This window comes from Melopsittacus undulatus, chromosome Z (genome assembly GCF_012275295.1).
Source record: "Melopsittacus undulatus isolate bMelUnd1 chromosome Z, bMelUnd1.mat.Z, whole genome shotgun sequence".
NCBI lineage: Eukaryota > Metazoa > Chordata > Aves > Psittaciformes > Psittaculidae > Melopsittacus > Melopsittacus undulatus.
In genome coordinates this window covers 32,964,846-33,036,934 of record NC_047557.1, presented here as the reverse complement: position 1 = coordinate 33,036,934, position 72,089 = coordinate 32,964,846, and the positions used below count along the sequence as shown (strand labels likewise).

At 38.8% G+C, this 72,089-nt stretch overlaps 1 protein-coding gene across 1 annotated transcript; it reads right to left on the bottom strand.

Moving 5' to 3' along the window:
- Positions 1-30,867: 30,867 nt before the first annotated feature.
- On the bottom strand, positions 30,868-53,590 carry LURAP1L (leucine rich adaptor protein 1 like). Its single transcript, XM_005155105.3, has 2 exons — positions 53,019-53,590; positions 30,868-32,311 (listed from the first exon to the last, which is right to left on the bottom strand). The coding sequence occupies exons 1-2, from the start codon at positions 53,220-53,222 to the stop codon at positions 31,937-31,939; spliced, it is 579 nt and encodes a 192-aa protein (XP_005155162.1). The 5' UTR covers positions 53,223-53,590; the 3' UTR covers positions 30,868-31,936.
- Positions 53,591-72,089: the final 18,499 nt, after the last annotated feature.

The following is a 72,089-nucleotide window of genomic DNA, read 5'->3' as shown; positions in this document are numbered from 1 at the left end:
CCATGAGCAAATTAATTTGGGTATCAGCTGTCACTTCAGCCATAGAGATAAGGTAAGTAGAAGGAAGAACAAAAGAAATGTAATGGAAAATACAAGTGTTTATACCTAGGGATGTGGACTACTGGACCATTAATTGCTAAAAATATACTTTAAAAGACATCTGTAGCTCTAAGGGTAAGAGTTCTATTTTCAAATGAACCAAAAATTCAAGCCTTTAACAACTTGATCACAACAATTTCTGTGTTAAATCCCTTTAAGCCCCTTCAAGCACTAGCTTGGGAAAAAATTTGATGTAAATCTTAATCTCCATACTGTTTCCTACTGCCAGCCTTCCTCAGAAATGTAGTGAGCAGCTGTACATGTGTAAGCGTATATGTAACAATGCGTAATGAACATGCAATACATGATATACACTTATCTCTATCTATTTGTCTGTCTGTCTGCCCATCTACCTATCTATAATGTCCTTTAAGAAAAAGGCAAAAATTAATATGGCTGCTCCAAATAAAATCAGCTCTGAAGGAAGATTATTATCTTCTTTTTCTAAGCAATTAATTCTATGCTGAGCTCCATATTTCCAAAGGAACAGAGGTACTATTAATCAGGATATTCCACAACAGATCGCCTTCAGATGTTAAATGAACGGTTGTCAGAAAAAAAAAAAGAAATGAAGGGAATATAAAATACCATTGCTTAAATGCTTATTGATCATGCAAAAACTCTCCACTTTTCCTGGAAGAGAGCTAATAAATAGATCTCCGGGACAGCTGAGAAACACTGATAAATGGTAACATTAGCTCTCCTATTTCACCAAATAGAAATCTATATAAGACCAAACTAGAAAGCAAGGTTGCTTGCTTGCCAAGGATTCTAGAATAAATAACACCGCAGAAGACAGAAATACAGAAACATGAGGAACAGAATGATGGCTCTGCATGTACAGAATTTTTACTCCTTCTGCACTTCTGCAAATGTTGCATGCTTTGTCACTGAATATGAAAACTTTAAGCTAGATAACATCTGTGACTATAAACATCCTAAAACCACACTTCCTTATAAAGGGTTAAATGATAAAACTGCAAAACCTCAGTGAACACAGGCATCCACTGCATCTTTTTACTATACCTGGCAAACAAATATAAGTATCATACACCTGGGTTACTCATATCTAAAGCAGATTGAAGCAAAGGAACAGATTTGGTTTTTCTCTAACATGGTCAGCATGGCTATTATGTGCAGTTAAATGTGCTCATAAATATCGCAGTGAACAGCAACATCAGCTTTGATTCCAGATGCTCCATTGTAAAAGAGACGCTAGCAGACGTCTAGCAGCAGCATCATGGCAGCAGAGTGAAGAGGAGAACTGTCAAAGTTCATTTGAAGGTAGAGGTAGACAGTTTTGTTTATATGTATCACACCAAAGTGAAGACTAAAAATAATATTGAAACAGTTACAGACAAAAATCTGCAGATTAGGCTACTCTTGTCTTGTAGGTAACTTTTTTCCCTCATGGAGCCTTTGCTCCTTCCTCACAAAATCTAGTCCTTAGAGACAATTCTGTTCCACTTACTTATGAATAAGAGAATGAAGGAAAAGATGAAATATTTTAATTTAGAATATTTTCTGCTCCAAACCTCACCTATATTCACAAGATTTTCTGTGACCAAATTGCACTTTACATAGCTTTGATACTCTTTGCTTATATTCTGCTTTTTTTGGCTCTCAAGGGTAGCTATCAATGATAATTTCACGTGTGACTCACTAATACTGTGCTCTGGCTCTGTATAAGTGTCTGACAATAATAAACTGAAACCAGACGGATGTGTTTCTCAAATTCACAATTGTTGTTGCATTTGTGTGGCCATAACAAAAATACATTCAGTTTTCAGTGTTAACCTCTGCAGTCTTCCTAAGTAATACATCAGCATTTTAAGTAGAGCCTGGGAAAAAAACCCAAGTAAGATTAAATAATAATGATGCTAATATGAGCAGAATTTGAAGATATGTCTCTATTCTAGCTCTCTGGGATTTTAAACCAGAAATGTGTTTAGGTCTTCCATGCCTTTGCATTTGAGAAGACAGAAAATACAAAGTTGTGTATGTGTTATGGAAGGAGTAAAGCTGCTTAAGTAAGGATATAGAGAGATTCAAACTCTTTCTGGCTTCTTTCAAGTTGATGGTCATAAGAAATTGTATTAGAAATTGTGATTTGGGTTTTTTTATTATTTTTGAAATCAAATGGTCTCATGTTGAAAGTAATAAGGTTTTCCTAGCTTTCATGTATTTGACTACTTATGTTTTAATTCTTGGGTGTCAGAAAGATTTTCAAGGTCATCCAAAGAAGATCTCTTGGATTTGTTGCATATTCTACTTAGCTACATCCTTTCTGTCCTGTTTATAGCTTCAGTATGCACATCTTGAACTTGAAACCATCATCAAAGTACAGAACACATAAAAAGTCAAATACATTGGCAGGAAGGCATCAGTGTTTGCAGACTCACTGTCACAGAATATTCCCTAATGAGACAATGGAATAAAAAAGAGCAAGTAGTCACAAGTTTAGGTAAATATTCAAAAGTTTTTGTGAGTATGTGCAGAAATCACTGCAGTTGAAGGAATTAAATACAATGGCTTGTATCCCCAAATATATGAATTAAAACAGTATCTATTATAATTTGCTTATTGGGTGTTGCATGATTTCATAGGTGATGGTTTTAGCCTGATAAATATAGCTGCATCACAGTATCTTTATGTCATTCTTAACAATAAAGTTCACAGTATCTTTATGTCATTCTTAACAATAAAATCAGAGGTATCTTAACAGGATCATGTACTAAGACTGTTTTTTTTTTTTTTTAGTGTTAAAGATACTTGTATTAGGCCAAGACAGTGTAGAGTATTGGATTATTTGGTTTATTGGGAATATTGGGCTAGTGTGCTTGGACTTGATGCTTCTGTGGATGAGAAAGAACTCCAGATGAATCAAAAATATTTCAGAGATGGTTGTTTTGTTGGTTTTTTTTTTGTTGGTTTTTTTTTTTTTTAATCACGGAAATCTCTCTAGTTCACCAGGATCTGCAGCCCTGTATGTAAAATTAATGTTTCTTTCTACAAGGAGAATGCATAATATAAAATGGAGAGGAACATCTACGTTCAGCAATATTGAAATTAGTTGCTTTGTGAGCAAAGAAGCAAGATTTCTTCAAAGACGTTTATTGCTGAGAAACTTTGGAGCTTATTCTGACTTTGCTTCTACCCAGACTTTTGTTTCTGTGTTTGTCCTTTCACTACTGGCTCACATGGAAGCAAAGCATTTCATCCACATCAGTGCTCTTTCAGTACAGTAATTGCCATGTCCTAGATTTTTGTTCTGTTATTTTCAATGAATGTCCTACTTTTTTTTTTTTGTAAGAATGTAAGAAGAAAAGCTCTTTCATAACAGATGTACAACTTTGTCTTTTGCTCTTAGTTTTCCAGCTGTGGCAGTTGAATATTTTAATCACCCCAAAGCAGAAACTGGGCTCAGGCACATCACCTTTAAGTCACTTTTATCCTGACCTCAGTGATTAGTTTTGTGCCACTGAGCAGTGAATGCTACACAGATTAATTATACATGTAGGCATAATTTTAACTACAATAATTAAAAGTTGATTAATACTGTTTGCATCCTTTAAGCCCAGAATAGGCAAGTACGTAGGAAGTAAGTTAAACATTTCTGCATGTGAATATTAATAAAAGAGTGTTTATGAATGGATATTGATTGTGGAAGTTAGAAAGAATGAGACAAGAATGCTATATTTTCCAATTGCTGTACAAAATATGAGGTCACATATGAGACTTAATGTATTTATTAAAGGATTAGATGCTTCCCACACATCTTCACCTGAGTTCACTCTAAGGTCTTGCACTCACCAACTGTCACATAGAAGACCGTGACTATTGTGCTCTTCGCTGTAGCACAAAAAGCCAGACCATTTGCCGTAGCTGCCTGACTTACGATGCTGGTGCCTCTCGTGCTTCATGGCATTCAAGTCTAAACAAAACATCCTGCATGTTCCCACAATATCATGGTCACTTATCTCTCTGAAGCCACGGCATTTCAGCTCTTTCTTTCTTATTTCTTAAAACAAAGGGTATTTTAGTGGTTCATGAGCCTCAGACAATTCTTTCAGCTCTGGTTGCAGCTCAGTGCAATAACAAAATACTATGCTGTATGCAACCACAGACTAAGCTATTTCTTTTAGACAGGCAGCTTTTACTGGCAAAAATGAAAAATTCCTTAGCTTACTCCTTTATGTTCTAATGCTTTCTCCTTTCTCAAACATTGGAGACATTCCCTTCTTAATCTTAGACTAGCTTCTGAGCTGTCTTGAAAGTTTGCCACTCTTTTCCAGGCTTTCAATAATGAAGGAAACTAGAGACCTCTGGCAAATGCTACATTGTAAAAAATAGTCATAAAATTCAGGCTTCTCTCAAAGTCACAGTGATGGAGAAACCAACTATGTCACATGCACATCATTTTCAGGCTGCAAAAACTCCTTTCTACATGGAAAATTTTAGATTTTCCTCTCACGTAAACTGATGAATCTGAAACTTAATCTTTTCAGGAGACATAGATGTGCCAAAGAAGTGGAAAAGAAAAGGGAAAAAGTGAAAAGGGAAAAGTTATGAACCTTTCATGGTCTGATTTATTTCACACATATTCCTACTCCTTTGACTGCTATTTTAAGAAAGGTGGCATCAAAACCAGTCAGACAGACACTACAAAACAAAATGGATAAGCCTCTTCAGCAGTGGCATTTCTGATATTTCAGTGTTTACACAGAGAGGAGTCTCAGGCCGTGTGATTCAATGGAAAATAGTACCAAGGCTGTCAGACATCTAGTTACCCTCAGTGAACTGTAAGTTTGGGGAATCCAAGGGTAGAGAGTGAAGAAACAACACATTTATCTTAATGACACAAACTTTTCCTGTTACATTGTCAAGTCATGATGGTGCTGCACCTCTGAACAGGTAAACACAGTGGTGCTTTGAAGGAGTCCTTAAAGAAACATCCAGTGAAGATTTACCTTCCTAACACTTGCTCAGTCCTTTTGAACATCATCTGCATTACCACAAGTTTTGTGGAATGTTGTGTGGCTGTGGGGCTACTAACAAGGGAGAAAACGAGATAAGTAAATTTGCAAGAGGTGCGGTGAGAGCTCCTTGAAGTCATTGCTTTTGGAACACTTCATGATGTAGGTAGATGGATTTCATGGAGCTGCAAAGGAAAGCTACTCAATCATGGCATGAAGCTGTTTTGGAGGAAGGCTTTTATGTATATATTTAAAAGCAGTTTCAAAATGAAAGGAAACTTTGGATGTTTTACTCTTTCCATCCAATTATTATTCAGTTCTTAAAGGCCATGCCTACCAGGTACTTAAATACTCAAAGATGTATCTAAGTGGACAGTGACTTTTTTTTTAAAGTGTGCAACCTAACTTCACAAAGGTGTTCAAGATAAACTTGATCTTAATGTGGTCCTTAACTTCACTGACATCTCCTAGAAATGCATAACAAGATGCTTCTCAGACTCTGACTGGAGGCCTGTAGGAAACTTCAAATACCTAAATCCAGTTTAAACCTTTAAATAAATCTACTTGCCTAAAAATTACCTTCCTTTCTTTCATATTTTTAAAGGTACCAACCATGCGTTGATGCACTAACGTGACAGAAGTAACCCACCTGGATTTCCTGTTTAATGACATCTTCTGAGAGAGCTATCTCTTCTTCTAAGAGAGCCTACAAACATGAGAATCCATTGTCCTTGCCACTAACTTGAAATCAGCATGGCCAACTCTGAAGAAATCCAGAGAAACAGAAAAGGCTGAAAAACATTGATACAAAACAGTTTCCATTAAGTTTAAACACTCAGTTTGAATCATTATATGGGAAGGAAAACCTCATCATTTTTACATACAGATCTACCTGTATATGTATAATAATGGGTTCTGAAACAAATAACTGTTTCTATAGGAGATTTTTTTTCATGTTTATAAATTTAATTTTAAACAGAATATTTCAGTTACTCTTTTCTAGAGGTTTCCTGGGTGACCTAATATAGGACATCAATGGTGGCAACAGCAACCTGAAAGTTCAAAGGTTACTGTGGAAGCAAATGTAATTCTAGAGTACCTTAAAGCTAAATGTTCTGCTGGGATTTCTGTATAAAAGATAGGCTGCATTCCACAATAATTGCATTTATCAAATGAGACAAACCACAGTATGTATATTGATTCTTGGCAGAACTAGAAAGTAGTAAACTTTATCTGAAATACGGCTAGTGCTTTATAGCATTAGTAATTAGGGCAATCATAATTTTTCTGTTGCTTTGGTCAGTTTGTTTTCTTCTGGCTCTCCTCCTACCTGTTGCTTTCAGAATTATGATAATGATAGAATCTTAGAATCATAGAACAGTTAGTACTGGAAAGGACCTCATTCCCACCTCTAGTTCATCAGACTAAATTTTATGATATCTAAACCAGCAGGTGAGGGCTATGTTACAAATGAGCTCAAGGTGTGCCATACTTTGAAAAGAATATGCTGTTGATCAACGATCAAAAATGTACTTAATCTGATGCTAGCTAATCACCAGTGACTGTCCAGATGAGAGAAAACCTGGAAAGTGCCACACTAAGTTCTGTTACATGAGAGCTGCAGTTAGCTTACACTACTTTGTGGCCTGTAGAAAATACAGATAACTGATAACAGCTTCGCCTGTTTTAAAGGCAGAGACTTTCATTACGCAAAACATCAAAATTATTCTCGTGCATAATATTATTCATTTTAGATGGAGAAAAATAGAAGTGGCGTTTGACAAATATCAAACCAATACCAAACAAATACCAGGTTACAAAAGTGAAAATCACCTAGGAATTCAATTTGCTGTTTACAAGTCTGAATTCACAAAATCTGCATTGCTACAAAAAAAAAAAAAACCAAAAAGACATCTTTTGGAGGGAAAAAAACCAGCCAACAATCTTTCCTGGGGGCTGAAATTGCATTTGTAAGAAATATCCCTGTTGAAAACCAGGATGTCACAGTCAAAACATGGTTTGTGATTTCTTTATTTTGAAGCACAGACCGTTTGACTGTGATGCATTGCTAAAGTGCAGGTCAAAGTATACTTATTCTTTCTCTAGAGAACTGTGGGGCCACACCTTCATACTACCCTTAACTCATTTAATTTCTGAGTCTACTGACCCAGGAATTGTGATCTAAGAAACTGCAGATGATAGAAGCTGATAATGAAAAATCAAAGCGTGGTGGACAGGAAAACAACCTTGTGTTGCCTTGAGACGGCTGACTAACTTCTACTTACATTTAAAGTCATTCATCGTGTTACTATATATTGTTAAAATGTTGCACAGGAAAAAACATTATTCAGGTTCTGTTCCACTCTTAGTTCACAAGGATTTCATGTTACAGTTCATTAGTCTACTCAATCTATTTTTAATTAAAAAGTACTTGCTGCCCTAGGCTTAGGCTAATCTCTGAGAATTGCAGACACAAACAGATAAATAAACAAAAAAAAAAATAGTTACTGACAGCTACTCACAGAGAACAAATCTGGGCTTTTCAGGTTATCATGTGTGAGTTTCAGAAGTGAGGATTCACACACAGGGGCATCTAAGATTTTGTTTCATCTTGTAATAAAGTAATCTTGAAGCATGAAGATCTGCAGTTTCTCACTCATCTTGGTTTAAATAGATACAGCAAACCAATACAAGGGAGTAAGGTGAGGTGAGAGGCAGTGGAGAAAGGAGGAAGAGAGAAAGGGAGGGAAAGGAGGGAAGGAAATTCACTTAGCAACCTGTTTATGTCATTGCTATTTCCTTCATTAAACATGCCTGAGCTTTCCTCTTTCAATATAAACAGTCCTGTTTCTCTTCAGGGCTGGTGTAGTTTGCACTGAGGGAGGCAGACAGACAGGGAACATTCTGGTAGCATGTTTCATTCATTTTTAAATTAGAATAATTTCAGAATTTCTCTTCTTCTTGCAGATAAAAAAAAAACCCAGGTAAAATATCTATTAAGTCTAAATTGTATTTACTTCATAGATGTTGTAAACTAAAATGGGTCTACTTGATTTTTTCTAATTTTGGGGTGGGGACAGCTGAGATACATAGAGATACATAGAGATAAAATCAACCTAAGGTTGATTTTAAAATCCTCATGTCACCTAGGCTAGGTGTGTATCATGAGAACCAAAAGATGAGTCACAGATATGAGGTAATGTTGAGCTCATCTAGATGTATAGTGTTTTGCTCCCCAAGGATTCTCATGGTGACGGTTAACATGCACAAATAATTTCAGTGTGGAAAAGACAGAAAGGAAGATCTAAATTCATACTATTAAATGATAACAGGATCACTCATTCAGACAGGTCTTTGTTCATACTTTTGAGCTAACATAAAATGAAAACACCATGCATATTTGTAAGGATATTTAAAACCAATACCTGCTGCTTCCAGTAGAACTCAGAGCAGGGAAGAAACTGTTTATGAGAGCATAGCTCCTTCTTATCTTCTCAAGCTACTATTGAAGAAGGCGTTTGAGACAGGTAGCTGGTAAAAGATGTGAGAAATTGAGTTGTCCTTTCTCCTTTATTAGATGGCTATCAAGGAGAAGTTTGGATTCTCCATTGATTAAGATGAATGGTTTCCATAAGATGTTCTCTAAAAAAAATTTCTTTATCTGATCCCAAGTATATGGATTGAAATTGGAACAAATTGTCAGCAAAATATTTGTTGTTCCTTGCCAATGTGTTGGCAGAAAACAGAAATATTTGTCACTATGGAAGCCAAAAAAGCTGCTAAAATGAAGAATTATTCCTATATTGTTTATCATCTCTCTCTGCATAAGACCTCTTCTATTATTTTATAGAAAATAAAGACAAAGTAAATGTGACATCAAAACAATTAAGAGAAACAGAGAGAAAAGATAAACCTTGAAACAAGAAACAGAACTTCATTAAGTACCTTAAACTTCCCATTCTGAAGTAACCTTGCTTAAAATCATGACTTTCAAAAAGTTCCTGGCTTAGGATATTCGAATGCAATGCACCTGATTTGCTTAGCTCCTTCACCAGCCACGAGGATGTCAAAGTTTGATAATTATATGCTGTTATTTGGTAGAAAAGTCTTCCTACTGCTTCCTGATGAAAAGTTGTGATCACTGTGATCTGTCTTCTCTTTTTTGTCTCCATGTTATTCTGCTTGTTGATAAAGACTTAGTCTGCTGACTTGAATAATTGTGCCTTCAATTTCGTGTATCAAAGCAATTTACAAGCAAGCATTCATTAATGTGGAACAAATGAATAGGGAATTAAGTATTATAGTTTATTAGTTTTTAGCATCCTTATTACTCATTTGGAATACTAAGCCAACACAAGCACATTTGAAGCCACAAATACAAATACAGTATGAATTCACCATGTATGCTATTCACTCCTTCACTTTCCACCATATAATTAAAATTATGCATGGACATATCGTAACAATTCAGTAATTCTTACTTGTTTGGAACATTTTACTGTCTTCTAGTCCAAACTGTTACAAAGATAAAATCTTGTAATATAAACATACCAAAAAAGAATAAGTAACATGAAATTTTAGATAATAAATATTTCAAAAAGGAAGAGATACAATATTTTTTAAAGATAATAGTCCTTCAGAGCATTTTTATTTCTTTTACAATTGAGTTATTTAGAAAGACTATTAAGAAACAGTTTTAAAAGTCTATTTAAAATTGATTTACTGAGATTAGTTGTCTAAATAATCTGCATGTATCAAATGTAGACAGAACAGCTGAAGAAAACTATTAAGGATCAGAGTATATTAGAAAGCATTTAAGAAAACTATTAGCATCTTAGTCTTCCTGACTCCAGACATATACTTATGATCTCTAGGTTCTCGACCAATAAACAGGAAGTTTTTAACATGTGATAGAGCAGCTATTCTTGTAAGAGCTATGGAGGTATGGTTAACATCAAAAATGTCTTAATTGTTGAAAAAAGGACTCATGATAAATTCTTCTGGAAGCCACTCAGGAGCCTAAAGATGTTCAAAAGGTTAAGACATAACAAAAAGCTATCCATTGCTGGGGAAATGAATAGCAGTTTGGGAAGAACCCAAACCCTGGGATACAACGCTACTACTGCTGCTACTACATAAATCATGTTTTTTAAAGTTCAGAGCAGCTTTTCTGCAGTTTCACCTCCATTATCTCTGCTTTGAGGAATAGAATCTTGGATGACTTGAGAGCTAATAATTCTTGAGGCTGTCTCCAGTTCAAGAGATCAAATCCCATGGGATGTCTTCGTACTTACAATAATTTCCTATAGTTCGACTAGTCCCTACTTCAAAACTGAAGAAATGCCTACTAGGTAACATGCAAGAAGCAAAGTGACCCATGTCTGTGTTGTATCGTCAGTGTTAGCTTGTCTATATCGGAAACATCAGTATCCATGGCAAAGACATGTAGGACTTCTGGCCTGTGGCTTTCTGTCTCCTTAGCGGTATCATACCAAAAGTAAAGAAATCTCAGCCACAAGTAGTGGAACAGGCTAAGCTTTGGAAAACAACCTGAAATTTTCCCAGTCCGCACAGAACAAAAAAAGTTCTGAACTGCATATCACTGGTAGGTTTGCAGTAAACCCATAATTTCTGTTTAAATTATAGTGTATCTTTTGAAAAGACAGCTTGTATTGATTTAAGTTTCAGGTGGCTCGAAAACCATGCTACTGTTAATGAAGTGCTTAATTTTTAGTTTGCATTCACCTCTACCAGCTTGCTTCTCTTGATCTCTTTATGCTTTTTTTTTCTGCTAAAATCCATAAATCTCTCCTATGTAGGTATTTTAAAAATGAGATCAAGCCACGGGATAACCTCCTGTTGAATTATTTGATGGATTGATACCTTAAATCTTCCACAGAAGAAGGATCTTAAATCTTACCCTATATAGTCCATTATTCAGGCTTCAGACCATTTCAGCAGACCTTTTCCAATTTTATATATTACTTTTAAATATGTCTGTCAGGTAGTTAATAGCCTCACTGACACTATAAAGGGGGACAACATTTTGCTCTTCCTCCTAATATTCTCCACCTTCTTTGTTCTAAGACCATATCTGAAGCATGTTTTCCAATCTTCTTTTTAAATCAAAGGACACTTTTTTCAAGAAAGATGGACCTTTTAAGAAAGCATGTTACCCACAGATGAGAATTGCCATTTATCTTTTTGACTGAGGTTGTCCATTCAATAGGGTTTATATGGTATGATTTAAAATTCAGAATGTGTGAACTGAGCAAAAAAACTTTCTTGGTCTCACTCCTGGACAGTGAAGGTATGTCTCTATCGTGCGGCACTGTTTTAGGTATTAAAAAATAAGGTCTTAAGTCTATAAAGGACCACAGTGTACTCTGTAGCACTTTCCTCTCAAGCAGGTTATAAATACTTCTTCACCTCTAGGCTCATGTGAACTACAGAAAGGAAGATATGACAGGATTTGTATCAGAGCTTTGCTGAATACATAGGGGACAATCCCTTGAGGTTGAAATGAAAACTGTCCAACCAGGCTCACACTGATATTCAAACAAATGGGAAAACCAAAACAAGTCATGTCAGTAAGTATAGCTGGTGCAGTCATTCCCTCAAACATCTTTTCTCTCTGCATGCTTAGAGAAACACAGGACAAAGAGTTTCCTTCCTCTGCCTATCAGACAAAAGCCTCTTGTTAAATGCATTAAAATGTTGTATCCTGCAAGAGGTAGTGCCTCACTGCACACCCAGAACCACGATGAAACAAGCATGGTGGTTTTCTGAGGCCAGGAAGAGAAAAAGCAATGAGGAAATCCGCACGGAAATACAAAAAAAAAACCAAAACTTTATAAATATACACTTTTAGACACAGATCACCACATTAAAACCTGGAGATGGAACCACTTGTCCAGGATCTGAGAAAAGTTCAAGACAGGGCTACCTGCTGTAGCATTCAAGCTTCAGGATCTTCCTTTAGGAACTATCAGCAGGATATTAGTAAATTACTCAGATTTAATTCCTTAATTTATTTCCTTGTGAAAAAGACTGTTGCTCTGGAATATTAGAAAAACATCTAACATATTTTGACAAAGAATCACTATGTTTAGATTGTATAGTAAACACTCTAAAATCTATGGCATGCTGTAGAAAATCCAAACCATTTCTCCAGAACAATGAAGAACTCAGTAAAATCACACTGAGTGATAAAACTCTGGTTAAGAGAAAAATAGGTATGAATATTTCCTTCAGAATTCCTGAACCAGTGTCTATATCTCTAGTGATTTTTTGCTTGGAGATTGAACTTCCCCTACTCTGCCTCGTTTCAGAGTCATAGACACCAAAGAATCTTTTAATATTATTTATTAACAGGTCTGGTTAAGCATTTTATCTGGAAGAGTTCTGTTGGAAAACTCTTTTTTTGAACATGAAATATTTTGGTTCTATGAATTCTTGCTGAGCAAAGAGCAGGGCTTCCCTTGCCTGTTTTCTATAGTAAACTACAAGTTATCTTGTTCCCAGTTATATGCCACAGCCGCAGCCCAAACTAGTGGGGTCTGGTAAAGGAGCCAAGCAAGATTCCAGGGAACTTGTTCTGATGTTTGTTTCCATAAGGTGGATTGGTGGTTTTGAAAAATTCTCATTCCAGTATATCATGGAAATGGATTTCCTAAAGTATCTATTGAAAAAAGAGAACATGTGAGCTAATAGGATAAAATAATATACAGCAATTTGCTGATCAATAAAGGACAACTCAGACTTTTCCATTGAAAAAGATGTGGAATACTTTCAACAATATATGCATGTAGTGTATATGTATTAGTAACAGACTAACATTTAACTATCTATGAGTAATGTCTTTCAAGGAAAGAATTCTTCACTTTCCTGAAGTCCTTTTTGACATGTTATAGGTTCTTGGCAATATTCATGACATCTCATATTAAATTCCATGCTACAAGTTATGGTTTCAGACCTACATTTTTAGAGGTACCACTGTAAGCTTCCAAAGTTTTCTTTTCTCCTCAAAAAAAAAACCCAACCAAAACCAACCAAACAACCAACCAAACTTAAACCCCTTTATCCAATAAATCTACCCTTCAAAAGTTTAACTTTAAAGCAGGCACCTTTCTTTTTATTTCTGATGAAAACCATGTGGTATGTTCTTTGCTGATTAAGCACACCTATAAAACATTTTAGGGCACATTTCTCCATTATATTTGTAATAGAGTGTCAAATAAAATATTGTTTACTCTTTAGATAATAGACACCCATCTCATCAGTGGTCCTCCATTAACAACAAAATAAAATCCAGACATCTACCCAATAAAACTGACACCTTCCCACATTCCAAGTAAAGCCGTATCAACTGTCTCTCATTCCTTAAGAAATAACAACTCTTTTCATGGTTATTATTCATCTACAAAGTCTTTGCAAGTACTGTTATTAAACTCCTTTTGATTCTTGTGTAGAATAGCTCGGAGTGAGGGGGTTTTTTTTGCATTGCCCCAACCTCCTTTTTCAACAGCACAGTGATTACAGAGCAAATACTTTGAAGCAAGCCTTGGAATGAATATTCCTATTGACAAATTAAAACTTTCTGTAACATTGCTGTTATTTCTACATATGAATACATAGTTTTTTAACTCACTGGAAACAATTCTCTATAACAGGAATTGAAGTTTCTTAATTCTTGCTTTTTCCAAGACACGTTTTTCAACTGTTTCATTATTGTATTTTAATAAAATCATATTGTTGATTCTCTCCAATGATTTTAATTTCTGTGACAGTAACTTAGGACAAAGAATCACAACTCACTAATAACCTGTAGTGGTTAGGGTTCAGACATTCTGTTAGTCACAGATTCAGTCTTTTTTGCCCTAGTCCTGCATTTGCATTAGATTAAAGCAATGAGAATTTAATTAAATTTGCAATTTAAGGCTCTCATATACAAAAATAATCCATACATATGAATTCTTAAAGTAGCGTGCATTGAAATAGTTGGAAGGCATGCTAGGGCACATGAAAAACAAGGTGCTTGGTGACAGCCAGCATGGCTTCACTAGGGGGAAATCCTGCCTGACCAATTTGGTGGCCTTCTATGATGGGGCTACAAAACTGATGGAAAGGGGTGGAGCAGTTGACGTCACCTACCTGGACTTGTGCAAAGCGTTCGACACTGTCCCACATGACATCCTGGTCTCTAAATTGGAGTGTCATCAATTTGATAGGTGGACCACTCGGTGGATAAAGAACTGGCTGGATGGCCACACACAAAGAGTTGTGGTCAATGGCTCAATGTCCGTCTGGAGACCAGTAACAAGTGGTGTCCCTCAGGGGTCAGTGTTGGGACCGGTCTTGTTTAATATCTTTGTTGCTGACATGGACAGTGGGATTGAGTGTGCCCTCAGCAAGTTTGCCAATGACACCAATTTGTGGTTCAGTTGATATGCTGGAGGGAAGGAATGCCATTCAGAGGGACCCTGACATGCTTGTGAGGTGGGCTGATGCCAACCTCATGAAGTTTAATCATAACAAGTGCAAGGTCCTACATGTGGGTTGAAGCAATCCCAGGAACAGCTACAGGTTGGGCAAAAAGGGAATTCATGGCAGTCCTGCAGAGAAGGACTTAGGGGTGCTGGTCAATGAGCAAATGAACATGAGCCAGCAGTGTGCACTCACAGCCCAGAAAGCCAACCGTATCCTGGGCTGCATCAAAAAGAGCAGGTGACCAGCAGGCCGAAGAGAGCCCCTCTACTCTGCTCTCGTGAGACCTCACTTGGAGTATTGTGTTCAGTTCTGGTGTCCTCAGCATAAAAAGGACATGGAACTGTTGGAACAAGTCCAGAGGAAGGCCACGAGGATGATCAGGGGACTGGAGCATCTCCCATATAAAGACAGGCTGAGAAAATTGAGGTTGTTCAGGCTGGAGAAGAGAAGGCTGCGTGGAGACCTCATAGCAGCCTTCCAGTATCTGAAGGGGTCCTACAGGGATACTGGTGAGGGACTATTCATTAGGGACTGTAGTGATAGGACAAGGGGTATCAGGTTCAAACTTAAACAGCAGAGGTTTATATTGGATATAAGGAAGAAATTCTTTACTGTGAGGTTGGTGACGTACTGGAATGGGTTGCCCAGGGAGTTTATGAATGCTCCATCCCTGGCAGTGTTCAAGACCAGGTTGGATGAAGCCTTGGGTGATACGGTTTAGTGTGAGGTGTCCCTGCCCATGGCAGGGGGGTTGGAACTAAAGGGTCTTAAGGTCCTTTCCAACCCTAACTATTCTATGATTCTATGATTCTATGCCTCTAAGTTTGAAACTCGGTTTACTGATCTGAATTTTCATCTTACCAGCTACCAAACGACAGAAGTCAGGCAAGATACTGATACAGATACTGATAGCACATACTCACATTTTGCTAAGGGTTATAGTAAAAATATAAATTAAGAAATAATGCTTTAAGTGACAAAATAGTTAGTAGCAGGGAGAGGCTGGGAGATATAAAAGAGATCTGCCTTAATTTTTTTCTCAGTAAACTTGCTCATTCATGAAATAAAAAAAATGAGGACTTGAATGTAAATGTTATTTACATATTATGTGGTCTGATGTGCTAAAAGAAGAACATTAAAGCCAGAAGAGAAATTAGAAAGACCAGGAACTTGGGCAGGAAATAAGAAAATGAAGTTCAATCTGGAAAATATGCAATCTATAGCATCTAGGGGAAAACTATCCCGAAACACAGATATTTAGCACCAGAGAGATTTAGCTAGAATCCCTTGGGGTGACACTGAATAGCAAATTATAAGGGAGCTTGCAAAGGAACACAGCAACAAAAACTGTCAGTATAAATTTAGGCTTCACATGTAGAGGCATAATGCTGTGAATCAGGGAGAAGATAACTCCAATCTATGAAGTATAAAGGAGACCACACCACAGTTTGCTTATGGCTGCAAACACCTTCGTGATAAAAAATTTCAGCAAGCTGGAGGGAGTTCAGAGAGAGCAACAGGAATAAACATGTGGCTGTAGGGATTAATTTATGAGGAAATCTCAAATGAAATAAATATCTTGTTTTGGTTAATAGTAACTAGGAGGGGATATATTTACATTCTTCAAGCACTTCAGGACTGTTATCATCAAGGAAGAACATAAATAAGATGCACAGAAGATCTGGCTCTACACCATCTTTCGTAACGTCCATGTACTGCAAAGAACCTTCTGTGCTCTCTTTCAAATGATCACTTTCATCTTCAAATCCCTCTTAAAAATAGATGTGTTAGTATAGCAGTCATACTGGGGGAGCATGGGGGGAATCAAACAAAAAAACCAACAAACACCACCACCACCAAAAACAAAAAACAACCAACCCCCCCCCCGAAAAAAAAAACCTCACCCCACCCCCAAAAAAGACAAAACCCACAAACAAACAAACAAAAGCAACCAACCAAAACCAAATCAACTGACCAACCAAAAACAGCAACAGAAAAGTTTCAGGTCAAATTAAACAATTTATACAGACTGAAATATTGTTTTAACTTTACTTCCCTTTCAGCTTGGTTTAGGGAAGATATTAGGGCAAAGTTTAGCTGTTTCATAGAAGAATGCCCTTAGAAGTAAGTAAGGAGGTATTCTGTATATGAGACCTTCAATTTCTCCTGATAATGTGGTTCCAGTTTGCACAAAATGCATATATATGTATTGACAGCAGGACTGAAACTCAAATGTTTCAGTTCCCATGGTATTGATTTAATCTGTAAATGATATCACTCAACAAGGAAGTATCTAGAGACAAAGGAATTGAAATCAGGGTTAAGATGGATCTGAATCAGATTTGCACATCTGAACAGTAGGCTGAAAAATGAGCTTTATGAAGAAAAAACTGTTGTAAGAACTTCTTTCCTATTCATTTAGAATATCAGGGTTTGGTCCCCTTTCTAAGGCTGGCTTGGAAACTTGAAACAGAAGCTTCACAAAAAGTCAAAGTTAACTTTCTTGAGATCTCCAAAATAATTCTCCTTTCAGTTCAATCTAAACAGTTAAGTGAATTAGGGCTGGATTTATAAATAGCCTTAATGTGGCAAAATTGGTATTTCTCAACAAAGATCACTTTTAAACAAGACAGGAAACAATAGATCCCAAACATAGAACTCATTTCAGCTGTCAATACTTCTGTGTAAATCAGTTTATCCAAGTCATATCCATAGCTTAACTGACGCTCATAAAATCCAGGTTAATTTTGAATATGATGGAGTTAAATCATTAATGAAGCAGCTCAGTCATGTGCATGGTTAATTGATTAATATGAAGTTAATGAGCATTCTGAACTTAGCTTCACCACTGGTGCTTACAGCTGGTAAAATTAATCTTTCTCAGTGGAAAGACCTTAAATCTGGGTATGAGCCACGCAACTTGCCAGAGTTAAATTAAGTAGTCAGTGTCACATTAGTAGGACTCCTCATGAGCACAACTGAGACAAAGTCTTCAAGCTAACTGGGAAGTACAAGCATTTTGGTGCCAGTTTATAAGTTCAAGGACTTCACTATGTGCACCCCATTTGTGCACTTACCATACATTTCCAGACACAGAGAATTTAATATGTTAATACCTTTCTGCTAACTTTCTGCTAAGTGTAACTGTGGTGAGCATGTAATTTCACATTGCTGCTCAATGCTTTGGGAAACTAAACCACTTCCTTGTGTATGTAAAAGTGAATTTATTTCCTGAATTTTAGACTACATAGTTTTAAGTAGTTGACCTTTATTTTAGGACGACTCATTCGAGTCTAAGGCAAACTCTCAGAATTCAATAAAAGTAGTTAAACTGCATCTCACAATACTGACAAGAACATCAATATTCATCTAGTTCTGTTGGCTGAGGAAGTCAACCAACCATTATGAGAGAATCACATTTACAAAATAATTGAACAGCTACCTGTGTTTTTTAAAGCACCAGGCTACATCCTCATTATAGGGAAAACATAAATATGAACACCACACACATAGAAATATCTCCAAAAAGCAGTACAAAATGTCAAGGACACTGCTATGCCAGATTTTTTTACAAGAGGGTATGACAGTTTCTGTTTGCACTTCTTTTGGCCAAGCAAATTGTGTTTTGTCTATCTACACTGATACTGTTTATGATTCAGTCCTACACTTCTGTGAGATGTTGGCCCAAAATCTTCCTGATTTCTTCAACAATTATCTGGAAGCCTTTCCTGTGTAATAAGCATGGAATCCCCTGGAGCTGTTTTACTGCATAGCTTTTCAGAGTGAAATGAGTATAAATTGATGTTCTTGTCCTAATGCAATTACAGATATTCCAGCTCTTGTCAGACTAGATCAGGCCCCCGTAAACATTCAGACAATTCTGGAAAAACTTACGCCACCTGTATATTTTGCCACAAAGATATTATCATATTTTGACAAAAATAACTGTCCCTGTACTGCTTCTTCTTTTCAGTGAAAGCAACAGTCAGATCAGATAATAATTCCAAGTTGGTTGTTTTTTTTTATTGTTGGGCTCCAGTGCCTAAACAGAAAAAAGCCTGAAAATCTCAAACAATTGTATGTGCTTATATGCTTATACCCTGAGGATGCAATCTACTGTAATCATTCTTTTTTCAACAGCCATTGATTTCTTCTGCACTAGTCAATACTTATTTAATTCCACAGCATATTATATAAGTTTCTGGTGTTCTTGCATTCTATTTAGTGTACACTATTAAATGTGATCACACCGACCATTTTTCTGAATGTCCTTGAACTTCTCGATGATTCAAACAAACATTCCCTAAACAACCTTGCATTTCAGGTGAAAACAAAACAGGTACAGATTCTGGTAAACACGAGTCACCTTTTTAATTAAAATGTGAGTTACATTAAAGAAATTAGGATTAATTATCTTGAACTTCCCTTGCAAAATAGCTTTTTATTTAAAATAAAATAACCACTGAATAACAGAAATGGATTTTAGCCACAAAATGTGGGCTTCAGTCTCCTTTCTCTTCTGCAAGAAGAGTGGCAGTTCTAAGTCTGCCAACACCTTCTGGATTTACACTAACTAGATGCTTATGCTTTCAGATTAAGGCTTGATTTCCCGTATTGGATTTATGATTTTTAGAAGTCACAACACACACATACAAGGAGTGGATAGAATAACACTAAACTTCGGTGGATTCCCTGGGACTATTTGGGTAAATAAATTCTAGCAAGTGTGCTGACAGAAAGAGGGTTATTCCTCAAACATTTATGAATGCTGTAGTTCATGCAAAGATCTTATTGCTATATTTTAATCTTAAAAGCCAGCTATTCCTATACATTTCTCCTTCCTCATTCCTAGAACTACCAAGAGTATCAATTTTCTGCTCATAGGGCCTGTGAAAAAGCATAAAGATTGTTAGGACACATTTAACTTTTCTTCTAATTTTAAAAGAAAAAAGAAATGCCCTTTTGTTAATCCATACCCAGCTCCAGACACACTGTATGAAAAGTCCAATAGCATGAGCTGTGTGAATAGTGATCACAAGACACATGTAGTCCTCCACAGTGTTTCTTTTGTATATCCCTGTTTAGAACCTTCTGCTTAATTTTTCTCCCTTTGTGTGTTATAGTCTTATGACTTTACAGGTTCTCTAGGTCTTTCTCCCATGACTTGTTAAGAGACAATGAAAAAGAAGAGGCTTGTTTTGTACAGACAAAAATGGAAATTCAGCAGTAAAAGCAGCATTGGCCAAAAGAAAAGGGCCTTCGCCTTCAGTCCAATCTAAGTCACTACCAGTTGACAATTCATGGAATGAGGATATCAGTAAAAATATAATAGGGACATAACAACAGTATCCATACAAACAGAGAATTATAGATAGTTTTATCCTTCCTTCTCCTGTTCTCATTTTTCTGGATTTTAACATCACATGTAATGTCTTCAGGCACAACACTACAGTATGTTAGTGCACAATTTGCAGGAGTACATACTAGCAATGTGAAGGGCAGCTCTTCAGTGAAAGAACTGAGACGTGCAGTCTTCTACTCAGTATGGTGAAACAGCTTCTCTTATCCTTCAATAATAATAATAATATGAAAAAGAAAAAGAAAGCTGTTGATACTTATTTTTTTTTTCATGGGGCTAATTTGAAGGTATCTGGCAAGCTGACAACAAAACTAGAAATGTAAAACATTTCAAGCAGGTGCTATGATGGAAAGTAGTACTGATTTAGCAATGGATTAATAATAAGCATTTTCACCTACTCCTGGCCAAACAGGTATTTTCCATTTGTTTAGAATGACCGTCTGAAAAATTGGCCAGGATTATCACAACCCTTAAAAGAAGCCCTGGTTCTTAAAAGAGAAGACTAACTCATACCCTGACTAATAAACCCCCTGCTTTTTGGTTGGACCCTGGTAGGGTCACAATTTCGGTGACAGGGTTATCAGAGAATATTGCTGCATGATGATCTCTGTGAAGATTAAGGCAACAATTGAAAGTTGAACTATCTCTGTAATGTGATGATTACACAGGAATTTCAGAGGCAGTGAAAACAATGAACTCTGGATACCAAGTGAAGACTGTTTGGCAAAGTTTCATTTGGAAAGCTTCAGTGTCTGCACAGAGTCTGCTCTGTGCAGGCTGAAAGGATAACCAGGAAGATTTAGTTCCTGATTCAGACAGGCATTTAGGGACATGAATAGTCCCATTGAAGTTAACGAGATTACTCACTTACTTGAAGTTAACCATATGCTTAAGTATCTCTCTGAAATGGATGCCTACACTTGCAAAACAGTTGATGGAAACTGGTTTGTCAGAGACTGGCTATGAATCAGGCTTTGTAATGTTTGTTTAGAAAGTCTGTCAGAGCTTTCCCAGGAACAGGTATGTTTTTCCACCCCACTGAGCTACCAGGATAGCTAGGGGCAAGTAGGTAAAACAGATAAAAGAGTCCTTTGCCTTGTTCTTTAAGAAGATTATGCTGGGGCATAGAGTAATCTCCTTCCACTCTGCCTTGTGTGTCAAGAAAGCCACTTGTTTTCTGGGTTTGACTTTCTCATATTTGAATACAAATGAGTGAGCTTATTACTGTAGCAAATCGTCCTCCTGGGAAGTACTTCTGAAAAGAAATTAAAGAACAAGTGCTGATTGATTTACAAGATTTTCAAAGTGTTATTCATGTTGGTTGTTTTTCAAAAAAGCTAAAATATCTCAACAGCATTATTCCAGAAGTTTAAAAGGTAGTCCTCTATCACTATCAATGATCAGCACTGTCAGCTGAAATGAAATTGAAGTCAAAAGGGATTTATTCTTTTTTTAATTTCAATTAGATCAACAGAAGAGAGAAGCCAATGTCCATGCTTTAGTGTTATGGAAACAAGATGCTCCAAAGAAATAGAGAAGTAATTAATTTAGAACAATTTTAAACACCAGAAGGACAATGTGGCTGTAAACAGATCAAAAACCTGCCTAATCTGAAAAATGAGGCTTACTGTCCAAGAAACAAGTATGACTTATGCATCTGAAAAAAATAAAATAAAATTTACATGTGAAGGATAAAAAAAAAATACTTAGAAAACATCAGGATTTATACAGTACATCACTTTTTTCCTTTAGAGGATGAAAGTCATATGCTACTGGTCTGAACGCAAGCAGGGGAAGTTCAAGTTAGATATAAGGAAGAAGCTCTTTACTGTGAGAGTGCTGAGGCACTGGAATTGGTTGCCCAAAGAAATGGTAAATGCTCCATCCCTGGCAGTGTTCAAGTCCAGGCTGGACAAAGCCTTGGCGACATAGTCTAGTGTGAAGTGTCCCTGCCCATGGCAGAGGGGTTGGAACTGGATTATCTTAAGGTCCTTTCCAACCCAAAACATTCTATGATTCTATGTTAGAAAATGAGATACCTATTGCGGAGAATGATATTTTGTAAATAGGAAAGGTAGTACTTGATAAAGTCACGTGACTTCAGATACTCTGGGCTTCATTCCAAACTGTACTTTGAACTGTCCTCATGGTAAGGGAAAAGACTCTTTTTTCTCTCCTTTTTTTTTTTCCCCCCCTAATTTCTTCATGGCAAAGCTCAGTGCTTCTTACCTGCTACTGTGATATTTGTCACAGAATTTTTCATACCAGCTGCTGAAACATAAACAGAATATAGACTATTGCTGAATTAGAGAATTACCAAACCTATAAGCTTTGTCCCCTCATCACTATTTTTTGACTAATAAAGCTCTTTTACTGTACTGCTTAACATAAATCAGCATCTGGCAAAGCAGCCTGCAGTGCAATTCCAAGAAGGTAAGGTTAGTTGACCAGTGGTCAGTGCTCTCCATGCTAGGATTCCTTCCCTGAGTGTTAAAAGGTTAAGGTTTCTTCCAGGCTCTTCCCAAGGTGAACAACGAAAGTGGTTTGGGACACAAGGTAGAAAAGACAAGCAAGATGTAGCATTTTAATGTGTTTACGAAGTTATCACCTATATGTGTAGAAACAGCCAGTGAAAAAGAATGATGACTTGTGATTGCCCTGCAAGTGTAAATAGCTATGAGATCTGCAGAGGTGGAAAGAAGGTGGACTGGACAAAAGAAATTTAATTCTTTTGCTGGTTCCTGTCTTTCATGACTGATCCCTCTCTGTCCTGTTGGTTGTCAAGAACCATCTACATGACATCAGCATCATTTGCTATTGTCTACATTGTAATCCTTTTCCCTCCTTTGTCTCTAACTCCTAATCTTTCTTGCTGAATAGTTCTCTTCAATATCATACACATGCCAACAGCCTCTGAAGTTTTGCATCAAATAATCCGGCACTGATGGAAACGTGTGTTCTTTTTCCAGGCCTGGCGGTGAGAAAGCCCAAGAAAGCAAGCCATGATTTTATATCCGAGAACATGGCTTCTCTCCAGAAACATGTCAAGTTCGTCAAAAGTGTCTGACTGAAGCTGTTTATTATCACACACTGGTGAAATGATTTCCCTGGAGGGGAAACAGAGCATTAATAAATTGAATGAATTGCACATTGTTCATGACATACTGCAATGGTACAGTCTTCTCTATGCTCTGCGTTCCAGATACCACCCCAGGTCCTATCTGATTAATATTCTTCTGTGTAAAAATAAAAGAATCAACTTGGGATTGGTTGCACAAATCAGCCGTTCTTAGGATGCCTCACTGAAAGCATTTCCCAAGCTAGATCATATATCACTTAGTCTTCAACTATGGCAATATGTCATGTTTACATTGTCAAAGCCTCATCAGCCTGACAACATAGCAAAACTGGCAATTCAGGCTTTAAATATTCTTGTCATAATATCTAGATCAACATCCACTTAGAAATGTGGACTAAACTGAACCTGTACTTACAATTGCCCTAATTGCCAAGATAAAGGCTCTGATGACATGAATGTTGCCTTGCAAGTCTTATACAATTTTTTAATGCCTTGTGAAAAAAACAAAACCAAACCAGTAAATTTCGTTGTCTTTTTAAATGATCCTCACATCTTGATGAAATAAGAGCTTTGCAGTATTGCTAGAATTTTCTTGGCAAAAATGGCAAAGGGAAGAGGAAAAATCCCTCTATAATTTATAGTATTACAGAGTTAGTATTGCAGAAAAGAGTGCTATGAGACTCAAAAATTTACATTGTGCAGAAATGTAAGGAAACCTTGGTACAAGTAAGACTTCCTCAGTAAATCTCTTTCAAGTTGATTTTCTGCTAAGGAAATTCAAATATATACTAAATTATTTCATGCATACTTATTTAAAGAAACAGAAATGTCAGTATGTTAACAGAAAGCCCAACTGCAGTCATGGTGTTATTTACAGATTAGTATTATTCAGTGAATGTTTTCCTGGCTCTGACAGCCAAGCACTTAAAAATAGAGTTAGAAAACGGGGAGGAGGTATTTGATTTCCTAAACCATAAGAAACTTTGGTATAAAAGTACGGTATTTACCTACCATTCAGTAAGGAAAAACCAACAAAACCAAAAACCATCAAACAGCAACAAAACAACAAAAGAACCAACACCCCCCTAAACCCTAAAAACCACAGCCACCAAACCTTTACCCAGAAGGAAGTCTCTAGAGATACTGTATCAAATTCCCCATCCTTTTCAAGGTTCACCCCTGGAAATCCATTAAGGTTTTAATTGGCGTCCAGGACTACTATTAGTGCATACTTCAGTGGGATCAGTGGCCTAGTCTGTTACTCAAATTATTCTTTCTGTATTCATTGATTCACTCCCTCATCTGTGTGCTCCATTTCATCACAAAACTACACTCCCTGGAAAGCTTATGTTACCAGTCTTCTGATTTTGAATTCATGTCAGAGAAAAAAGTATCATGATAATATTTTCATAACAGTTTTGAGTGGTATCCTTTTTTTAAACTTATGCTTCCACAGAAAGGCTCATCAATAAATCACAGTTTTCTTATTACAACCTGAAGCTCACAGTTCAGCTTTCTAAGGTTGCCAAAGTAATTTAACCTACAGTATGACAAGTGGAATAAGACTGAAATCCCTATGTTTAGACTAATTTTTTGAAAAATATAATTATTATCTAAAAGCCTTTCTTAGCTCTACCTTTGCTGATGGTTGTGCTCTGAAGAAGCAATCTGTTCTATGTGAAATTTAATTTAAGTTGGTAGCTTGCCATACAGCACTATGACTTATTTTGGATGATATCAGCATGTTGAATACCAGAAAGAAAGTGACCCAGCAATGACTTCGGGTAGCTTCATGGACTGAAGCAAATATTTACATTACTTCAGTCAACGGGGAGGTGGGGTGCCACAATGAAAGACATATTTGTCCTAAGGATTATGTCACTGGTCCAAACACAGCCCCTCTGTGCAAAAAGCGAGGAACATTTTAATTACCCTTCTCCTCCCTCATTGTCAAAATATTTTTAGGGTTACTTGGCTGCGCAAACTGTGTGATAGCCAATTGTCAGGAAACAAAGTGCACAGTTTTCCTGAGGGAAAGAGTAGTCTTCGAGGCAATGAAAATTCTCAGAGAGGCACAACATTTGGTAATTTGTGATATTAACTGGGCTGATGATAACTTTGCTGAATTAATTTGACAGTAAAATATATAAATATTGGAAAAGTCTTCTCATATTCACAGGAAAAATCTACCTTTTAGCAAAAATGTCATGTACTATGAGTAAAATATTTCTCTCAAAAAATGAATAGGGAAAAAGTAAATACCAAATACTCCTGTTAAATAGTTTTTCATATATCCATGTACTACTTTAGGACAACTGTAGCACTTCTTCAAATGTTTGAGCAGTCCCCTTGAAATCAGTGTTTCTTAGGCCTAGAATGAGCAATCTAGGAAGCCAGACTACCACATGCTAGGCTCATAATTTTTTTTTGCTCTGTTTAGCAAACAGTTTTAGGTAGGGTTTGGAAAATGGTTTGCTGTGGAAAATGCAGAGGAGGCATTCAGATTTGTTTTCTGAGTGTAGGACATTTAGGCTGCCTCCTGCAAGCTTGGTCATAGGGTTAGATCTGTCCAAGCACTGGGGTCCACTATCATTTGAATGCACACAGGACTGGGTACAGCTATGTTGCTATTGTCTTTCTTCCTTCTCTTCCTAGAGAAATGCTTGTGGTTTTCTTTTTTTTTTTTTTATTCTAAAAAGGCAGCATAATCTCTTTCTTACAAGCACTACTTTACACTGTATTGCTTAATTCTGATTTCCCTGATCAGTCATATGCTACTGTTGAGACACTTACCTGGTAAAATGATGGGAACATTTCTGACAGTAAAACTTGAACAAAGAATTAACAAATAATTCTCTACAAATACTCTCACATATAGCATTTGTGGTTCTCTTTCTGCAGTGCTGGTTCTTGGAATTTGACTTGAATTGCAAATAAAAAAAAGAACTTGAGAGTCAAAAATGAGGTTTTCTACTTTGAAATCAAATTAGTAGAGATAGCAATATTGCCCAACAATAGCCAGTTTACAGCTAAAATTTCTAAAGCTTACAATCCATGTTTTAACTTAGCATTTTAATGCATTCTTTTCAATAAGGAATTACAACTGTTTGCTCTTATTAATACCTTTGAACAGTTGTGACAAAATCTCACTATCTCAAAAAAAGAAAACTGCTTTTATTTCAGGTTGTATAACAAACATTGAAGAGAAACACTGTCTCCAACACCACTGAAGTTGAACAGAGTCTACTACAGTAGACCAAACATGAAAGATTTTTTATTTCATTGTGTACTTTTCCTTTGAGTTCATAATTCATAGACCAAAATTTGGGGTGTTACAAGAAACTTTTCCTTCACAAAATCAAAGCAGTATCCTTTGTAAATAAAAAAAGGTTTCTGTGGTCTCAAGTTTTCCAGAAGATGACCAATACAATGATCCCATGGAATGATTTTAACGCATTATGTTATAGTCAGTAACTGTAGACCTAGAAATGCTGACAAGTTTGCAGTGAGGATAACTGGCTGTTCCACAGGTAAAAGTATGATTTCAGAGCTTTGGGCTCAATTTGTTGCTCTCCCTCTATCTGATTTTTAAACAAAAAATGGGGAAAAATTGTTCAGCAACACCAACATAGTTTCTTCAGCCAATTTTGAAAAATAAAAGCCAAAATGCAACCCAACCAACCCACTCCAAACCCCAAGATAAATTTTGTTACCAATACTTATTCTCTGACATTTTTACCATTTAACATTAACTAAAAGACATAACCTTCAAATAAGTTTCTTTCAGGACTGAGCCAATAAAACGAAGTGAGATTATAGGTAAATGCTAGTCCTGAAGGCAAAACATGTTTGCTGGAAGAATACGCTTTTAAAAAGGCTTCATGAAGGTTGTTTATCTTATTAGTGGCAGTACATAGCATAGAAAATTCCAGGGGGAAAGTTCTTTTATTTTCACTCAGGATATACTTACCAGAGAAATTTAATCTCTGAACAATGTACAAGTGGTCAACTGCAGGCAGAATTAGTCTCTTTTTTATTTATGTAAGAGAAAACCTTCTATTTGTTTCAGGGCAGGGTGTTCTTTTATACTGTTTCTGTACTAAATTCATAGTTATTCTAACAAAGACAAATAAAGCACATTTAAAATGAAACAAAGCCTCCTTTGCTGTAGGGTGAGGGATGATTTCTACCAATCTCATGTTTACTGGGTATATGTTAATTCTTTATATCAAAGACATATTTTAGGCTTCATTCAGAAGTGTTGGCAACATGAGAAACATTAGCACAGGCTTTTTAGACAGCTAAGTAACTGTTTAAGATTACTAAACAAAACCCACATAGTTTCACATGGATTATACAGGGTTATATGAGAGACAGCTACATGGTGTATCCAGACATTATTTCATACTGTACTTAACCCACCTTAACTAACCAGTTCTTTTTCAAAGGGAAATGCAAAGAAAGATTTTTGAACTTTAAACTTTCAAGTATTTTAATGGTACTTTCAGCATTTTATTGCTCTTCAAAAGACAGGGCTCATTTTAACAAAACACACCAGATTTCTGTCTTTTTAAACCATCCTTTTTCAATCAGAGGATAATGGCAGTGCATCTTCCTATGGCAGAGATGCTGTTCTGTCTTCAGTGTCCTAGGTACAATGTTTCTGGCCTACTGATGGATCCAAGAGCTCCTGCTTGATTCTTTATCCTGTCACAGCATTTGTGAAGACACAGTTAGGCTACCTTAACATCGTCACTACACCCAGCAGCTGGCAGGGAGATTTCAAAGAATTTTGATTGCTCTTTTGAAAGTGCATAAAAACTTCACAGCGAGACTGTCTTGGCAGGATCTTTAAAGCACCACAGTTTTCAGAAGTGAAAATTTGAATTTCATTTTTTTTCTTCTTTTTTCTTCTTTTGCAGTTTGCTTGTGAAGCAGAGCACACAGTTCACTAGCTGGTTCCTACTATTAGCAGCAAACACGTACTTTTATACAGAAAGCATACTGAATCACTACTCAGCATTTTGGCTAGGATAAAGTGTATTATCTGTTCTTATCAGTTCAGTACCTGACGTGTCCTTTGTTGAAGCAAGTCCAGAGGAGGGCCACGAGGATGATCAGGGGACTGGAGCACCTCCCATATGAAGACAGGCTGAGAAAGCTGGGGCTGTTCAGCCTGGAGAAGGCTGCATGGAAGACCTCATAGCAGCCTTCCAGTACCTGAAGGGGGCCTACAGGGATGCTGGGGAGTGACTATTCATTAAGGACTGTAGTGACAGGACAAGGGGTAATGGGTTCAAACTTAAACAGGGGAAGTTTAGATTGGATATAAGGAACTTCTTTACTGTAAGGATGGTGAGGCACTGGAATGGGTTGCCCAGGGAAGTTGTGAATGCTCCATCCATGGTGGTGTTGAAGTTCAGGCTGGACAGAGCCTTGGGTGATATGTTTTAGTGTGAAGTCTCCATGCCCATGGCAGGGGGGTTTGGAACTTGATGATCTTAAGGTCCTTTTCAACCCTAACTATTCTATGATTCTATGAATATATCTTTTTGGACTGTCCCTTATTGTCCCTGAGTTACACAGCTTACATAGTGGAATGTCTTTCAAAGACAAAACTTCAGCAGTATGGAAATAAGAATAGATTAGCTTTTGCTTATTGTCTATGATTTTGTAAATTATCTTGAAATTGCTTGTCATGCCTGGAAGCAAGATGAGTGACAGAAGAGCCAAGATGTTAGGAAATGTCAGGGCAGAAAGGATTTATATTTGCTATTTCTCTACTTTTTTTTTTCCTTCTTTTTATCCGTTTGAAACAGACATAGCTTTGTAAAGTGCTTTCATATACTCTGCCCTAGTCTACTGAATATTGATTTTTAGACCTGTAAATCAGAAAAAAATATTACAAGGCAACCCAGAGGAAAAAAGAACACAGCTCTCTAAAATGTTAGAAGAGGGCACCCAGAGCCCTTTTTGCTGGACAAAGATTTTGCAAGACCAAGGTCAATTAAGTCAATAGAAAGCTGGAAGAAATATGTAAAATGTTCAAAAGCAAAACTATTACCCAGTGGGAACATACTTTTAAGGAACATTGAACATTCTCTAAATAGTGAAGTCATAGTTTAATTGTCAAATTACTCATTTTAGGAGATACTCAAATTTCACGTCTTACACTAGAAGTCAATTATTATCTTTTCACTATGAATTAATTCAATTAAGGAATCTAAGTCAAACCTAAATTTTTGAAGATTTTATGCTTCTAAACTAAAACTCAAGGGTTCGTGTTCCTGGATACGAGAAACATAACACCTGCAAATTCTTGCTTACTTCTCAGTCTCCTGGCATCTCTGTTTTGTTATTTGTACTTTTTCTCCACCTCCAGTCAGGAATAGAAGCTTCTAATTGCATAGCATTTTTATCTCACCCCCTCTAGTAGTAAGCTTTTTTCCTGCCAGATTTGATTCCCATATAAATGGACTTTTTAATCATAACATGATAAACCTGTCATTGATGTAATTGCTTTTTATCTGGTATTACAGCTGTAAGTGGGTGGTGACAGCTACAGCCTGTATTTTTCTTGCAGTCATTTCAGCATAACTTTAGGGGATATTTGAGAAGACACGTTAAGAGGACTTTTGAATTTCCTTCATAGCAGAAAAACTTTATGTGAGTTTTGGCCTACTGCCCAAAGTCTCAGCTGGAGAAGAAAAGGCTGTATATACTGCATGTTCATTACCTTCAGAGGGAGTATACATCCTGATGTTTAACTTCCATGCCAAGCAATAAAAGTAGAAAAACTTACAAGAGAGTCACAGTTTTATATCAGGGAGTTAGTTCTGTTCCCTAGATTCAAATAATTTAAAGCAATAGAACCTATTTTTAATTCAGAGTTGATGTTCTATTTAAAAGTGCACAGAGAAATAATTTTTCCATATTTTTTCCTTGAAGCTTTTTTTTTTTTTTCAAATTATGTGCAGCAGTCATAAGCTGGGGAAGGAATTAAAAATTTTAAAAATGCTACATCAGCATAACATTGTCATTTGAGGGTTTGCCTCTGTTTTCCCTCAAGCTATCTGCAGTACCCTGGTTGATCTCAGAAGTCAAACTGAGAAGCCTCATGCTTGGTAGCCCTACATTTCTCCACTCTCATTGTATTTGAATAAATAATGATGTCTGAAGCAAAATATACATAACTTGGTTTTTAATTTTGAGGGACAGAGACATCTATTCTGTTGAGAACTAATGGAACTAACCACAAAGCACAAACTGCCACTTTCAATTTCTTGAGTTTTTATCTTTCTCCACATTTGACACTGATCAAGGCTGGACAAAACAGATCCATGGCAACATGGCTTGTAAGAGCAGAACCTGATTGAACTACTACTTTCTCTCAAAATTAACCAAACCAACATATGTTGACCCCTGCAATAATAGCTTTATTCCTTCAGAATGTGTAAAATACATTCTAAAGAGGAAGCCTGTATTAAACTTGGCAAACATTAGTTTCTTTGGTGAGGAATTTCACGCTTTACTGGAAGTAGAAATACAGACATGGCAAGACTTTCAGATTATGTGTAAGTATGAACATCTCTTTCACAATCTGTAACCTGGAAATACACCTTCATTAACCTGTTAGTGTCCAGTTCAATGCTATTTCTTTTACTCTCATTTTTTATTTACTGTAGAAGGATAAAAACTTGTTTCTTTTCAATTCTGAAGCAATTAAAAGAAAAATCTGCCTCCTAATCCTCTGCACAAAAACATGGGCCAGAGAAGCTAAGGAATTTCCACACCACTTTGTTCCTGTTTTTCTGCTTCCAATATGCATGACTTGATGCAGCTCTCAACTGTACCAGTAGGCATGAAAAGGTTAAAGCAAATTTTTATTTGTAAAACAGGAAACAAAAAGACAGCAGGGCAACTCTTTCTCTTAGCAATAATATTTGGCAAAACCAAAGTAACCTTGTTAAGGAGGACGGTGTGCATACAAAAGCAGAACAGGACATGACTTCCAGCATATTGCCTCCTGTAAGATGTTTCACAGGAGACCTCTATATCCCACAAAACTTCAAAGTAAAAATTCTAACTAAGACTTTATATTACATTTTTTAAATAACTTTGCTGACCAGTTTCAGTATCCAAACTATTAGAACTGGATATTTTTAATGCAGGATGCCTCTTTCTTTTTTTTTTTTTTCTTACAGATATAGACTGCACCTATAAAACAGCGGGTTCAATTAAAATGAAAGGTGTGAAGCACAAAACTGAAATACACTCTTCTGCAGAGCTTCCAGTATTGGAATGCATCCCTGCAAGACACCAATGAAGCCCAAAACTTAAAACCGTAAATCAAGAAAGATGAGAATATTCAAGAAGAAAGAAACTTCAGACAGAAAAGTTTAGCATACTTTGTATTCCAACCAAAGACAGCTTAACAGAATCAAATATCATTCATTACAAAAGGAAAATATATTCTGCAGAGGTATTTTCAAGATTCAGATTTAAGGCTCAATAAGAACAAGTGTCACTGGAAAGGCCAAACCCGGTAGTCAAGAAAATTTACCACGACATATATTTGTTAGAAGATATTTTATTGCCAACAAATACAAAATTGTTGATCTCCTTCCCTGATGTCTCATTTTAAAGATAAAGCTTTACCTTCACCACTTACAAAGACCTGTAAATATAGCATTGTAAAAAAAATAAAAATGAAAAATTGCAACAATAAATTAAGAAAAACAAAAGGGGGAGGAAAGCCCAACCCACCAAGGAGAAAATGTATTAGAAGCAATAGACAAGTTATGAAGTGGAAGTGAAGTATCATATTATGTTTTACTTCCAAAAGAAGTTCGGGAGGTTTGCACACAAAATAAAATAGCAGCAAAGAAAAAGGGTAAGTACAAGTGCATTTGTGTCCCTCTAAACGTATTCTCATTAACCGAAACAGTAGTACTCGTCAGAATCAATTTTGGGATGCTTATGCAGAGGCTGCGAGTCTTCCATAATAGAAGAATCACTGAACTTGTCTATATCTGAAGGAGTGTTGTGACCTGGGATGTCATCCACTAAGGTGTCCAAATAACTCCCCACTGATATTCCATCCAGTTCATCACTACAGTCTTGTAAACTGCTACAGCTGCCGTGAAGGGATGTCTCCTGACTTTCCAGCAAACTGCACAGGCTGCCACTCAAACTGCTACCTCTGCTGGCAATGGTCTTCTCTTCAATAATCCACTTGATTGATTCAATACTTTCATTGATGATGAGCAGCTGGCGCATAAGCTTCACATCAGTGGCTCGGAGATTAACCTACAAGGCAAAAGTGATTTAAAAAGTTACTCATTTTCTTGAAAATCAAACTCTAAGCAGTAAGCTGGAGGCAATGAATGTGTTGAAAAAACACACAAGAAATGCAACTTTCACATCTAGGACAAATACATTCAAAGAGTAAAAAAAAAAAAAAAGGTAAAACTATTGCTATACCAATGCTATACTTCCAATGAAGCTGAAGTGGGAATCTGATCAGACTACACAAGCAGTCCATTAACATGAACACTAGTCAATGACAAGACTTGTACACACACCAGTACAATGCCATTTATATAAGAAACACATCTGCTATGACAACTCTCAGGGATAGCTTTTTACTGTTCAGAGGAGTAAGACAAACCCCATTTCCATTTACAGCTACACTAGGCTACCCAGCAGATCCAGGCAGCTGAGCATTCACCCTAAACTACCCTTATTTTATGCCTATTTGGGCAATCTAAAATTTTCAGATGTGCATAATTTGGAAAAAGATTTGTGGCCTTGCAACTTTTTATTCATACTACCACTCAGTTTAGGTTGGAAACTGCTGTATAAATGTCTGAGAGTTGAAATACTGAACTTACTGAAACTGTACATTTGAAATTATTTAAACCCATTAGCTGAAGGTGATGAGTTCACCATCAACCACTTATTACAGATTAACAATAAAAGCAACAATTTGCAAAAAAATCTCAAACCTAAATAAAAAATACACATTAAGAACAAAGTTTTACATTCCAACTTAGTTGTCATGCTGATGCACACACAGAAATGTTAATTATAAAGCACAATGCAATATTACAGTGCTGCATTTCACAGATACAGTGAAGTTAACTGACTGCATGTTTTCCTTAACAGACACTTTATAAACTACTTTTTAAATCAAATTTCCACAGTGAGATGACACATAAAGGTGATCCCCAAGGGGTTTATTTCATGTTTTTTTCCTTTTCATCTGAAACATCACAAGCTGTGATGCTATCACAGCCTATCACAAGTCAACAAAAATCTGTGTGACCTCCTATTCATCACACAAGAGAAAATACTGAAAATTCAGTCTGAAAAACTGAGGAAGTTTCTGGGTTAGACCAAGTTTGGAGAGCCAGAAGCTACTTCCACTCATACTGTGAGAAGATGCTGGTTTGTGGCCTTTCCAACAGCACCTCAGGACCACTGAGTGTTTGACATCACAACACACTTCCAGTCTCATCACTTCCACAGTAAGACATTTACCTAGATAAACTTCCGCCACAGTGTCAGCATAGGGCATATGTGCTTAAAACCACTGGAAAAAAGATGCCAGCCATTTCAGATTAACTCACAGGGATACTATGTCTGGCATGTAATTTGTGTCATATTTTATCCATGTTCTTACATCTTTTGATTGTACAAATCAAGCATACTTGATGCAGACATGTCACTTTTTATACTTAAGCATTTAGAAAATACTTTCTTTTATATGTAATTTGAGTGTACTTCTTTACAAAAATGTGTGCCATTATATCTAATATATACACATACACTGCATGCTTTTCTTCCATAGGGCACTAACATCTTACCTTTTAGATTATTAATTCAAAAAAGACAATATGGTATATCACATATTTGAATATCTTCAGTCAATTGAGAAATAAGGAAGAAAACAATTAAGATCTGTGATGCCAGATAACAGGCATTTTATGCTATTCTCCAAGTCCATAACTGTTACACAGAAATACAGCACCAGTATTGTTCATAAACAATGGACTGGGATGGAATCATTATTCTCAGGAAGCAAAGACTGTATCCTGTTTTGCCAAGAATACAATTTGGACATGGTACTTTCCATACACAAATACCATTTTCTCAATATCCTAAATTACACTGACACAGCACAGTTGTTCAAAAAGCTATTTTTATGTATTTTTATTCTGTTAGATACTGCAGAATATTATACTGGTTCTAGCTGGGATGCTTCATAGCAGCCAGTATGGTGCTATGTTCTGTATCTGTGATTAAAACAGCGTTGATAGCATACCAGTTTCATCTGATGCTGAATAGTGACGGCACAGCATCACGGCCTTTGCTGTTTTTCACTCTGTACCCTCATCTAATAGGCTGGGGTTGGGAAAGATATTTGGTCTGTTCTGGTCTACTGCCACATCTTTGTCCTTTCCAAAGGGATATTCCCTGCCATATAATGTCATGTTCAGCAATAAAATCTGTGTGCTTGGTCTTTCTAATGCAAACATTGCTTGGGGGCTGGCTGGACATCAGTCTGTTGGTGGGAGATAGTGACTGACTGTGCATCACTTGTTTGGGTTTGGTTTTTTTATTATTTATTTATTTATTTATTTATTTTGTTTGTTTGTTTTTTCTTTATTTCCTTCACTTTTTAAACTGCCTTTATTACAACCCATAAGTTTTTATCACTTTTCTTCTTCCCGGTCTTTCCCCTATCCCACTGGAAGGAAGAGGGAAATGAGTGAATAGGCATTGGGTGTTTAGTTACCGTCCAGGGTTAACATCACTAACACAGTGTCATAGAATTATAGAACAGTTAGGTTTGGCATATTTCAAACTTTTCTAGCAACAAACGGACATACGCATTCCCAGTCTCCTTCCCCAGTCCCCAGAATGAGTTCTGAATTATCTTCAACCTAGTATCACAGGATTTAACATAGCCAAGCAGGTACTGTGCAGAACAGCTTTACCATTCAGTTTTAACAATACTGTACATCTGTCATTGTTTCAGATATGAGGTTCTGAAAACAGATTGACCATTTTGTAGCCCTCTTGCTCAAGCCAGTTCCTCTACTACTATCCATAAATCACTACAAACTATTTGCTCAGCAACTAGATGGGCATGAAAGCAGTAAATTACCAAACTACTCAAATGCAACTACAGACGTCAGCAACTTGTTTATGCAAGCTCAGAGACAGCAAATTGCCCAAAAGGCTGATTAAGGAAATGTTTAAAAGAGCTAGCACCAATACCCTTCTAATGAAACAGCCCCTTTTAGATAAAATAGACATCTCATATATTTCAGATTCCATTCACAGGAAGCATTTATTCAGTTCTTGTTCTAAATGCACCCACAGCTTCAACATGTCTGTGGAACAGACTTGTAGGGAGTAAATTTTGCATTCCTGTGTACTTGAGCTCTCCTCCTCCAAGCTACCATGTTGTCCCAAGTCTCACATATTAAGATTTTCCTAAAGTAAACATTAAAAAGTAGTCCATCAGGTATCATCTTTCTTTAACAGGGATTACTTTATCATCTGCTTGATAACACATACATGTCACTGCGACATTTCTTGCCTCTTATCTGCTTTAGCCCAGACAAACAATCACACTGGTTCATACACACTGATGTAGCTGCAACTCATGTAACTGTTGGAGTAACGAAGTAATATTCCAAGATGGTTCAACTAAAGAGATTAATCACAATTAAATCTCATGATGTTTGACAGATTGATTCCTTATGCACAGGAACAAGTGCATTCCAGAAATAATCTAAACAGAATGTATCAGAGCTAATACAGGTATTTCAGAACAGTTTCTGTTCTGAATGAAGCTGCTTTTTGAGTTAAAGGTAGAGCACCGCACCACCAGAGGGAAGGTGTACGTGAGCAATGTATCAGTCATCAGCACAAACTTGAGATTTACAGAGGAAACAAACTGTGACAAGAGTGAAAAAGCAATTCTGGTTACAGGTGAGCTTTTATCTTTTTGCTTAGTTTGTACATTCACACTAGCACAGGTCCCCAGGAAGGATCATAAATGCTTAACATCAGCTATTCATGGCAAGAGAAAAGAATTAAATTAAAGCAACAGCATCTTTCAATTGATGCAGTCTGGCAGCACAGGTGGACAGAAGAGATTAGCATTCAGACACACCAGGTCATCAGATATGTAACAGGTAACTGGCTTGAACACCTCTCTGTGCCTCCCTCCCTCTCATACTGGTTGTTCTAACAAGATATTTCTTCCTTACACAACTAGCCTATGGTCTTCCATAATTACTTCTGCAACACAGTAATAATTTATTCAAGAGAATTTTTATATATACAAACATATGGACACCTGTATACATACATGTATACACAGATATATACAGATATTCATGTTTTTTTTTTAATATAAAGAGTGTTTTTCAAAAAGGACTTGACCAGGATACTGCTTTTAGAATAAAACTCTTAGTGACCTGGGCTGTTAAAAAAGACAATTATCACTTCCTGGCAGTCACTCAAAATAGTGCATTAGCTGCCCCTAGCCTGGTCACTTTTATTCTTGGCTTCCAGTCAGCTCCAAACACAGAAGGTCCCCTTCCCCTTCAAAAATGACAAAGCTAAATATTCTGTTCAATATACCATTTTAATCTGTCAAAGATATCTGCAACTCTACTGCCTTTGTGCAGATTGCTTTCTTTTAGATTCCTGGGGTCACACACTGCTGCTGCTTATTTTAACTACAAGAAGTCTGCGAGGATTTTACTGATAACCCTAAAATGTGGTCTGAGGAAAAGATACTCCTAGGTTTATTTAAAATATATTAATTTCATTTTTTTTTCCATAGCACTTTGAAGTTGTGTGCTGTAAAGAGCCCACTAGTAAAAGGAAAGGAAATTATTGAGCCTGAATAATAAGGCATTTCCTTCAAGACAGATCTTTTAGCCAGAGCACAGAGAGATAAGTCTCTACAAGATATAAAATCTTAAACTCATAAGTTAATGGATTCAGGGTACTATTTTAGTCACTCAGCTCAGAAGTTCTGCTCTGCACAGGATCTTAAGCGGGACTCAAGACACTGATTTAGGGTTGGCAACTGCGGGATCCGTGTTTCTAAAGCAGCATTATTTTTGATGGATATTCCACAATACATGGGAAGTTGGATGGAAACAGTAGCAAAATATGGTACCACACCGAAAGACACTCAGAGGTTCAGCGCATGAGCAGTATTGCAGAGAGAATTACCACATGAACAGTTAGATGAAATGGACATCGGACAGCTCTACTGCCCATTTTACAGAATTTCAACCCAGTAGAAACATTCCCTCATCATCATCATCAGCCAGAGAGATGTTTGTGATTACTACGCTTTAGGAATATTAATGTTACTGCTGTTTTGTAGGCTGTGTCAGAGACAGCTTTCCACTTTCCCAATTTAATTTATTTCCTGTGTCATTCAGGATGAACACATTTATGGTTATTTAGTTATACCTACTTACTCTTTGTTTTATTAAAGGCAGATTACCTCAGTTTTCCATGGAGTAATGAATTCCAGGAATTTACTTGAGATGTAATAAAACCAACTAACCAATCAACCAAACTCCTCTAACAATCAGTGTCTAAATAATATTTTTTTTTGGATTTTGAGAAGTCTCTTTCTTTACAAAAGCTAACCTCATGCTACTTTCTCCTGGCGTTACTTTTGCTATTACAAACACCAAGTAATAATTTTTAAAGTAACTGAAAAAATTAGTTCCCAAGGAGAAAGGTGAGAGTATGAAAAATCAAATAAACATTGGTTGGCAATAATGAATTATTTGAGTCTTAATGAAGATACAAATTTGTAAGCAGATATAAAAGGATATAAAAATCATCAATAAAACCTCATAAAAAATTCTGTAGCAGAATATACATAACATGCTAAAAAGACCATAATTAATGTATTAAAAATCCAAAATTCAGAATATTTCGCAAGCATTATTTAATTGGAGTCACTGAGCTACCATGTTTACAACAGGGATGAGTGTGCTCACACACACAGGTTTTGTTTATTAAGCAACCACCATAAAGCATGAAGCATGCCACTTGAAGGTTAGGAAGCTCAGAATACCATTAAAACAGCTTTTTAGCACCAGTGAGTAAAATAAATGCATTATCTTCTATTTAACATGTCTAAAATATAACCACAAATGACAGATGAAGAACAATGTGTGCCCCTTAAACACACAGAATTATTAATAGGCTGTGCATGAGGTTCATAGTACTTTAATTAGCACATATGCATCATGTTAAACCTCTTCAAGCCTACTTCAAAATTGCCCCACTGATTGAGGATAGTTGCACTGTTTTCTTCATGTAATTAAGCCACTTTGGGTAATGTTATTTCAGGATCAAGATGAAAAAGCAGAATACCTAGACTGACTTGTGAATTTGAATTTAATCTTCAGCATCACCTGCCAAAATGCCAAGGAGCTTTCATGCTGCAGAGTGTAAGAGCACAGGTTTCCCACCTGTGCTGGAAGGGATCTTCTATGCACAGCTGGATCTGAACAGCTTGTGGAATGCTCCATGTCCACCTCACTGCAAAGTCAACTAGTTCGGTTTAATACAGGCACGACAATAATTTAATCTCACCCAATCAACTTGACGCTATATGTGAGGTCTCTCACTTGCTCAATTTCTTCATATGCATAAACTGGGGAGGTGGTGACTAAAGTCTGGCAGAGATGAAACTGTCAGTGACTTGAAATAGGTGCTCCAGTGTTTGTCATTATGCCATGTCTGTCTCACTGTGGGTTACCTCATTTGATGATACAGGTAAACTAAATTTCAGTCAACAGTGGTATACATATAGAACAACAGGGGTTCCTATGTATCTGGTTTCTTTCTGCATGGACTTATGGGACATTTTGGAATACTTGCTGGAACATTTTCCCATTTCTTTCCTTATGTTTTCTAGGCTCGTGGCAATTTTCAGACAAGGGAGTACATACAAAAGCTAAAGATATAAAAGCTAATTTTTTTGAGCTATGGTTTATTTACAGTTGCAGTTTGCGGATACAGGTTATTTCTACAGGTTGTCCACGTCACACTGACCTTGCTCAGCTGTACTTCCATGATGAGTAGCAACAAAAACATTGTAGCAGGTTACAGAGGTTATCTTGATTGCTTGCCTTCTTTTACAAAATATATTATTTATATTCTTGCTTCTCCTGAAGGCTCCAAAACTGTTAAAATCCTCACTGGAGATTTCTAGGCAGCATTCATTACAATCACTGAAGTCCCAGCTGTTCAGAAATTGAGCAGTCACTAAGTCCTCAGCTTCTGTCTGCACCCTTAAAATCACAGTATAGTTAGGGTTGGAAAGGACCTTAAGATTATCAAGTTCCAACCCCCTCAGGGACACCCCACACTAAACCATATCACCCAAGGCTTCATCCAACCTGGTCTTGAACACTGCCAGGGATGGAGCATTCACTACCTCCCTGGGCAACCCATTCCAGTACCTCACCACCCAAACAGGAAAGAATTTCTTCCTTATATCCAATCTAAACCTCTGCTGTTCAAGTTTCAACCCATTACCCCTTGTCCTATCACTACAGTCCCTAATGAAGAGTCCCTCACCAGCATCCCTGTAGGCCCCCTTCAGATACTGGAAGGCTGCTATGAGGTCTCCACGCAGCCTTCTCTTCTCCAGCCTGAACAGCCCCAACTTTCTCAGCCAGTCTTCATACAGGAGGTGCTCCAGTCCCCTGATCATCCTTGTGGCCCTTCTCTGCACTTGTTCCAACAGTTCCATGTCCTTTTTATGCTGAGGACACCAGAACTGCACACAGTACTCCAAGTGAGGTCTCACAAGAGCAGAGTAGAGGGGCAAGATCACCTCCTTTGACCTGCTGGTCATGCTCCTTTTGATGCAGATCAGGATACGGTTGGCTTTCTGGGCTGTGAGTGCACACTGAAGCTGGCTCATGTTCATTTTCTCATCGACCAACACCTCCGAGCCCTTCTCCGCAGGGCTGCTCTGAATCTCTTCCCTGCCCAACCTGTAGCTATGCCTGGGATTGCTCCGACCCACATGTAGGACCTTGCACTTGTCATGGTTAAACTTCATGAGATTGACATCAGCCCATCTCACAAGCATGCCAAGGTCCCTCTGAATGGCATTCCTTCCCTCTAAGCGTATCAACTGAACCACACAGCTTGGTGTCATCAGCAAACTTGCTGAGGGTGCACTCAATCCCACTGTCCATGTCAGCGACAAAGATGTTAAACAAGACCGGTCCCAACACTGACCCCTGAGGGACACCACTTGTTACTGGTCTCCAGACGGACACTGAGCCATTGACCACAATTCTTTGCGTGTGGCCATCCAGCCAGTTCTTATCCACCGAGTGGTCCACCTATCAAATTGATGTCTCTCCAATTTAGAAACCAGGATGTCGTGTGGGGCAGTGTTTAACGCTTTGCACAAGTCCATGTAGATGACATCAACTGCTCTACCCCTGTCCATCAGTTCCGTAGCCGCATCATAGAAGGCCACCAAATTGGTCAGGCAGGATTTCCCCTTAGTAAAGCCATGCTGGCTGTCACCAAGCACCTTGTTGTTTTTCATGGGCCCTAGCATGCCTTCCAGAAAAAAAAATAATGAGAGGAAAAACATAATGGGTCCCTTGACCTTGCTAGTTTAAAAACCTCTAGCCTACTCATGACTTTGTTTCAACCTGCTGCAGTTCCAGCACAATCCTGCACCAAATCCTTACAAGAAATATTTCTACAGGTCCTTCTGTACAATTTGGCAGCAACATAACTTTGTGAACAGTGTTTTCTAATTGGGAAAAAGAAGAAAGTGTGATTTCATATCGGCAAGAAAAGGATTCTGCTGTAAGCAGACCTTACCATTAGCTAAAGCAAGGAAGTGGGCAGGTTTGATCTGAGCCACCACCCACATAATCAGGAGGCAAAGCTACTTTATAAGGAAACAAGTTAGCTCAGTAAGCAATGAGTGTAAATACATTAATGAATAGGTCTCAAGGAAATTTCGTGCAAGTCTATGAGCAAAATATTATGCCAGTGTGGTTATCTTCTGGTATAGGAAATTACAGTATTGGTGATTTACATTTATCTTACAACACCCTATTTTGATACATAAATTTTATACATACTAATTGATCCCCTTCAGACTTACCAGGAAAATGCATACCACCAAATTGTGCAATTATTTAATTACATTATCTCCATAACAAAATAGTGGGTCTCAAGGCCTTTTCCCACCTCTCTAAAATATGGATGACCCTTTTCTTTGGCATATCTGTGGTCACCTTGCTGTTTGCATTAATATCTAGTAAAATCTCAATGACTTGGATGAATCATTCACTCAGTAGAGTACAGTTGTGGGGTTTCAGTTTGTGTTTTTTTTTAAGATCACACTATTTGAGGTCTCTTGTATTTTTGTAACAAAAAATTCTCATAGGGGAAATATCTTTTGTTTGTTTTATTTTAATTTTGTGGCCATTTTTACTGTAAAAACGACATTTTAAATGCTTACAAAGTAAATATGACAGTCATTATTGGAGAGAAACATGCTATACATCAGACAGCAAGCAGCAGGAAAAAAATACAGTTAGTTAGTTAAGTCCCTATTTCATCACTTCCTGCCCAAATAAAAAATGCTAAATCAGCTTTTTAAATGTGGATGCACCATAGAATTCAGAGTCAGAAACATCCTGCCTCAGGAGTATGAATGAATATAAAAGGAAGGTTTATAAAAGGGTCCTGATTATTTTAGAGCTTATTTGAAGGAACTTGAGAGGGAGCAGTGAGGAAATGCTGGGGTTTGAGAAGAGCAAAAAGGTTCTAATACAATGGGAATTTTTTACTGCATGTTTCCAAGTATCTCATACTGCTGTAATAAAAGCAGCATCTGACCTTAGAAATGTATCTAGCATGACAGAGGTGAAAATGTGCAGAAAAATCCATAGCAGGGACTCACATATGTTGACAGACAAGATAATACCACTGCAAACATTGAGTCAATATTCAGTGGTAACAATCGGCTGTGGGTGTCAAAAAGTGTTACCGTGAATGGATGATCACAGCATCACTCTAATCTGCTCTGGACACCAGCCACAGCACAGAACTGTGTCTTCCCCACCAACATGAGGCAGCACTGGGGCTCAACAGCAATATTTTGTTTTTTTCACTGGATTTTACTCTCTGCCTTACTTAATGCTTCTCTTGACCAAAACTTGCTCTTCAGAATACCATGTAAAAAACCCAGAAAACGTATCTGTTAATTTATGAATTAGGCTTGACTAATGAGCATGCCAGACCTGCTCATCCTTTTAAAAATTAATAGGTTTTAATACTGGCACTGTGGGAGTATGTTTAAAAGCCTAGAACTAAAAAGTCAAAGAAGATCCAGTTTGAAAATGTTTTTACTGAGACAACAGTGTTCCTTGCCTCATTATTATTTTTAAAAGGAAAACAAACACACAAACAAACAAAAAAAAAAAAACCCAACCAAAACAACTTGTTCCATTAAGTGAGAACTAAGAAATGACAATGTTACTACTGGGGACAAATCTGAACTTTCTTGAAATTCTAGCCTGCTTTTGCCATACCAGCTCTATGAATTGAATTCAGAATGGTCACTGTGAGCTACCTCATCTGCCTATGGGGAAAACAACAGCTGTGCCTCCACTCCATTGCTCCAGTCACAGCAGCTAGTGCTACGAGTTAACAAAGGAGTATGCAAATTCCATGGGCAACTGAAGTTGAAGAAAATTACTGTTGCTCTGACATGTTTGTGGTACTGCTCTTTTCTTGCAAGGAGGCTTTCTCCTCTACTGTTGCAGCATTTAGTTTCCTCCTACAAATCCTATAACCACAAGAACCTGCCACAGGCCACCACTTGAGACTTGAAATATTTCAGTGTATGGCACAATTCTCCCACAACACTTGGACAGCTCATTAACTGTGACAATTGCTGAGGCGATCCTGTGAAGGTAAAATGCATCAGATCAGGAAAAGTAATCTAAAAACTATCACTCTGACTCTGTGCTCACTCCTCATAAATGTATAGTTTTGAGAAGACTAGAACAATAGTCTAGATCAGAGACATTGTAAAACTTGAATGACTTCTCCACCTTGTAATATTTTTTAGACCCACCCAAATACTGTTAGTCAGAAAACCTTCCTGACCATGGAATGGTTTCTTCAGTACCAAACTACATAAAAACACTACATTGACACTATTTTATCATTATGTACTTTATTCTCAACACACATCATTTGGCTTTGCCCAACAGAGAAAATGGTCTGTATTAGCAGCCAAACTTGCGGAACAAATTCAGGCTTGCAACGTGGCTGGAACAGCCCTTCTCCAGGCATGCTTCCAAACTTGTTAGTCTTATCCCAGGAAGGACACTAGATACTCACTTCACTAGTTTTCTGAAGTGACAAAACTATGAAGATCCTTCTTACACTGAAACGCTTCACAGTTTCCTTCTTGTTGTCAGCAATGTTTTTCCTAATCATTTATAATTATTTGAAGGGTCAAAGTTGGAATCTCAAGCTTTGTAGACTAAAAAAAATCTTTTCAAAAAACAGTATAAAGAGAGTCACGTCCAATACCTGCTATGTTCCATAACCACATGAGTTACAAAAAGCAGTACAACCATTTCAAATAGAAGCTTTCTTTAAACTATGCCTTCCTACAGAAAATGCAGTAAAATGACTGTCCTTCTGGAAGCATTTTAGTCATGAATGCAGCTGATATCTAGTAACAGTAAACAAAATTACAAATTAAGCCAGTAGAGTGTTTATAAAATCTGAAATTCCCAGTAGTCAAATAGCAATTTAACACTGATTTACAGGCACTAAATGCTTTAGCTTCACCTGGCATTGCACTCAGCAGGGCCTTACAGTATTGAGAAGTTTATTTTATAGCACAGCAAATGAAACATTCACATAACTTCTCCTAGCAGCTTAGCTAGCTTGTGTTTCCTGCTAATTAACAAATGTGCCATACCATTCCCCTGACGAAACGTAAGTATTAAGAAATGCCAGATTAGTTCAAAGGGAAGAGAAGGATTAGATTGCCAAACCTAGGGTTGCATAGTTGTGCCAGTATTGGACATCTCCATGTTCATGTAAGCTCTGGGGGAGGCTGCAAACTTTAACATCTGACTTACATATACCCCTTAGTGTCCTTTCCTTATCTCCTCTTATGGAAAGAGGGACACCTTCTTTGGTGCAGCTTCAAGGGGAGAATCCTCAGACACATTTTATTACACATGCTCATCCACAGCACTGGAACACAACACAGGACATTTCTAAAATAACTGACCAAATATGCTGTAGATTCGAAAATGCTTGAGCTGTGTTGTTTATACTTTTCAAAGCTGTAACACAAGGTGGCTTACAGACCCTCTGGATGTATTTTGGTCACTTACTTTGGTCATCCTTCAGACTAGGAGTCCTTCCAGATGGTTGTCATGAACCCTTCCGTAACACAGTCAAGCATTTCTTGATGGTTGCAAAATTGCTCAGGTACATAGCTGAACAGCTGTCCAGAACCTGAGCCCTTTATGTGACCACTGGTCACTCTGGACAGAACCTAGCTCTCACCAGAGACAAAGACAGACATGGTAAGACACCCACTGACACCTAAGCTGTAAATGACTGATGACAAAGAGAAAGCATATTACAAGCTGTGACAAGGCTTTAAGCAAAAAAAACAGCGTCCCTGCCCATGGCAGGGGTGTTGTATCTAGATGATCTTTAAGATCCCTTTCAACCCAAATCATTCTGTGATTCTATCCACTGACAAGGATATTTCAAAACTGTGTTTGAAGACAACTACAGTATGTACAAGACCATAGGACAGCATGACAGAACAGCTGAAGTGACCTGGATGTTTTCTAACAAGAACATCCAGCCTCTCATTTTCCTGAAAGGCTGAACCAGATGATCTTTTGAGAGCCCTTCCAACCTGGGCTATTCTATGAAAAACATGCTGTTTGGCTGATTTAATCAGCAAGTTTGTAACAGATATATAAGACGTATGTAAGTCTTACAGAGGGTGGGTATTTTCTTTTTTTTTTCTTTTTGGGGTGGAATGGGTTTGTTTTGTTTTACCTATCTGTTCAGTAAACTAATCAGCCCAAACTGAGTAATCCTGCTCTTCAGAATGTCTGTGCTGATGGACACCCTCACACTTCATTTCGAGTTCAGTTTTCTCCTGCCTCCTTCTTCAGCTGCTTTTAACAGCTGCCATTAACAGTTTCTTCACCATTGTACATAATGCAATACCTTTTTGACAAGCCTGAAAACAGCAATTTTTGTTTCAGCTATTGAGAACCGTATTTAGTCAAGCTACTTCTGCATCATCACAGTGTGTAAAGTCACTGCTTTCCTATCCATCTCCAGTACAGGAGGTTTGCATTCACAAAAAACCAGGCTGAAGTTTCGAACACTGCCTGTTACCCGTGTTTCAGTAAGATTTAAAAAATAGCTACACAGACAGTTACAGACTGTGTGTGGCACACCTCTGATCTGAGATGGTCTTACTATTGCTATCAAAATAGTTACAGACTTCTCAAATTCAGAAACTAAATGACCCGCTGATGCCACCGCAGGGTCCAGTTGCCCTACTAGATGCCACTTCCCATTCCACACCAATAAGGGTAAGTGGGTGATTGAAGCCGAAATTCAACACAGTGGCCTGAAGGCAAAAAGTACTGCACCACCAGTAAATGCTCATAACTAGCAGCTCCACATATAAGAGTGATGGCTGGAGAACAAAGATTACAAGTCTGCCTTCATAACAAAAGTTCCCCTTTTATTATGAGATTGCCCGTAATTTTCTGTTCAGAGCTCCTTACCTTTAAAAATGGTAATCTGATAACTCTCTTTTGACACTACTTACATTTAGGATGCCTGATTTACATGGTTATAAATGCAGATGAAAAACTGAGAGAAATTATACTCAATTTAATTAAATTCCAGTTACTTTTCAACCGCTCAGGTCTTCTTTTTACTCCTGTAACTCCATCCTCACTTGCTCCAGATTCTTGTATCCAGCCTCTCTTCCAGGGCACAGACAGAAATGAAATATGCAGGAAATAAACATGTCCATTGTGGAAAGTTTACTGGGGTTTGAGCTTGAAGGCAGCGAACAGACAAAAGATCTTGTAACCTTCAAACATTAACTGCGAAAGTATTATTTTCCTTTAATTATTCACTGGGGGGGGGGGGGCAGAGTGCTGCAGAGTAGAAAGGCACTGGTTGGCCATTATCTCTTCCTCAATACACATATTTGGTATTGTTCATTTATTTTTTTCTGTTACGCAACACAAGGTAATTTTTAATTATTGTTAGCCGTAAGTATCCACAGAAAACGAAGTATCAACACGAAATTATGATGATCAAAGTGCTGGAGAACCTGCTTTATGAGGAAAGACTACAGAACTTAGGTCTTTTCTCCCTGGAAAAGTCTTGGGTGAAACTTCACCATGGCATTTCACAACTTAGGGGACTGCTACAAAGAGGACAGATACTCTTATCTTCACAGGGAGCTACGTGGAAAAGAAAAGGGGCAATAGGTACACTTCCTATTGTTTCATCTTGAGGTTTCATCCTGAGGTAAGAAATTTTTTTAAAGTGAGGACAATCAATGTCTAGAACAACCTCCACAGGGACATGGTGGAGTCCCCATCACTGAAGGTTTTCAAGATGCAAACAGACAGGGTGCGTGATAACCCCATTCAGGCTCCCGTTTCCCTGAAAGGCTGAATCAGATGATCTTTAGCAATCCCTTCCAGCCTGGGCTATCCTATGAAAATCATGCTGTTCTACTCATTTAATCAGAAAGTTTCTAATCTATTTGTTAAAAGCTATTATAAGTCACTTAACTGTAGCGGTCTGTGAAGAAGCGGTTTAGTCTTTATGCCTTTTCATAAAAAATTGTCAGCAATCAGGCTTTAAAAAGCACCATCAAAGATGAAAAGCTTTCTCTTCCCTTGAAACAAAGTAATCAGGAAAGAAACAACATCAAAGTATAATATTTACTCTTTGAAATGAGGGCTGGCAAGTGTCTCACTATACATGAGCACCCTAACTGGGAAACTCAGAATATCTCTGACACTGCTGTGATGATGCATACATGAGCACTTGTATCTCACGTTGATGGTGCTATGTAAGGGATCAGCAACATTTCACAGACTTTTGGCCCAGCAGTAGCTAATAATGTAAGCATATTGACCTGTACTTCCCAGGGACTTAAACCCTTCAATACCTGCTATAGCTGAATGAGAACAGCCATGAGCACTGACTGAGTACAACAACATAAAGATGTTCCACAATTTGAATCCTTTTGTCAGGCACTGGATGAGATTTGCCAGTCAAAAGATACATTTAAATATGCATTAACTTAAATAATCTTGCTCACCTTGTCCTTCCAAAGATGGTCTGAAAGATGGAAAACTTGGCAAAGTTCTGGTACTATAACTGGGTTGCGATTTTTTCTTGCTAGACTTGATCTTTTTCCCTAAGGTTCAATTTACAAATCCCTTTGAACCCAAGTATTTTGATATCACTGCCCAACCTGCATTATATGTAAAAATTACAAACTCTTCTACTACATAATGAAAATCAGAGGGTAGGAAAGAGAGAACTCGTTAGCAAGATCCAAGATTACCTCCTTTTTTAGTGAACTTTCAGGAGGACTTGGAGAAGTAAGTGCGCTTTTATTTCTGTATGCTGCCTTTCTACTTCTAAGAAAAGACCCATTTAGTAATTCACTGAATAACTGCTTGCTAGGAAACTAAGCTCAATCAAACTCTCCTATGTAGGCCTGAGGCTTAGCCACTAGTAATTTTATATTTAAGATTTTATCTTCAATCAAGTTTTTAAGTGAAAATTTCAATCTAATAGAAAACCAGCGTCTGATACACGGCTTTGTGTTGCTGACTAGACACACTGAACTAGATCTTGGCTTCAGTTAAGTCAATTGATGTTATCATACAAAACACTGAATTTAGCAGCTTGTACCTACAGCATGCGTTAGAGGTATTTCACATCACAGTTGTTGACTTTTTTAAGAAGGCCCTGTAAAGAAACTAATAAAGGCAAACCCAACACAACTGTGGATCTAACAAATCTAAGCAAATCTGAAGTTGTCCAAACTTTTAAAAGCTGGTAGAGTTGCAGCAGCTCTGCCTTCCAGCTTGGGCCTTCATTTACATGCTAAGGGCATGTAACAAAAAAAAGCAAAGGACTGGCATCACAAAGATCATATTTGCCTTAATTCCAATCAGTAAAAAGTACTTTTACTTCTGCTTCATTTTGTCAGGACTCCATGCTAATTAGCCTTTTAAAAATTGTTATACTAAAATAGAACTAGGAGAACAAAGGAGAAGAAAACTCAGCTAATGAGAGAGCATAGGAATAAGTCTCTACCCCAAACAGCTCTAGCCTGAATCAGACACACTCAGCCTCTTGGCAATAAGATTGTTTATATTTTTTTTATTGCTTCACCCTAAAAACTGCTACACTTGGAATATCTAGTTTGGCCTTCAAACTCATGAATATTTGATCCTTAATAGTGTTCACTGGAAGGACTCTCACCTACAGTCCCAGCACTGCCATTCACCCTTCAATTCCACTACACAGTTTACCTTTTCTGCCTGTAGTAGTTTTATGCAACGCATGCTGATTTTTTTTTTTTACTGCACATAACACAGACTACACTTGATTTAGCTTTTTTAGCTTTAGAAAAGGCAATAGAAAGTTGATTTGGGAAACTTTTGAACAAAAATGAAAAAAAGCAAACTCACAAACATTTTTCATGTGTTAAGGAAAATCTCCCTTTGAGTAACCCTAGAACTTGTGAGGGAGAAATGAGGCTTTTAAAGCAGTATCGTTTTGGCCTGCAAAGCAAACCTCACTGATTATTTACTGCAGTGTGTAGCTGTTGAAGTCATACATACTGAGTGGTGACCTCAGCAGCATGACACAACAGGAGTAAGACTGCAGTTATAAAAGGTTACTCTTAATCCCCCTATGGAAGATTCTACCTAAAGTCCCACAGGAGCAAAGAGTTTTACATTACTGTTGAGGCAAATTCCATACTGAATCAAGGGCATACTGGCTAGTATGAAGTACTCACCACATCCTAGGATGACCTGAGCTCAGTGTTTTGTCCCTCTTACTTCATGGCCTTATGCCTCAAAAGTTTGCAGGATTTAATACTACAGTCTCTATCATGGCCTTGGTGGGGAAAACAAGGTAAAGAAGGGAAAGGAGGCCTGGCCAAGCAGGTACACATTTCAAGAAAGATACTCTGTGGTGCCTCATGTGTGATTCAAATGACTACCAGCAAAATCAGGCTTAAAATATCGGGCTTAATGGGAAAAGAACCATACACTGGGAACAGCAAAAGGATCTGAAGATGCAAGATGCAAGACCCATGGCCACACACACCCACCAGCAATCCCAGGTGCTTTAACTCACAGTCAAAACCATCATTTCCAAGTCAAATATTGGCATGGTAACACCCTTATCTCTCAACAATCCCCTGCAGCAGATGACACAGGAGAGGTAATCACTTCCACCATATCATTCATCCTCTTCCAGCCCAAACACATGGCAACTTACTGAGAGTTCTCAAAGTTTACACCACCTCTTCTCTTCCTCCTAAGTATCCAGTTCAAAAGATAATGCTACTTTGTTCTGAACCGAGATATGTACTAGCTTCTCATAAATAAGATGGGTGGAAGAACAGAAGATTGATTTATTTGGAAGGACAAAGTGTGCATTGACAGGAAAGGAGACGGCCCTCCAATTTTAAATAAACAAAAACTTCTACCTGCTTTAAATCCTGTACATTTGAACTTACTCTAGTCACTGGAAGGATTACATGTTGCCTAAGCTAAAGCTTTGTGTCTACTTCCAAGGTTTATGAATAGGTTCAGGTGCATTTCACTTGTTCTTTACTGTCAGACGACAAACAATGTGATGATGAAGGAACTCAGAGGTATTTTATAGTAGCTATGAGCTGTAAAGTGACAGAAAACATAGTTAACAGTAAAATACATCCTTAATACAGCCAAGAACTTTGGGATCGCCACTATTTAAGCATAATGATAAGTCAAAGCACACTAAGGCAGTGTCTATAAAACTGCTCTGTCAGATTTAGTTGAAACTCATCAGCACAGGCACAGTCCTTGTGACAATAGCTGTGGGAAAGGACAGAAGCCAAGCTGTGTAATTGCACAATTTGTATAAGGCCAAGTTTAAAAAAAAACAAACCCTCAAAAAACTGTTCAAAATATCTTCATTAACAAAAACACACATACAAGACAATGAGACAAGACCTTTCAGAGTCAAAGATCAAGGTGTCACCACAGTAACCAGCCTTGAGTATTTTACATATGACTGGATCAGAGTCTTAGATAAAAAGAGCCTGAATGACCTTGTTCTGTAAACACTTAGAAGCAAGCAAGCAAAAAAAGCGCAGATGTGCTTATCCAAAGTGCAGTGAGTACACCTCAGAAACTGCCATCACAGCACAACTAGAAAAAGATAGCTTGATGACATTTTTTTTTTCTTAATTTTTAGTATTTTCCCTTTGCATTTGTTTACAACTCCAGCAGCTATAAACTACTTTTCAACATGCTTAAGGCCTTTTGGACCTTTAAGTAAAGACAAAGAATAATATGCTACAGAGATGTGAAACAAGAAGATATATAGAAATTTTGTCTGTTTTAGGAATGATGTGCAGGAGAAGAAAAAAAATAAAGAAACACAGGAAGAAACAGTATGATTTTTACCTGATACTGTTCTTAAATTGATAACATCTGTACAATGTCAAAAAAAATGGCATAGGTGAAGGTGACAGACTAAGAACATGAAGAGTCCTTAAAGATAATGGAAAATCCTTAAGTAACCAGTTTCTTTGATCACTAAAGAGAGCAGATGCAAGGTAGTTCATTTTCATGCTCTGGATTAACATAAACTGGCTGAGAGCATGGACATACACGGCCTAGAAATTGAACAGGAAGAGGTATGTAGCAGAACTCCCCTTACTTAGCATGAGCAATGAGTTCAGATGTTAAAGTCAGTTTGACTGACAAAATGACAAGGAACCGGAGTGGTCAAGGATGTTGGGACTAAAACATAGTCATGTTCAGGGAAAAGGTAAACTTTGTGGCAGGGGAAAGAAGAGGCAAACTGAAGACTGTGGCATGAAACTTACAAGTATGAAGTAGGTAAAGAGAACAACTCAAAAGGAAAAGGTGATGAGGGCAAGTCACTTTTCCTCTCCTCCATTAACAAGCCTAGCTGTCATGACACGTCTAAACCGTCATGCCGAGAACTCTGTCTACCTTATTTGTTTCCTTTTCAGTCCAACATCCCTAATACTTTTATATGACATGCGACCTGCAGGTCACTCTACACCCCTTGTGCAGGCTTAAAATTAAGAAACAAAAATTACCTATGCTGACAATATCGAACTTAGTGTTAAAACTGAAATCCATAGCGATCATTAAAATAAAATACATTGATAGTTTGATTTGCGATAATCTCTTAAACCATATGAAGCTATACAACAGCAAGTGTGATTTATAAATTATCTCTCCAGATTAACATCATTAGCTTGGCTGTTAACTCTCAGAATACCCTTTCCTTATTCCCCTTTTCCCCTAGCAAGCTTATTCTTTAAAAACTCTTACTAACCCACCTTTTGCTTATTTATGTGTGAGGCTGCACAGCAACTGATGGTATGGCATTATGCTTGTTCACACAGGATGAGATTGCTTTGTTTGCTGTAAACAGCCAAGTTCCAAGATAGCTGCATAAAGTCATCTCAATATATTGCCAGCAAAATCCTCATTCCAAGCAAGATCAAATTCCATACTATTTTCGAATAAGCTTAGTGGCAAGAGCTAGGGAAAGAAATGCTACTAAAAAAAGTCTTTTGAGACCTCACCTAACAATTACACTCTAGTAAAAACGGAAGCCAACTATGCTCACACACCTCAAGTACTATGCATTATAAGAATCATATCTCATGAGTGCTCACTAGTTCTTGCTCACTTGATTGCAGAGGGTTGGGTTGGTTTTTTTTTTCCTGCATTAAAAGAATAGAGCCAGAATCATCATTTTACATCATCATGAAAAAAAAAGTTTATGGAGATGGTGACATACCAAGCAGAAGCTCCTGGGTTAAGTCAGTAAACAAGTCGTAAGTTCTGAACTAAATACAGCACAGTCCCATCACAGACCCCTGGCAAAAACAAAACAAACCAAACAAACAAACAAAAAAAAACCCCAAACAAAAACGGACCGCGGAAACCCCCCTCCAAAAACCCTGCCAGCCAAATTAGAAATGGTTGTTCAAGAATTAGTGTGCATCTTCTGCAGCCTGTTTAGAACTAAATAAGCCTCTGAACATCTCTGTCCAGACATTGTGTCACTTAATACCAGGACAAATTTTCAGCCTGAAAACATCTAGTGTCTGTTTGGGTAGTAGTCTCCCGTAAGGAACAGGTGGGATGCAGAAAGGCTACAACAGAGAGATGAGAGCGCTGTTTGTTTATTGGCAAAGAAGCTTTCGGTACTTCCAGAGAGCTGTCAGAGGAACAGAAGCCAGCAGCGAGTCACAGACAAACTGCACGCCGTCCACCAAGCAGTCCACCGCTCCCTCCGGGCAGCACCCAGGGTGCTGCCTCCCTCCTGCCACCCCGGCTGCACATCGCCGCACCGCCCCGGTGCGAGGCGGAGGCTGCTCCCCGGGGCCGGGCAGCACCACCTCCCTGCGCCGGAGCCGGCTCACAGGGCGGGCGGAAAGCCGCCTCCGTCACCGGCCGACCCCGCCGGGAGGGCTGCCGGCGGCGCGCCGGTGCCGCCGGTAGGGAGGCGGCGGGGCGGGAAGGCTGCAATCGCCCCAAGCGCTGCGGCAGGGCCCATCGGCCGGCTCCCGGCTACTCACCATCTCCTGCCTCAGGAGGTGAAGTTTTGTCTCCAGCCGGGCCAAGGCGGCGGCGCGGCGGCGCCGGGGCCCAGGGACCGCGGCGGCAGCGGCGGGGCGTCCCGGGAGCTCCTCCCCGCGCAGCAGCCGCGCCAGGCTCTCGGGAACTTTGCGCCCCAGCTTTTGTTCGACGTCGCGCAGGTCTAGCGGGGAGCCGGGCTCCATGGCTTGCCCCGGAGGGGCCCGCGGCCGCGGCGCCGGCACTACCCGCTGCCGCCTGGCCGTGGCATGGGCGCGGAGGCGCGGTAATCCACAACCGCCCCGGGGCCGGCGGCAGAGCCGCGCAGGTGACCCGCCGCAGGCATGGGGACCTCCTGGGCCAGTCAGCCCTCGCTCGCACCGGCCCTTTACCACAGGGTGGAAATTCAAGAGCAGGCAAGTGAGGGCGACGGAGAAAAAGTCCCCCTAAAAGAAAAGGAGGCGCAGCAGCCCTCCGGCCGCGGGACCTCAGAGCGTCCCAGCACCAAGACCCGAGTCATAGCACCGCCCGGCCAGCCTCGACTTTAAAGGCCGGTGGCAGGTGGAAGAGGCGCGGCGGCCCTCCTACCGTAATGTATAGATAAGAGGCGCGACTCGGCGGCGGGGCGCCCCCGCATGGCGGTGAGTGCGGCCCCCGCCCGGGAACTTCCGGGCAAGGCTCGCTAACAGCGTGTTCCTTCGGGAAATGGGAGAGAAGAGCGGGAGGAGAAAAAGAGAAGAGAGGGAAGAAGAGAAAAGCGGACAGAGAGGAAAAGAGAAGGTAGGGAGGAGAGGAGAAGAAAAAGGAAAGAGAACAAAGAAAATATGGAAGAGGAAAACAATAAAAAAAGGAGGAAAAGAAGAAAAAAGGAAAAGAAAAAAGAAAGAAAAGAGAAAATAAACGAAAAGACGTCTCCAGAGCTCTGTGACCTTAGATCCCTTTCTGACTGGGATGGGAGTGTACATACAGTATGGATGTTATTTGCACTTGTCAGATTTTATTGCAGGCAGGCTGATTCCCCCTCCTCCCTGCCTTGTAATTTTTTGTACTCCCTTCCTCCTCTTTAAAAAAGAAAGCTTGAGGCTGAGCCAGTTGCTGTAATTCTGACATTGAGGCATGAAGATAGCAGCGTTGGAAGCTCCCTGTTGCTCCTTGGCCCCAGGAGTTGCTGTATAAACATCACTGTGCTGAAAAGTCTTCAACGCGTGAAACTTCGGGTATGAATAGCCCCAGCTGTGAAGCTGCAGTTGATGCGTGTGAAGGGGTTGAGAGAGTGATGCCAGCCACTCTGTTTGGGTGCCAGCTGTTTTGTAATGACTACAATCACAAAAAGTGGTGTGGTGAGCTTGGGAGAACAAAGTATTGTTACAGCAAATCGGATACTCTCTATGAAATAGTTATTGATCAGAGAACTTTGCAAGGGTTTAGTACAGTCAAGCAAAAATGCCACAGATATGTGTGATAATCTTATAGCTGCATTGATTTTAGGCCAGGACCCTTACTTTATCAATATAATGAAACCATGTTAGAATCCTTTGCTTGTGATATATGTAAAGACATTTATTGTCTCTCATATATTCCATGACTGTTTAGTTTAGATGATAAAAAAAAAAATCCCAAATATTCCTATAAGAAAAGCAAGACAAAAGCAGCCACACACACAAAATCAGAATCCTTCTTACTGCCACCACCCCAATGTGTCGTATCCCAATGAGTCATATGTTCTATTTTAATCTATGGATATTTGGAGAACAGCTTTCATACAGCTTTTATAACATCAAATTAATTTTGATTTGTTCCATTCTGTAAATTAGCAAGTTGAAGCTCTTAATATGTGAACAAATAACTTCTTTTTAAGTAAAAGTTTTAAATTTATATTACGGTTGCTACAATATTAAACTACAAAAGGAGGATTATTTGTTACACAAGAAGCACCTTATAAAAAAAGGTCGTAATCCAACTGTATTAAAACATACATTTTCAAGAGACTTTTGAAAAACAAGATCTGAAAGATTACTTTTTTTAATGATTTCAGGTTACCTGAGTTATCAGGCTTTTAAAAGCAAAAAAGGTAAGAAGAAGTAATTAAAATTTTAATGTTAATTTTGAAAAAGTGATTCTATTGATAAAAAGTTTCCCAAACCCTACTCTGAAAATAATGAAAATAAGTTTTTTCTGTTGTTCCAGATGAATAACATTCAGAAAGTTAACTATATAATGTACCATATCGATATGCATTCATGAGTTCATGCTTTACTATCTGATGATCTTATTCTCACCTCCCACAGGCTTTTTCATTTGTATAACAACATGCAAGTCAATGGATTTACTCTTGAATTACAAAGATTAAAAAAATACGCCTGTGTGAAAGCAACTCTGTTAAATCTTCAGGGTTACCAGATTTGGTAGACTAATTTGCTTTTCAAGGACATAGGTTTCTCTTCAAATACATCTTACACCATTTACTGTAACTCTTTGAGCGCTACCAGTCAACCAGTTGCTGACCTAGCATATTATGGACCTGTCTAGCTGTACAATGGATATATCATCCAGAAAGACATTGTAAGACAATACCAAAAGCTTTTCTAAAATCAAAGAAACCCCACATCCACTGCCTCCCCTTGTCAACTAGATGGGTAACCTTGTCATAAAAGGAAATTATGTTACTTAAGCAGGACTTTCCCTTCACAGACCTGTAGTGGCTGTGACCAATGCTTGTGTTGTCTCTCAAGTGACTTTCAATAACTCCCAGAATAACCTTCTCTATAATTTTACCAGTTACTGAAATGAGACTTGATAGGCCTGTAATTACCAGGGTCTCTCTTCTTACCCTTGAAAACTGGGATAATATTTGCCATGTTTCCAGGTGACTGGGACCTCTCCATCTCCCAAGACTGTTGAAAAATAATGGAGACAGCTCCCTCCCCTCATTACACCAGCCAGCTCTTTCAGTATCGTAGGATGAATCTCACTGGGCCTCATAGGTTTTTTCACATCCAGCTGGAGCAGCAGGTATTGAATAAGTTCAGGATGGACTGAAACTTTATCATTCCCCCAGTCACAGTCTTCCAACACAGGGCTTTGGGGGTCCAGGGCCTATCACTGGTGTTAAAGACAGAGGTAAAAAAAACATTACATGTCTCTGCTTTGTCTACATCCCTATTTGTGAGGTGACTGAGCTCATCAACTAAAAGACCGATGTTATCTCTGATCCTCCCTTTCCTGTTAACATATTTTAAAAAGGCATTTTTGTTGTCCTTTACCATACTGTCCTTCACAGCTTGAACTCTAATTGAGCTTTAGCCACCCAAATTTTCTCTCTGCAGTGGCAAACAGCATCTCTGTAGTCCTCCCTGGTCCTCCTATTCAGTTCTGCTCTATGCTGTTCACTCTTCGGGTGAGATTCAGGGCTTTTTGAATCTCTTACTTTGAATTGCTAAATAAGGACATTTAGATCACTCTTTGCTAGGGCTTTTTTGTTGTTGTTGCTGTTGTGGGGGGATTTTTTTTGTGGGTTTTGTTTGTTTGTTTGTTTGTTTTGTCAAGATACCAGATAGATATAATTCAGTGATTTTAATGCTTTGTATGCTTTGTTAACTTCTCCTATCAACCACTTCATTCTTTCTGTAGCTGGAAGACTTGGCAGATGAGTCCAGCAAAGTGTGGATGCTGGTGTTGACAAGAAATGAGGCTATTCAGCCTCTTGTTGGATAGGCTCAGTGTTGTCACACCATCTCATCTGCATCTCCTGCTGTCTATAAGAGTCAACTAATAAAGGTTTCTTTACATGACTCTACTGAGCATTGCCTTAGACTTGCCTTAGGTAAAATCATTTTACATAAGAATTTGGGAGAGTGGATGTTTTGCTAAACATTTTGAAAGTAAACTGGTGATCCTAAAATGACTCTGATATGTAGTTTTGCTTGATGCCTGAAAGCTATGGGGACAGGAACATGGTACTGTCTTTGCCCAGAGAGCTGTGAATACTGTAAACAAAACTATAGTGCCATCATGCAACACACCTTTATTTTCCAAAGATGACACTGTCAATTTTATGAGCTTCAGGTATGTAGTTTAGCCATGTAATTACTGTTCAGCCTGTAAGTTAAGATCCTTATTTTAATGGTAGTTCTTTTCAGATTTAGCTCTTGACTGATTGCTGAGGCTAATCAAATGGGAGATCAGAGGACATCTGAGGATGTTCTCATTAAACAGGACAACGGGCAGCTTGAGAAGGAAGAGGCTTATTTTCAGTTTTTGTTTTCTTTTGCTTTCTGTAACATGTGGTTCTTATTGAGGACTGCTAGAATTCAAAAAATGGAATGGAACAGCAAAACAAAAGTAAATTTGTTTGTAAGGATGTTACACTTCAGGGATGAGACACAGCAGCTCAGGTTATTTATAACATTGATTTGGATAATAATCTATCTCTTTATAATACATTTATTTTCAATTTTTATTAAATAAAGTCTTCAAGATGTGTTAGAGGTCAAAAGTAGCTGTAAGATAATTCTGCAATGTAGGCATTTTCTTGAAGCCAGATCAAAATGGGACACATATATAGTCAAGCTCCCCCTCGGAAAGAGTGGAATCCAAGAAAAATTTGACTTGATGTCAGTAATAATAGCCCAAACCAGAGACTGATCAATGTTTCCACTTAAATGTGTGGGCAATCAGACACATCTCATCCTTTGTCCAACATAAAATGCTTAGCTATACTAAGCTGAGTGTTCAGATGTTGTAATCACCAGTTACCTTTTATATAAATTAATCTGGAAAAATATCTCGGAAAGTAGCTAGTATGTACCTAGGTCCATGCGATTTTTCTGTTTCCTTAATCTGTTGATGGTGTCAGACAGATTCTTGCAGTACGGCAAAGTTTGGTTGATATTTAACTAGGAGTTATGTCATATCAGACTGTGAATGAGTAAGGGTTTTAAAAAATGTGGGGGATATTTCATGTCATAAAATAGACTTTTTGATAAGGAAACTATTTCCAGTAATAAAGTATACTTCTTTGTAAGTGATGGACAAAGACAATACTGTATATAAAGAGGAGAAAAATATTCTTTTCATTGCTTACACCAAGGAGCTGGGGGCTTTTATGAATAAACCATAAGAAGTGAGGTTTTAGTAATTTGGGTCCTCGAAGAATCCCACAGTCTCACTGAAGTAAATAGCTTTACAGAAGTAATTGCTGGAAGAGGACCTTCCCTTAGAATTACAGGCTACACAAGTGGGACCTTCATCTTGTCTTCAAAGGTTGCAGGAGCATAAAAAGAGCTCCAGGTATGTGACAACACAGGGTGTGGTAGACAGGACAGGAGTCCTGCCTTTCCTGCTTTCAACTAGTTACCTCACCAATGTCAATATTCTTTGTCAGAAGCTTCTAGGAAGAAATCTTTATTTGTTTATTCAAACCAACACCCAGAGGAGGGTGAGGTGGTTTGAGCTGGACAGTCATTGGTCATGTGTCAGTGTCATATAGTGTGACTCCTACTCGAGAAGGATAATGCTGAGCTTCTTAAGTAGGTCACTTAGGAGGAATGAAGATACTCTAGGGCTACTGCAGATGAGTAAGGTCAGGTAGCCATTAGTAATCATCATTGGGGTGACTGTTATTCAGACCCACTAACAAAGTAAAGCTTCATTCATGCTTACTTAGCAGAAGTTTCGGTAATACCAACCAAAGTCAAAACTTTCATCTGGGGCAATGTGGTATGTCAATATTTCACCCTGGATAGGCTTTCTCTGAATTTAAGGCTGTATCCAGCTGTAAGAAAAGGACTGTAAATGTCTGAAATGGCTATCCAGGGCACCTTGCACTCCCTTGAGCAGCAGCAGGAATACCACTCTGATCCATTGTCCTGTGCCCTGTGGTCCGTGAAGAGTGGAACATGAACATGGTGGTGAACAAAGGAGCAGGGCATTTTATACCTGTCAGTTTTGATACATTGTCTCAGAAATGCCTTCCATAAGTCATTAGTCCCTTTTCCTGAGCTCCTTGCCATGGGCTAGGAAAAGAGAGGAGAGAAAGGAACACAAGAACAGCATTTAGGAAAACAGATTAGTATTTTCTTGGCTTTGCTTAAAAAGAGGAGATGAGACTGCCGCACTTACTGTTTCACAGGCCTGTGCAAGTACCCAGATGAATCAGAACTGAAGTCATATGGAGGCCCAGTTTAAAACGTATTCGTAGCAGCTTGTACTAATGTACCCTGTTGACTTCAGAGGTATTAATGCACACAGAGAACATAGAAGCATATCTAAAGCATTATTATTCTTTCTCTGCTGCTTTGCCTATGTATGTACATGATTTCATTAGCCACTGGGCAAAGATTGTAGATACTAGTTGCACAACCAAGCCTGTACTTTAAAAATACATAGAACAATGAACTGCACTTATGGGTCAAGGTTATTATAAAAGCCTTAAAGGTTGTGGTAAGCATTTATTTCAGAGTTATAGTGGTAACTATACTGATTTATATAAGGCTGTAAACAAAACTGGAGACTGTAGAATTCTGGGTAACACCAAAGAGTGTGTAGCCATCTCAGCAACCTCCAAGTCCAGTGATCTTATCTTTGTTCGCAATTGCAAGCTTAGTAATATTTGCCTGCAGAAAAACACATTGTTCAATAGCTTTAAATCTACTGACAGCAGTTTTTACCGTCTTCTTAGCAAAACAAGCCTAACAAGGAAACAGTCCATGGATCTCCCAAAGCTTGTGAGCCACTGACTGAAAAACTACTTCAGTGAACTGTGTTCCCATTGTGCCAATGGAAGAGCCCTTTAGCTGCTGTGAAATTCATAATGCGTATGAGATTTACAAATGAAATAAAAAAGAGAAGTGAAATCTAGATTGAAGCCTTTTTTCCTGACACATAAGGAAGCAGAAGAATAACAACATCCTATGAATCATGCTCATCCTCTGCTGTTTTGACACATTGCAGGAGGAAATGTGAGAGTTGCCTAAGGGAATTTCTAAATCCTTCAATTAGTTTCCCTTCTAATATCACAGATGCATCATAACACAAAGCTTAAGTATGTGGATTGCTTTTGCTGTGAAATTGAATGTTGTTATTTTATTGCAACACCATTTCCAGATACCATCACTTTGCTGGAAGCCATTTTCACTTTTACTCTTGGTAGTGTTGGACATACACACAAGTACCAGTAGTTCTATTCTGTTAAACATCCCAGCCTTTGCTGTGAATTGAGTAAATAGCATCCAGCATCTACAGTGGAAATATAAGGAGAAAAATATTTAACACACTAGCTAGAGGAAATCTATGGGGACAATTTTTAGTCTGCCATACTGATGTAGAAATGTTACCTGAGAATCACTTGACCTGAAAAGGAGAAAAAGCCTCAACTGAAAAAGCTGTTTGCATCAGCATAGAACAAACAGTCAAGTAGTACTGAATTAGCATTCAGAAGATCTTAATTAAGTATTCAGGCATTTTGTGGCCTTCAGAAAAATAACTTCAGGTCTATGGTATCATGTCTCTATCTGCAGAGTAGATGAAACTCTAAGATTTTCAGAAGGGTTTCAAAGGCACTTTATCCTAATTATGACAGTTTTTGCTTATCTGGATGTAGAATAATGAAGTAACTTATTGTTGTAAATTGCTGGTGCTTTGCCTCCAAACCATAATCTGTCTGTCCAGAAAGGGAAGGAGTTTCCATACTACTGAAAACTCAACTTTCATGAGACACAGAACACAGAGGCTTTTCCTCTCATAATCTTCAGGTGTCCTCATGAAAGCGTCAAGTATACCCCACCCAAGTGCCAAAACTGTGCTTAAATAAATTTGCTGGGTTGACCCTGGCTGGACAGCAGGTGCCACCAAAACTGCTGTGTCACTCTCCTCCTTTGCTGGACAGGGGGGTAAAACATAAGAAAAGGCTCATGAGTTGAGATAAGGATAGGGAGAGATCACTCAGCAGTTACTGTCACAGGCAAAACAGACTCAACTTGAGGAAATTAGTTTTATTTATTACCAATCAAATCAGAGTAGGATAATGAGGAATAAAACTAAATATTAAACCATCTTTTCCCCTCCCGTCTTCTTCCTGGGCACAGCTTCACTCCCAAATTCTCTGCCTTCTCCCCGCAGCAGTGCAGAGTAAGGGGAATGGCGGTTGTGGTCAGTTCATCACCTACTGTCTCTGCCACTCCATCCTCCTCAGCAAGAGAACTCCTCACACTCTTTCCTTGCTCCAGTGTGGAGTCCCTTCCACAGCAGAAAGTCCTCCATGAACTTCTCCAACATGAGTTCTTCCCATGGGCTGCAGTTCTTCACACACTGCTCCAGTGTGGGTCCCTTCCATGGATGCAGCCCTTCAGGAACAGGCTGCTCCAGTGTGGGTCCCTGAAGGGTCACAAGTCCTGCAGCAAACCTGCTCCAGGGTGGGCTCCTCTCTCCATGGGGCCACAGGTCTTGCCACAGGAGCCTGCTCCAGCAACGGCTTCCCATGGGTTTACAGCCTCCTTTGGGCACCCACTTGCTCAGGCATGGGGCCCTCCACAACTGTAGGTGGAATCTGCTCCACCATGGACCTTCATGGACTGCAGGGGCACAACTGCCTCGCCATGAACTGCACCATGGGCTGCAGGGGAACCTCTGCTCCTGTCCCTGGAGCATCTCCTGCCTCTCCTGCACTGACCTGGGTGTCTGCAGAGCTGTTTCAACTGTTCTCACTCCTCTCTCTGATGGCAATTGCTCCTGTGCAGTAACTTTTCTCTGTTTTTGAATATGTTATCCCAGAGGCAGCACCAGTGCTGCTGAAGGTCTCGGCCGGTGGCAGGTCATCTTGCCATCTTGCACTGCTGGGCATTGTCTCTATTAGACATGGGGGAATTTTCTAGCAGCTTCTCACAGAAGCCACCCCTGCAGCCTGCCACCACTCCCACCCCCCAAAACCTTGCCACACATACACAATACATTACAGCAGCAGTTTTTGTTCAGTTTTTGTGAATACAACTTTCAGTCCTTCTGTCAAGATAGATTGTGATTGTAGCAATAAAATCCAGCAGATTTCTCAGGAATTTCATCAGCAACTTGCAAAGAGGAACAGATGACTTGGCTGGCAGTATACTTGGGCAGTCTCAGAAATCATATACTTTTTTGTTTACTGTGTACTCTGAAACTCCAAACAAACCAGAAAAGGCACAGGAAAACCTATCCTGAGCACTTAGGAACATGCTGCCCTCCCACCTTCTCAGTCTTTTTCACAATTCCCTTCTTGTCAGATGTGTGCCAGCGACATTGCGTACACAAATGCAGTCTTTCCTACTTGAGTCTTGGCCATGTGTGGTCATGTGCTTTGCCCCAGCCCAGCTGAGGAAGTGGGCCCTGGTTAGGTGGAAAATGCTGTGGTGATTCTTCTAGACCAGGATTGTGATGGTGCCTCCTGGGTGCCAAGGGCAGACTTTTCTAGAAAGTCTACAAGATGTTTAATTTACTTTGTTCCATGCTTTATACTTTCTGCTCATTTGCCAAAGTACAGGTACTTCTGTGCCTGTTGTGTCCTTGCCTTTAGCTAGTACAGCCTGGGGATACTGATCAGCTGTAAAGCCCCATCCTGCTGTCTCAGCCAAGGGTATCTGCCAATGTCAGTGCACCGTGCTGGGTGTGGACAGCAGCTGTCCTACAGTGTGTTGTTGAACAGATTCCTTGCGCCTAATTCGTTCACTTCTCCCCTTCATCTTCTGCCTGCTTCCTTTCCACTCAGCCTTTTCCAGTCCTTTATATACATCTGTCTTCCAGTTGTTTTTGGTTTTATTTCTGCCCTTTGCATCATGTAGTACATGTTCCCTTCCCTTATTTCCTGAAGGTCGGCATGGTGGGCTCAGTAAAAAGTGAAGGAGAGAGTAGTTTTCTGCTTTCAGAACTTGCACCTGACTCCACCAAAGTCAAACATCAGGATCTGTCCTAACAGTCAGGGACTGACTTGTATGTGCCTTCTCATTGCACTTGGTTATAAGGGTATAGAGCAAGCCCTCTGGTCATTGGGGGAACATGTTCCATGAGGGAGCATAAATCGTTGAGGGTTTAGTTTGGAGCGGAGAAAGCCAGCTGAGCAGAGGTAAGGAACCCTTTTCAACAACAGCCAGGTCTACAAGCTTTGTGGGTGTATTACACATATTGTACATGGAAAGCAAAGAGGCACAAGAAGAGAAGCAACACTTTCTGAAAGGAAACTTAATGCATGTATCCAAATGTAAAATAATGGACTTGCAGTTTGTTGGTTCTTTTTTTTTTTTTTTTTTTTCCCTAGTCCTTCCTCTGTTTTCTTCTGCCTGGTGAAAAGTACTGGATTGTTTCTTGTACCTCTTGACTGAGTTTTCACATGTCTTATACCTCTCCTCTGTTTAACAAGGAGAAATAAACCCCAGATTCAAAACTTTCCTTATCTACTATCTTAGTAGATATCAAGCTGCATAAACTTACCTGAGGTTAATGTAGGTGATTGTGCTCCACAGGTCAAAAGGGCTTATTAGTTCCATGACTGACTTTCCTTGGGCAGCCTACAATGTCCATAGTATTATCTGTTGCACTTGTTTCCCTTTATGGTGTTGCCATATTATCACATATTCCAGCCTTGCTCTTGGAATTGTCCAGACATCTGGTAACCTTGTTGATTTAGTACTGTGAAACAATTTAGAGTTTGTAATAGGTTTTTAGAAATAAAAAAATTTCTGTAGCTTTGGGATTCACGGTTTGATCCTGGACAGAATTAGGACTAAAAGGATGAAGTTGTGCCTTTGGGATACAGTGCATTGCTGAGAAGTTGAACCAACTAGTTTTTAAGGAGCTAGCCATTTTTTTTTACCAGATGTCAGTGTCTGCATATTAATTTGCAGGTATTTATATATAGATATATAGATAATCAGGGGTGAAGAAAGGCTGTATTTTAAGAAATTCTGTGCCTATCACTACTGCTGGGCACAGAATTTGACTGCAGACAATTTGAAGCTATTCAGGGCTTCAAGAATTGCTAGAAGGAGCTCGTAGGCTCAGTAAACAGCTCCTGGGAGTGCATCCATTCTAATACCGTTGAGAAATGCCAGAGGAGCTAAATAGTATTTGTTTCAAGCAGAGGCCAGTTAGATCCAATTTACGGGCTAAGCTATAGAAAGCACACCAGTTTCCACCTGAGTGAACTGAAGTATTATGTTGAAATTCTGTTTACCTCGAAAATGGAATGAAATATTTGAATCCAGCCTGGAGCAGCAAGAGCTGAAAACAGAAAGTATGTGAATTGAGAACATTTATGCAAAAAAGGTGCTGCAATAATTGCCCATACAGTTATGCTCTCCTTGGCTCAGCTCTAACAGTTACTTTTCTTAGCTGGTGCAGTGCTGTGTTAGGCTTTAATCTGAGAACAATGTTGATAACACACTGGTGGTTTTAGTTCTTGCTCAGTAGCACTTACCCTGATCAAGGACTTTTCAGTCTCTCATGCTCTGCCAGTGAGGAGGGGCACAAGAAGCTGGCAGGAAGCAGAGACAGGACACCTGACCCAAACTAGCCAAAGGGGTATTCCATGCCACAGCATGTCAAGCCCAGTATATAAACTGTGGGGAACCACCTGAAAGGTCAGGCTTGGTACCGGTCGGTGGTGCTGAGCAATTGTATTGTGCATCAGTTGGGTTTGTTTTCTGTTTTCCCTTTTAGGTTTATATTCTCTTCCCTTGTTATTTCCCTTGTCATTATCGGTGGTAACAGTAGTGGTTTTGTGTTATACCTTAGTTACTGGCCTGTTGTTAACCCATGAGAGTTAAATCCTTCTGATTCTCCTCCCCATCCCTTCGGGAGAGGTATGAGGGGAAGAAGTGGAGAGAGTGAGCGAGTGGCCATGTGTTGACCTGCTGGAAAGTAGTGAAGGGGAAAGGGACCTGGGGGTCCTGGTGGATGGGAGGATGACCATGAGCCAGCAATGTGCCCTTGTGGCCAATAAGGCAAATGGCATCCTAGGGTGCATTAGAAAGGGTGTGGTTAGTAGGGCAAGAGAGGTTCTCCTCCCCCTCTACTCTGCCTTGGTGAGGCCTCATCTGGAATATTGCATCCAGTTCTGGGCCCCTCAGCTCAAGAAGGACAGGGAATTGCTTGAAAGAGTCCAGCGCAGAGCCACAAAGATGATTAAGGGAGTGGAACATCTCCCTTATGAGGAGAGGCTGAGGGAGCTGGGTCTCTTTAGCTTGGAGGAGACTGAGGGGTGATATCATCAGTGTTTCCAAATATGTAAAGGGTGGGTGTCAGGATGATGGAGCTAGGTTCTTTCCAGTGATATCCAGTGGTAGGACAAGGGACAATGGGTGTCAACTGGAGCATAGGAGGTTCCACGTTAACATCAGGAAGAACTTCTTTACTGTAAGAGTGACAGAGCACTGGAACACGTTGCCCAGGGGGGTTGTGGAGTCACCTACGTCTCTTCCAACCCTTGGGATTCTGTGATTCTGTGATTCTGAGTTGCTGGCTGGGCTTAAACGATGACCTGTGCCAATCTAACCAGTAAATAAAAAGTAGTGTGAGATTCTGTTTATTAGACTGATTCATAAAGAACACATACCTGGCAAAGTCATTCTGGTTTCTGTTTGTTTGTCTTGGCTGGACAAAGAAAACTTTGTGGCTGTGTAAGCCAATTGCGATGTTTTACTACTTTTTGGCACCTTGAAGAAATTCAGGATCCTGAAACTTCTGTATCACATGAAACTGAGTAATGTGAAGATGCATGTTTTCAGGAGGAAAGGTTGGACTTGGTGATCTTAAAGGTCTTTTCCAACCTAGTTGATTCTGTGATTCTAAATAGTTTCTTGAATTTACGGGATTTCATGCTGTGTGTAAAATTATGTGACTTGGTGCTAAGACCAACCTTCATTCCTGAGAAATTTCAAGAAATAGCAAAAGGCATCTGTCTTCTGAACTAGGTCAACAGTACTCTCATTGAGAGCATATCACTAGCTCTTCTATGACTTCTGAGTTTTCAAAATAAATAGTCTTCCAGGTAGATGATAGCAACCCAAACCCAGACCTAGCACAGGTCTTCTGGGCTTTCCTAGCAAAGACACTGTATTTGCTATTCAAAGTACAAGGCTTCTCATCCTCTCCAGACAGACAGTGGAAGAGCATGGGAGGTCAGAAAGTGCATGCAGAGGAGGTCATGACTGCTGTCCTACTTTTTATCTTGATGTTGAAAAATTTACTTTTGACATTTTATTAAAGACAGTCCTTGTGCAACCTCTCCCCTTTTTCCCTTTGCACACCACTTGATGTCAGCTAGTCATTGCATATTAGAGGGGGCAGATGTTTATTTACTACAGTAGTGGCTATGCAGACAGGCTCAAGACCTGTCACAAATAGGGTAAGGTCTGCGTTTAGCCTTGCACTGATAAAAAACATAGTGTCACAAGATAAATGTCTATGAAAGTGGTATTGAAGGCTGATGCTATTTATTATGGGAAGTGAACAGTGTTATCAAAGCTGCCAGGTGTAGAAGTGTCATTTGGTGCAGACAGCTGCGATGTCTTTGAAAGGAATGAAATGAAGAGAATGCATCCAGTTATTGCCAGGAATGACTCCTCACCCTCCCCCAAGACAATTATTTCAAGTGCTGGAAGGAGAGGAAATAGCTCATTATTCTAAGTGGCTTGAATTGCCTTCTATGCCTCCCAGTTCTACTGGGAAAATGTTTAACATGGAACAAACAAGTGGAATCAATAATCTTCCTGCTGTCAGATTTTAACAGTAACGTCACTATCATTTATGGGCAGGAATCGAGGGGTAAAAAAAATCCTAAAATGATTTATTTCCTGCCTAGGTAGGTAAAGCACACCAAAAACTCTAGCACATTCCCATCTTGGTTACACGCAATTATCAGCTGAAGATTTCAAGTCTGTAGCCTTGACACAAATTAATTAACAAATTAATTAAACAAATTAATGGAAAACACGAGTATCCACTAAGGTCAACCAAAACATTCTTCTGTGTCAGTGATGTTCTTTGACTTCATGTGAAGTGGAAATCTGTTCCAAATGTAGCAAAAATGCAGTGCACCTCCACCCTCATTTAAGCATGGTGGCTCTGTGCCACCAGCCAACCAGCAAGTTCAAACATGGTAATCTTTAAGTCAGTTCTAATGACCCCATCAGCCTAATCTTACCTGTTTATCTGAACCTCAGTCCTTGGTTGATGCCCAGACCCAGTGGCCAGCCCTAACCCCCCTCAGCCATTCTGTTTGCCATTTTGTATTTGGGTCTAGCAGTGTCATTTTCTCTGAACCCAAACACACCCCAAACCTAGATTTAGCCTCTGTGATGTTTTCAGCTGCTGAACCAAATTCTACTAATGCAAATTCTGGCTGCCAAAACAGCAGATCAATCCTTGCTGGATTTAGTCCTAATCTCAGAGTAAACCAGTGACTCCTGGTAGTCCCTGTGGCTTTTAGAATTTGGTTTATTCCTTTTAATATGGATTTGATTTAGTAGTTTTTCTTTAGACAGACAACCTTAATCCAGGTTTGCAAACTTGCCCCAGACATTATATATAACCTAGCATTCACTTCCCTACAAAGCATCCCTTAGAGGCATCCACTTTAATATATACTCAGCAATCTGCCCATGCAACATTTTATATTTAAATGCTTCTTGATGACCTTAGCCACTTACCCTTCCCTAAGCACAGACCTAGTCTTGAAAACTATTCTCTTCAAAAAAGTGGTTCTTGCTGCTTATCTTCCCTGCCAGCATGAATGTTAATCCCAATATTATCATTGGTTTAACCCATCAACTTTCTATAATTTGAGGCAAGACCTGGAGGAAATCTTCCAAATCAGTTATAATACCTTACATAATTACTCAGGTCTGAATAAAGTCTCCAGTTGCAACAGTGGCTGCAAGTGTACACCAGAGGCAAGTAATTCTCATTTCTTGCAATCCTGTGGCAGTGTCCACCCCAATATACTGAGCAGGCCTGACCCTGCTAAATTTAGCCTGTTAGCAGTAATCTGGATTTACGTATACATGCACTGTGATATTATCCCTTCTGCTTTACCTTAACATATTATCCCTTCTGCTTTACCTTAACAGGTAGTGTTTGCATGGCCTAGACCTAGAATTATATAGTTCACATAAGCCACTGTGAACATTAATCTAGACAGTTCCTCCATACAAAGCCTAACTTGCTAACTCCAACTGATCCCCTCATATTGGATTAAATTGGTTAATCCGTAGTTTTCATTAATAAAGCAAGTAAGAAAATTAATAGCCCCTGATAGCATCAGTTGTCTAGCAGGGACTGTAGCCTAAATTACCTCTTCTGGTATTTCCTTGTCCTAATTAAACTCTGCCACCTTGGAGAAGAGACAGACTGCAGCCTGTGGAGGTGACCAAGCCTAAATATCAGGTGATCACATTTAGGTTTGATTTCAGGTTAAGGTTAGTTGCAGTCAGCTGACTATAACCACCATGGATAAAAATTTTGCCAGGTGGCTCCAGGTGTGTCTGTGAAGTCTTCAATATAGTCAGATAGCTCAAGCCTACTTTTTTGTCCTCATGAACCCTAACTGCAGTTCATGGAGGATTTTGTAGCACCAAACTTTCCCGTAGGTGATCTGCAGCATCTTATCCTTGTTTTTTTCTGATAAACTTCATCTAGCAAGGTGATGTCTGAAAGCAGTAGTTTTATATGAAAGAACACTGTGCCTTGCCATAGTTGAAGAATGTGTCAGCCCAAATTCAAGCACTAGAATAATGTATTTACATTATCTTGATGCTTTTTATAGAAATAAACATCTACACTTCATGAAAAGAGATCCAGAAGCATGGTTTATGCCAATCAATAGCCTGGGGTAGAGCGATGTGGAAGTTTCAAGGCTGACTCTGTGTAGTGTTTAGACATAAAGTCTTTTGACTTACACTGTGATGGCATTTCCTTATACAATGATCAAGCAATTAAAAAAAACTGAACCTTTCAGGAAACATCACTTAAAAATACATGGTGCTGTCAAGTAAATAGACACACAAGCATTTGGCTTTTAAGACCACAAAGTGTTATTCTGAAATTCTGTTTTATTTTTAAAATACAGTTTTTGGTCTATAAACCCTTTTCACTAAGTACAAGTCCAGAAGGAAATACAATACCCCATTGACTAGTTTTATGGTGTCACAGATATCCTTTCAGACTCTCTTTGCTATGGAGAAAACAAAGCTGTAAGTCAAAATGCAATCATGATCTCGCCCTTTCCTTGCTACCTTGGTCTCATTCACCACGTGTCAAAGGAGTCATGTCTACACATATCATCTGTAATGATGATATGTGTAATGATGAATAGTTCCATCTCTCAGGGATTGAAAGGTATCGCCTAGGCAGCTTCAAGTGAGAATTCAATGTCACGAACATCTAGTGATAGATGATAAAATTTTCCTTCCTCTCTTCCAGACTGTGCGTACCTGAGACGGGAATGTGATTTTATTTGAGAGGTACTGGACTGCATTTGTTTCTCTGGGGTGGAAATGCAATACAAGCCAATTGAAAAACCAGAACACAGGATCTGAAGTTAACCTACTTGTTAAAAGCAGAAATAAAATACTCTGCAGAAAGGGCTGTTGAGCTGCACTGGCACCAGTCAGAGGATACCAGGCACAGGCAGCAGGGCTCTTTCTGGGACACTTAGTCACAGCAGTGTCCTGAAATACCACTACCTCATGGCATGCTGGGGACAGGGCACTGGCACCAGCACTGGCACCAGGCTCAGGGACTCTTAGCTCCTCTGCAGCCACCCAACCTGCATTGCTGCTGGGTGGCTGGAGAGTCCCAAGCTCCAACCATGAAGGAGACAAGAGCTGCTCTGGCTGCTACATCCAGTTCTCAGGGAAGACCTGCGGACATCCAGTGCTATGCTTTTTTCCTTCTGGGATATTGTCTGCAGAAAGGGTTGATTAGAAGAGGCTGTTTCAGTTTGGATTTGGAACTTTTGACGAAGTTGTTAGGAGGCATAGCACTTTTTTTTTTTTTTTTTGCACAAAACACGTAGATGTCAAATAATAAATAAGATTGTTTGCTATTCTGGAAATAATGCTGTGCTAGAATGATAGATTAAGAACCACTTGTCCAGGAAGGCCTATGCAGGATGGAAAAAACAGCTGTTTGAATACAGGCAAATATTTCCACAATGGAATACTTAATAGTCCTTTTTTAAACATCTTCCCAAAACTTGATGTAAACAAGCAAAATTCATTTACCTTTTATCTCTCTTTTGCCTTTATGGCCTACCATCCCTCAATTTTTGTTAAATTCACTGTTTTTTTTCTTCTTTTTTTCTTTTCCTTTTCAATTATCAGCAAAACTATCAGTTATTCTACTTCAGATGGAAATTTTCAAGTCAAAACATTGGATGAAAATATTTTACCAAAAGACAAAATGTGCCCTCAGGTAAGTGAAGTTCATTCACATGCAGAAGGCAGCATCAGCAAGGCATGATGCCAGCCAGTCCTTTGAAAACTCAGATCATGAGCAGACATCATGCACAAAGGTAACATTCCCCTGAATGAATCAGCATTAATTTCTGTTTTCCTCTCTCCCCTGGTTATGGCGTTCTCCTGACCTGCCCAGCTCTCCAACACCGGCATCACCAGCAATTCTTTGCAGGTTTCCAACCTGCAGGCTGATGACATATTTGAAGAGCAAGCTGTCCCTTCTCCTGTGATCTCATGCATGAGTTTCAGCACTGCTGGGCTGCATCTGAGTAAGGACTGAGAGAGGAGGTAGAACAAGAAGGGTCTTTTCACAGTAAAAGATGGTGAACAACTGGACACCACCCAATCAGACTGGGGGACCTACAGCCTTACATGACTCAGGCATATGTCAGAGCTGAGGCTCCTGTTCCGTGGGATGTAAAATGCAACCCTTGAGGATGATACAGGACATGACCCTGAGATGTCAAGCTTCACAGCATTCGTGCAAAATATCCACTATTGGCTGATTACTAAGACCAATGAACCTTGCTTTCCATGTCATTATTCTTCATTGACCCCTGTTTACCTCATCTCTTCTTCCACAGCTTAGAGAACAGACTTTGCTAACACATGAAGGGTGAGAAATGCTATTAACATTTAAGGCTATTTGCCTCTGGGTTAGAAATAGTTTTGAGGTAATCTTTTGCTGTACTTGCTGCCTGAGATGAAGCTGAAATGTGAAGTACTCTCCTCTCTGACCACAAATCTCCACTTCTAAAACAGACATTTTTAAGACCCCACTAAAGGTAATTACAAGAAGCCTTAGAGTGGGGATTGAACATGTGGAAAACTTACTCAGAAAAGGAGATGCCATCAAAGAAATACTGTTTCAATCTCCTTTCTGTAGTTCATGACCTAATTTTAGCCTGTTCCCAAATTATCATTGATTAATAACACCATACAGTTTTTCAAGAATGGGTGAACAGGCCTCTGATGCTGTGAGGCTGCAATCTCTTTTGCTCACCCTTGCAGAGAGTACCACAGGGGAAAGCTGAATGGTTGTCTGCAGGGGGGCTCAGCAAACAGATGCATTCCAAAGCTTTGGAGTTGCTCTAGATTACTGCCAGCACCTACACCCAAGCCAAGCTGAGGTAAAAATCCAGTCCAGACCAGGCTATTGATGATGGTGTCCAGCTGATAAAATTTTATCTGGCCTCTTCTTTGCCAGCTTGACTGTTATCAGCATCATTCTTCTGAATTATTAGTCACTTGAAGAGCTGATGCTGTTTTCGTAGGCCCTGCAGCTGCTGATTTATCTACCAAGCTGCCAGAAGAAATACATTAGCAGTGCTAAGAGGACAAATTCACATTATAAGGTACTAATATAAAACTGTATCAGTGTTTGGTAAGCATTCTTTCTATTCTTCTAGCTTGTAGATGCAGGGATAAAGAAAGATGATACTACAATTACTTCCCTGTCCCTGCTAAAAAAAGAAAAAAAAGAGGAAAAAATTTATCTTTTCCAGTGGACAACATTTATTATATATCATTTATTTATTTGCTGTTGTTAACCAGTAATTGCAAATACAAAACTGACATGTATCGTTTCCGTCA

Excerpts from the sequence above, each read along its gene's own strand:
- LURAP1L (XM_005155105.3), bottom strand. The coding sequence starts at position 53,222 with ATGGAGCCCGGCTCCCCGCTAGACCTGCGCGACGTCGAACAAAAGCTG. Across the intron at positions 32,312-53,018 it reads ACCTCCTGAGGCAGGAGATG|GTTAATCTCCGAGCCACTGA; the intron begins GTGAGTAGCCGG and ends TTTGCCTTGTAG.